At 52.7% G+C, this 70,565-nt stretch overlaps 1 long non-coding RNA gene across 2 annotated transcripts; it reads left to right on the top strand.

Moving 5' to 3' along the window:
* The first annotated feature begins 17,974 nt into the window (after positions 1 to 17,974).
* Positions 17,975 to 67,777, top strand: LOC138425123 (uncharacterized). 2 transcript variants are annotated; one of them, XR_011251109.1, is made up of 4 exons: positions 17,975 to 18,191; positions 18,616 to 18,691; positions 34,417 to 34,544; positions 67,276 to 67,777. It is a non-coding gene; the product is annotated as an uncharacterized lncRNA (long non-coding RNA). The 2 variants fall into 2 exon arrangements; XR_011251110.1 differs by lacking the exon at positions 34,417 to 34,544 and having other exon boundaries at positions 18,004 to 18,191.
* The last annotated feature ends 2,788 nt before the right edge of the window (positions 67,778 to 70,565 follow it).

Here is a 70,565-nt window from a genome sequence, read left to right as displayed (position 1 = left end):
AGTCTTCGCCACTGGACCACCAGGGAAGCCCCTCAGTCTTCTACTTAATCATGAGAACTGTTAACAACATGTAGAGGGCAGTTCTGGAAGCAAAGTCTATCTTTGCTCTGGAATAGCACATGGCAGTTCCAAGGAAAGATGGCAAGGCTCTAAGCAGGCGCAGCTCCCCAAGACATATCACTGGGTGGGGAAAAGCATGTTGAAGAGTGAGACACAGTGCACTCACATCATTTATGGAAAATCAAACAAAAACACTCAGCCATATTATTTATGCCCTACACATGCAGAAGAATGCCCAAAAATGCATGGAAAATGGGCTTGAATGATACACAGGATGCTATTTGTAGTGGGATTCTTTGGGCAGAGTGGAAGATCTTGCTTCCAGGTGACACAGCTCTGTCTGAACTGCTTTAACATTTTTATAAGGAGACTCTATACCTAAATTATGTGTATACTGAAAACTAATTTTCAAATGCAGCACACCCACAGGGTATATGGGGGAAGGATGATGGGGGGAAGAGATTCTGAAGGAGGTGGGGTAGGGTAGGGGGAAAACGTTTGTGTCAGACAATCCTGTATTCCAGCCCTGACCTTGACAATTACCTGCCTGTGACCTTGGGCAAGTCACTTTAAGTCTCAAATTTCTTCTGTGAAATGTGGATGATAAAATCTGCCTTCCAGGGCTCTGGTGAAGATGAAGTAGGATAAATAACTCTTAGCACATAGTAGGTGCACAATGAATCACAGCCATTATCGTTATTTTAAATTTTAGCTCCCCCAATATTTGAGCGCTTACTAGGTGATAGTTGGGTTAAGGGCTTCAGGAGCATATCTGGTTCAATCAGAGGTGACTTCCTGCAGGAGGAGTTATAGCTACTTGAATGTGTGAGAAGCAGGGCATCAGTGAGTCACAGAGAGAGCTGAGTGCAGCAGCCAGGAGGGATCATATCTATGTGATACGATATGAGTAGTGATATGACTATCTCCATATTACAGACAATATGAGAATCTACATAAGAGAATACAGAGAATCTAAGTAAGTTGCCCATGGACATATAGCAAAGAACTGATCACATGGGAGGGACAGGCTGAGGCAGAGACCTTGGGGAAAATGCAGAAAACTGGGGTAGTTCAGTGGCAGGGTGGAGTAGGAAAGAATGGCTCTTAGCACCAGAGAGACTCCTGAAGACAGGGATAGGGACATGTCATGGACCCGCCTGGCCTTGGAGGCTGGGTAGAGATAAGCAGAGCAGGCCATGCGAGAGACAGCAGGACCTAAGGTCTTATAATCACAAGGTGCTCTTTCATTTGCGTGTTTTGTTCTGGTTTTTGGCCGTACCATACGGCTTGTGGGGTTTTGGTTCCCCAAACAGGGGTTGAACCCTCGCCTTGGCAGTTAAAGCAGAGTCCTAACCATTGGACTGACAGGAAATTCTGTAAGGTACTCCTGACAGAGGCCACCCTCCAGCAGCCCTCCAACTGCCCTGAGGCCCAAGAGGAAAGAATTGGGGGCAGCCCACAGGGAGGATGCCAGGCCACATGGTCCCATGAGGCTGCAGACTTTCCCCAGGAACCTTCCAAGAACTGGGTGAGTTGAAAGCTGGCTGGAGGTGTGCATTTAATTGTCAACGCATGCCCTGTGACCCAGCAATTCTGCTCCCTAGGTTCTCTGGCAGGGCCACAGGGGACACGGGCAAGGGAGCTCCTACAGGATTGTTGAGGGGTGTTAAAGGGGATGTGGGTGCCTATCACCATCAGAGTGGGTAAATACATGTGGAGGGCACCCACCATTGCAACATGAGTGGGTTTTAAAAAAACACGGTGCTGAGTAACAGTAAGAATATGTGGTGTATTAAATATGAAACTAGAAAATGCAGGCGGAGGTTTTCCCAAGAACACATGCAAATGGTTGGCTATGAGGGGCAGGAGGTGGTGAAGAGTGGGGATAAAAGTGAGAGAAACACCGACTGCTGTGAAAATTCAGCCCCTCTGCGGGCTGATCAAACCGCATTTCTATGTGCACTGCGCCACCTAGTGGGCACAGAAACTCAGGACAGCCTGGGCCGGGGCGTTGCCTGGCGGGGCCCTGGAGCAGAGGCGTGGAGGAGGGCTGGCTGGGGTTGGTTGCCGGCCTGGCTTTCAGGTCTGGGGTGGGAAGGGTTCAGACAGGCTTGCCCTACTCCCAGGTGGCCTTCTCACATCACGTGAGCTCCTCCATACAGCTTAAACTGTTCCAGAACCTTCCTTGGGTTCTCACTGCCTGTGAGTCAGTTTGCACATTCTTATAATCCAGACCCCACCCTACATTCTCGCGTTGTGACGTCTATGCTCCATAACCCTATGGCTCTCAAACAGGCCACAGACTTCTTGCTTTGAATGCTCTTCCCCCCATTTCTCCACCTGGTAAAGTCCTCCTCACACTTAAAATTTTTTTTTTTTAAATTTTGGCTGCACCGCATGGTTTGTGGGCTCTCGGTCCCACACTGGGGATTGAACCTGGGCTGCAGCAGTAAAAGGCCTGAATCCTAACCACTAGACCACCAGGGAACTCCCCAGAGTGTTCCTCACTCTTAAAGTCCTCAGTGGTCAATTCCTCCACAAAGACACCCCTGGCAAACCGGCCACCCCAAAGCCCCTGCCGTTATTGGTCATTAACAGTTTCCAGTTACCCACGGAACAGCCAGCTCAGTGCTGTTAATGGGTAGAGGAAAGAAAACAGGGGGCTTTGATGTCAGATTAGGTGCTGAAACCTCAGCTCTGCCACTCATCAGCTGTGAGACCTTGAGCAAGGTAGTTAAGTATCTGGTAAATGGAAATAAAGCCCTTAACCTTGTTGTTGTTCAGGCGCTAAGCCCTGTCCGACTCTTTGTGACCCCATGGACTGCAGCCTGTGAGGCCTTGCCTGACCTGTCTCCTTCCTCTCTCCCCATGGCTGCCCACACTCCAGCCACACTGCCCCACCCTGCTCTTCCTTGAGCTCACCAAGTCCTTTCCTGCCCCCGGCCTTAACACCTGCTGCTCTCTGCCTAGAACATTCTCCCTTCTCATCCTCCTCCACTTCATTCCCAGTGTCACCTCCTCAGAGAAGCCCTCAGCCACCCCCCTCGAAATCCCCGCCCCCGCTTGGCTTTGTCTCACCTTCTGTGTATTTTCCTCTAGGGTTTACCGCAACCTGTAACTTCCCGATTATTTTTTGTGTGTGTGGCTGCACTGGGTCTTCGTTGCCGCAGAGGCTTTCTCTAGTTACAGCATGTGGGGGCTACTCTCTAGCTGTGGTGTGCAGGCTTCCCCTGTCATGGAGCAACAAGGACTTCTCTGTAGGGCACGTAGGCTCAGTAGTTGCCCCATGCCATGTGGGATCTTCCTGGATCAGGGATCAAAGCTGTGTCCCCTGCATTGGCAGGCAGATTCTTAACCCCTGGACCCCCGGGGAAGTCCCGTTTTCTGACTTTTTGACTTGGTCGTTGGCTCTGGGTGGATAGGGGTCGTGAGTCTGGGAAATAAACAGACTTACAAGGTGTCACTCCCGACCTTGGCTCTTCCCTGGGTCCACCTGCTCACAGGGAGCCCCTCAGGGCAGGGGTGCGTCTCACTGCCTCACTCAGCTTTCCCTTGTCGGCACCTAGCCCTTGCCCCGCCCGGCATGGACCCTTAGTTGTGCTTTGCCCTCCGTCTGTCCTGTTCTCACCCCTTTTCCCTTTCTGGTTCCTCATGGTCCCTGACGGTTTCTAATGCGGGTCAGGTTTGAGCCTGGCATCTCCCAGAACAGGAGTATCTTACTTTGTTTCCAAGTCAAACATAGGATTTCAAGTGGGGAGTTTGGGTTCCATTCCTGACTGGAGTTTTAGAGGTCTTGGGTGGTAGCACAGTGACCTAGAATGGTCTGGTCTAACCCGAGGGACTTAGAGAGGCCAGGAGGTCCCAGTGATGCCCGCTGGCCCCTCTCAGGTCGAGGGGCTTAGGCTGTGAGTTGTCCAGGCTGAGTGGGGTCCACACAGTCTAATGAAGCATCACTTGGCCCAGAGGCAAATTGGTCCCTGAGCACGGCTTGCCCTTCCTGATGCCGAACCAGAGGCCTGGTAAAGGCGGCAGTGCCATGGCTGTGCGTCACCCATGTGGCAGCTGGAGGATGGCCCCTGGCACCAGGAAGCAGGACGCAATCTGTTGGTATCCAGAGGCCGGCCTGGAGTCAGTCTGCTGCCTTGGGGGGCATGGAGAGAGCCCCCCCAGGGTCCTGCCATCTACCAACCCAGCGAGCAAGTGAGGCAGGACTCATACCCTCCCCTCGCAGATAAGGCGTACTTGTGGGGGTCGGGGGTGGGAGGGTAGAGAAAGTCATTCTCCTTGAATTTGAAGATTTACAGTAAAATTTCAAAAAGTCAGTTTGGGAACTGATGTGGGGACCACTGGCACCTTATTTTGTTAAGTGAAGACATAAGGATAATTTATGAAACACACATTACCGTAAAATAGATAACCAGTTTGAGTTTGACGTATGACTCAGGGCACCCAAAGCCAGGGCTCCGTGACAACCTGGAGGGGTGGGAGGGGGAATCGGGATGGAGAGGACACGGGTATACCTACAGCCGATTCACGTCGATGTATGGCAAAAATTATCGTAGATTTATAAAATAATTATCCTCTAATTAAGAAAAATAATGAAAAGAATAATTTAAAATTAATTTTCTATTATCATATCCTAAAAACTGAACATTGTCATACCAAAAAAAGAGAAATAAGAAATAGTCGTTCCCCAGAGGGACTTCCCTGGTGGTCCAGAGGTTAAGACTCTCCTTTCCAATAAAGGGGGTGCAGGTTCGAGCCCTGGTTGGGGGGCTAAGATCCCATATGCCTCATGGCCAAAAAGCCAGAACATAAAAACAGAAGCAATATTGTAACAAATTCAGTAAAGACCTTAAAAATGGTCCACGTAAAAAAAAAAAAAAAAAAGAAATAGTCTTTTCCCAGCAAGATTGATAGGCATCCTTACACTGACATTTTGAGCTGTGGGCAGGTGAGAACACGGTTGGGGATCAGCTCTCGAGAATGTTGGCTTAGCGGTTTGAAGGTGTGTGTGTGTGTGTGTGTTTGTGTGCATGTGTAGGAAAGAGTTGTGGAAGCTGGTAGCTGCCTAAGTGGTGTGATTAGGGGGAAAAGGAAGCGCTTCCCACAACCTAAAGAGTACTTGGACGAACCCACAATGTCTCCCTTTCTCTGTATCACTTAGACTTCCTGTGGATTAACTGGTTTTCTTTTTGAAAGTGCAAATATCCCATGGGCAGGGTCCACTGGGCAAGCTGGACAGGGGTTGGGTGTTTGTCCAGGGGCCATCTGGTCGGGATAAAACATCAAGGGCTCATGTAGGGACAGCAGGGGAGAAAAGGGTGGCCTCGCTGAGCCCTCAGCGAGTGCACGTCGGGTGCTGTCCCTCAGGCTGCCCCACGTGGGTCAAGTCTCTGAATTCTCTTAGCAACACAGCCAGTGTCTTCTTCTTCTGTCCATTTCCTAGGTGAGAAAACTGAGGTCCAGAAAGGACGCAGTGTGTATCCTTACACAGTCTGTGCTGGAACCAATGTTTATGTCCACATCTGCCTGAACTCAAGCCCAAAGCTTTCATTTCTCTAGCTGGCCAAGTCTCAGAAATGTTTAAAACCACTTGAGGGGAATTCCCTGGTGGTACATGGTTAAGACTTAGAGCTTCCACTGCAGGGGGTACCGGTTTGATCCCTGGTTAGGGAACTAAGATCTTGCATCCCAAGCAATGAGGCTAAGAAAAAAAGAAAAGGCAAAAACCACCCCACTTGCACCCCATGTCTGTGTTAGCACCGTGTCCAGCAGACTTGTGTTTTATTTGTTCTGTTCATCCCCAAACACCGTGGCTGACCTTGTTGCCTGCTTCCAGGCCACTGGAGGGAAGGGTCACAAACTGTCCTGGTCTGTCCCAGACTCTGTCCTTCAATCGTTATTTTTTTTTAAACTTAAAAAAATTGGTGAGGGCTTTCCTGGTGGCTCAGTGATAAAGAATCCACCTGCTGATGCAGGAGACACGGGTTTGATCCCTAATCTGGGAAGATCCCACATGCCTTGGGGCAACTAAGCCCGTGGGCCACAACTACTGAGCCCACGTGCTGTGGCTACTGACGCCCGGGCATCCTAGAGCACGTGCTCTGCAATAAGAGAAGCCGCTGCAATGAGAAGCTGTCGCTGCTACTAGAGAGTGGCTCTTGCTCGCCACCATTAGAAGAAAGCCCATGCAGCCATTAAGACCCAACACAGCCAAAAATAAATAAATAAGCTAAAATTTCTTTAAAAATTTAAAATGGTGGTGAAATGCATGTAACATAAAACTTACCATTTTAACCATTTAAAAGTGTACAATTTGATTTGCTGAATTCAGCAGCACTTGGTGCATTCGAGGGCTCTGCAACCCTCCCATCTCTAGTTCTGCACCCATCAGGTGCTCACCCCTGTTCTCCTCCCCCAGCCCCTGTCAGTCGCAGATCTGCTTTCTGTCCCTATGAATCTGCCCATTCTGGACATTTCATAGAAACGGGATCACACGGTATGTGGCCTTTTGTGACTGGCTTAGCCCGTGGCTTAGCATGAGGTTTTCAAGGTTCATCCATGTTGTAGCAGGAACCAGCATGGCATTCCTTTTTGGGACTGAATCATATTCCATTGCACAGATAGGCCACAATTTGTTTATCTTTTTATCATCGGATGGACACTTAGGTTGTTCCTACCGTTTAGCTACTGTGAATAGTGCTGCTGTAAACATTTTCGTCCAAGTTTTTGTCTGGACACCTGTTCTCAATTTTTTTTTTGGGGTCCCTATTAGGAGTGGAATTGTTGGGTCATATGGTAATTCTATGTTTAACTTCTTGAGGAGCAGTCAAACTGTTTTCCACAGCAGCTGTAGCATTATACATTCTTACCAGCAGTGTGTGAGGGCTCCGATTTCCCCACCTCCTTGCCAACACTTGTCATTTTCCTTTTTATAGCCGTCCCAGTGGGTGTGAAATGGTATCTCATTGTGGGTTTTGTTTGCATTTTCCTAATGACTAATGACATTAATCATCTTTACTCCTTGGGAGGCCTGAAGCAGGTCCCTCACCCTCTCCATGCCTCAGTTTCCTCATGTCCAAATTAGGATACACCTAAGGAAGATACGAGGATGGAATGAGTGAACCGGGGTGAAGAACTTAGCGTTTGTGTCAGGCACGGAGTTGGGGCTCCTAGACCATCTCAGGCAGCCCCAGGCCTGCCCTTGCTCAGTTGGTGGGGCGGCTGGCTACTCAGAGGACCCTCCTGGCTCTGACCAGCTGGGACTCTGGGTAAGTTAAAGCTGCTCCCCTCTGTCTCCACCACCCTGGACTTCACAGGGAACCACAACCCTTAAGGCTGGGCTGGGGCTGATTTCTGCTCAACCCAGAAGACAGTTACTGAGTGTAGCAGATCCCCTGGGACCTCTTCTCCATTTCTGAGGACCAGCTGCCCTTCGAGCGTTTTCCCTGTGTGCGAGCTCTCTGCAGACTGCCTTCCGCTACTGGAGCAGCAGAAGTGCCCAGAAGTTCATGCCCCAGGCGGCCCTGAGCCAATGACTGTGACACGGGGGTGGGCAAGACCCAGCTCTCTGGCCTGGCATGGGAACAGCTTTCAGTCCTGAGCCCCCTATACAGCGTGGACTGCAGGCATCCTCCGTCCCCTTCCTGGCCTCTTGCTCTCCCCTCTTGCTTCCCCAGTCCCTTTCACGTCCCCTGGGAGCACTCCCTTAGGAACTTGCCTAGCCAGAACCCTCTCTCCAGATCTGCTTCTGGAAAACTCAGCTTAAGACATGGAATGCTGGGACTTCCCTGGTGGTCCGGTGGTTGGGAATTCGCCTGCCAGTGCAGGGGATATGAGTTTGATCCCTGGTCTGGGAAGATTCCACGTGCCCTGGGGCCACTGAGTGGCTACTAAGCCTGCATGCAGCAACTACTTAACCTGAGCTCTAGAGCCCGTGCTCCACAATGAGAGAAGCCACCGCAATGAGAAGCCCACGCACAGCAAGGAAGAGCAGCCCTCACTCACCGCAACTAGAGAAAGCCTTCATGCAGTAATGAAGACCCAGTGCAGCCAAAAAAAAAAAAGATACAGAGCATCTGTGTGCTAAGCCCTTTGGAAAATGCTGAGGTAGACAAAGATCAACAAAGTTTTCTTCCCCAGTGGAGCCCACAGCTTGGTTGGGGCTGGTGCTGATAGCAGTATCATGCCAGTAGCCAGTGTTGTGTGCCTACTACATGCCAGGCACTGGGCTGATGGTTGTACATATGTTACATATGGACCTACTTCATTTAAACCTGTAACAATTGTTATGGGATGCTATTATCATCCCCACTTTACAGATGAGAAAACTGAGGCCCAGAGAGGTTAACGAATATGTAGCCACTTATTGCAGAGGGATAAGCTCTGGAGGGGAGAGGGAAGGTGATGCCCAGCTGCTGCCGTATAACAGAGGATAGAGATTCTCCAGGGCCACACTATGACTGGTTGTGAGGGTGTTTCAGAATTTTAATTTGTTACTGACTTTGGTCAACTTTGTAGGAATGATTCAAATTAAGAAGGAAAAAAAGAAAGAATTCAAGTCCATCCCTCTAATACTGTCTCTCTCAGCTTACTTTCTCCTACTCTGCTTTCCTGAGCAAGAGGTGGGTGGAGGTCCTGCCCGCAGGACAGCACTGGATGCCCTAGCTGAAGACCCTGCCCCACGCATGTGGGTGAAAATGGGGTACCAGCTGCTGCCTTGCCTGGTCTCCCCACCATCTGAGCTCCCAGGAGGCCTAGTGGGGAAAGAGGCATGGGCTGTGCCCCTTTGTGATTGAGCCTCAATATCGACAACCACCAGACACCTGGGAAATGAGAAGCACCATCTGGGGAGGGCTATCACTCCCTGAGCGTGTATTGGGGTGATTAAAGACACAGACCCAAGGCAGACAGCCTGCAATCAAATCCTAGCTCTGCTGTTTACAAGTTAAGTGACTTGTTCTCAGAGCCTTAGTTTCATCTCTAAAATGGGAACAATAACAACACTGGCCTCTTAGGATTGTTGTGAGAATTAAATGAGATAATATACACAAGGTAGACAGAATGCTGCCTTGGATATAGTAGGAGCTATACACTTGTTGGATGATTATTACTTTTATTAACTATTGTTGTGAAAAGAGAGTCTGGGCCCAGCTAAGACACTTGGCTTAGGTCTCACTCAGCAGCCCCTGATAGAGGCCCTGAGTCTGGATGCATTCTCCCACAGATATCCCGTGACCCCTGTGTGCTCCTGGGGGAAGGATAAAGGCTTCTGCCTCCTTCTTGCCTAGCCCTCCCCCACTGGCTTGCATCTTGCCCCACAGGGTTTCTGGGGCTCCCCAGAGTTGGAGGTTCCAGGAGTAGGACTGGGGGCTGGAGCGGGGATGGTCCCAGGGACATCATTCTGGACTCTGAATGCAGACAATCTGTCTACTGGCCGGCAAGCCTTCTGGGAAGAGGAGGGGATGGCAGCTGGCTCTGTGTCCTGCACCTGTGAATAAGCCAGCTCTGCCACTGCCTGGCTGTGTGACCCCGGCTGGCTTCCTCCCCTGGAGGAATGAGCATTCCTGGTGATGAATGAGCATTTATGAAGCGCTTCCTCATTTAATCTTCATCCTTATCCCCCTGCCAATGATTCTGGTCCTCATTATCCAGATGTAGAAGCAGAGGTAACCAGAAAGTGAATAACCACAATAAGACCAGACAGACTGGGTCAGGGAGGGGCTGGGCCAGTGGAGACAGCGTAAGGTCGGGGCTGAGATTCCTGGAATGTAATCATGAGTGGGGTTACTGGGTTCAATTAAGCACAGCCCACCCCTGTCTGTGCTGCACAGAGCTCAGGGTTGCTGAGTCCCCACCTCCCTGCAGGGCTGGCCTTCTCTTCATTTTTGTCCATCCTCCAGAGGTGATGCCTGTGATTGTCAGTGCCTCTTCTTTTTTAAAAGTTACTTTTCACTTATTCAGTTGCACCGGGTCTTTGCTGCGGCATGAGAGATCTTCAACTGTTAATTGAGGCATGTAGGATCTAGTTCCCTGACCAGGGATTGAACCCAGGGCCCCCTGCACTGGGAGTGTGGAGTCTTAGCCACTAGACCTCCAGGGAAGCCCCTGTCAGTGTCTCTTCTCTTGCTTGTTAGCTTCAGGGGCCTACATCTCCTCTACCTGCCTGTTCGTGGCCTTTGTTCCTGTTGGGGTCTGGCTGCTGTCCTCTTTTCGTCTGCCTCATATCCTCTAGTCTAGCTATTAATCCTCGTCTGTTTGGACAGGGCGAGGATCCGCTCTCATTCTGTCATCTTTGGGCACTTTGAAACCTAACTCCTCTCCCTCCGGCCTGCTGCCCGGCTCCTCTCTGAGCGGAAGGCACAGGTGAGGCCCTTCTCACTGTCTCTGCCCTTTTGGTAAATGCCAGGCATTCAGGACAGGGTAGGGTCTGCGCCAGAAACTTGATCTTAGCCCAGGGATGGGGCACAGGGCAGGGAGGGGCAGGCCAGGGCCGGACGGCAGCTGCCCCAGGACCTGACCCCGGGGCCCCCTGGTCAGGGCCTCTGGGCCCAACTGGTCAGGGTTCCTTCCTTCCATACACACCAGCGCTCGGCTGATCACCATGTTGGGCCTGGGGCCTCCAGCTTGATCAAGACCCTGCCCTTGGCCTCAAAAACGCCTGCTCAGTGCAGCAAACAGCCTGGCCGCTGCCCAGGGTGGTGGCTGGGCTGAAGCCACAGAGAGAGGACACTGCAGGACGCAGACTTGGACCACTGCCAGTGTGGGCAGGGAGGGCTTCCCAGAGGAGGTGCCTTTGGTCTGGGCTTTGCAGGAAGCCCACACATTCTACAGGCCTCGGCAAGGTCTTCATTCAAGCCCGGGCGGGAACGGGAGCCCAGCCTTTCATCTTCCTTTCCAGGAAACGTGCCTTCCAGGTCTTTCCCTTTCATGGAGTTGGGGAGAGGGGGGCCTTTGACTCCTTCTAAACAGGGGTCAGCACGGCTCACAGGGAAGGGAGGCAGCTTGGGGGTTAGCAGACCTGCCTCCTGTCCTTGCTGTCCGAGTGACCTTGGCCAAGCCCCGCTTCCTCTCTGTAGTCCCCTGGTGTGAACGGTGAGAGCGTGGGGTGAGACGTGTGCTCCCAGAATCCTCTGGGATCCAACATAGCAGCCGTGGCATCATCCCGTCTTCTCTACAGCCCTCAAGGGACAGGGACCTGGAGGTTACCCGGAGTCTGTGGCCCCAGGCCCTCCGCTGCGTCTCTGCCCTGCACACCACCTTGCTAACAACCCCGGGTTTGTTCTCAGACCCCTTCCTGCACTTTCCTCACAGCAGCTCCTGTGAACAGAGGAGATCCTGTGGGCCAGGTGCTGTGCTGGCGCTTTTAACACCCAAGGCCTCGTTTACTTCCCACAAATCTGCAAGGTGGGTACGACGCCTGTCCCCTTTCTGCACATGATATGATGGGGCTTAGAGAGACTAGGCCACACACCTAAGGTCAGCCAGCTTTTGAGTGGCAAGACAAAGGTCCCAGCCCGGCTCCACCTGCTCCAGAGTCCTTTCGCTAATTGCCTCCTCCCACATTCCCATGGTGACTCCCTCCTAAGTTCCACCTACCCGGTGAGCACGCCCCGCCAAGCTCTCCCTGTCTCCTTGATTCCCAGCCTAGATCTCACACAGACATTTCTGCCTCTCCCAGGCCCACTCCTACTTTCCCCTTGGTCGCCTGCTTTCCTGGTGGACCCTCATCTGCCCCCCTCTTCCCAGCCTCTCCTCACTTCTCTGTACCGCCTAGAGTGTGTCCAGGGGCCGGGTGCCCACAAAGGGTGCCTCAGGCCCCTCATGATGTCCCCAGGCCTGCAGCACAGGCTGAGGAAGGGCTTGGGTGGGGGCTCTGGGTCTCACATTCTGGTCGCCACCCTACCCCGTTCCTGAGGTTGAGCAGGTCAGCCATGGAGGAGGTGGCTCTAGGGCCCAGAGGGTCTGGGGACCGGGGCCTTGGCAGCTGGCTTGGCACGTGCCCTACATGGCCAGCCTGAAGGGGACGTGCCTGGCTCTCTGGAAGCCGCTGGCTTATCAGAGGGGAGTGAAGGGGCTGGGACAGCCCGTCTCCTGGGACGTGCAGGGACTCACGCCACCAGGGGGTGTGCATGTGTGCGTGCGTGCATGTGCCCGCCCAGGGCAGCCCAGCTGGGCCCCGGAGGAGGGGTGGTGGGAGCTCTTGATTCACCACTGGCTTCTCTTGCCTTTAACAAACAGTGCAGTGTCTGGGACCCAGCAGGCCTGTGGCCTGCTTTCGCTGTTATTATTTTACAGTTAGGAGCTTAAATCACATTTTCTTTCCCCCCGAGGCTAAACCCATCTTTCACATGAGACCCCAGCTGATCAGTGTGTGTGTCTGTGTGTGTGTGCGTGCACTGGACCAGGAGTACAGCTGTCCAGGCTGCATCCTGGCTCACTTCATTCACACTGGCAAAGTCATTCTTCCACTCAGACTCAGCTTCCACTCATCAAGAAGGCCCGCAGCACCTGGGATGGTTGTTGAGTGTGAAATGAAACCCAGGATGTGCTGGGTGTAAACACTGCCATGCAACAGAGATGTGTGTGTTGGGGTTAGCTGGTCAGCGTCTTCTATTTCTACTTAGCACTGTGCCAGGGCCGGCAAGAATGGCTGATGGATTCCTGGCTCCTCTTGTTAAGGACTTAGCTCGTGCCCTTGAAAATGAATTGGGTTGCCTCTGCCCCTGAGATGTAGAAGCTGGTGGGGTGAATCCATTGGGTGAATGAATGAACGAAAGAATGAGTGAAGATACCTGATTCTGCAGGGGTTGAGGCAGAAGGTCATCCCCCAGATGGGAGGTTATGTGGGTGGGTGGGGGAGCGGCTGGACCAGATGGGTTTTGAGGTCACTTCCCATTGTTGGTTCTTTCCAGATTCTGTGACCTGAGCTGACTTGTCCCATCTTTCCAAGAGCCTCTCACTCCAGACCCTCTGAGCACCTAGTGCTGTGCTGGGCACAGTACTCTGTCTACAGAATCCTGCCCTCAGGGTTTCCTGGGTCATGGAGAATTCCCAGTGAGCAAAGCCAAGGCTGATGCAGAACCTACGTGCTGGGCCAGGGGTGAGGCTAGGGAGTGGAACACCCTTTGGGAGGTCATGGCTGGGTGTGGGGAGGGGGACTTTCGGTCCTCTGTGGATCAGCCTGGAAGGCTTTCTGGAGGAATCTGTGTTGAATCTCAGTGTGAGCACGCCTGGTCCCAGCCATCACAGCTTTATGGTAACTAGCATGCCCCTCCCCTCTGCTTGCCATGCCCCGCCTATGACCCTGCAGGGCAGGAGGGTGCTGGCTGTGGCAGGAGTGGGGACTCTGGAGCCGTCAGGTTGTCAGTCCTTGCCGGCCCATCTGGGCCACCTCTAGGGAAGCTGGGGCTCTTAGGTGTGGTTCTGATGCTACGTGGTCTTTGTTGTTGTTCGGTCGCTAAGTCCTGCCCTTAGCTGGTTCTAACCTCTTAGAACCTGTTATTGCCCCTACAAATAAATGAGTGGTCAGCAAAGGGACCCCCAGTGTGAGAGCTCTGGGTGGGGGTCTGCTAGGAGCTGCAGCCCAGCCCTAGACCGCGTGCCCTGGGCTGAGTTGGGGGTGGGACGATCCCTCCCCTCTTTGTGCTGTCACCTCCTGGAGGGCCTTCTGGGGGCTGGAAATGACCCCCAGCAGAGTCGACTCCCTGGCTCTGGCGCCCCCCACGCCCACCCCAGGTCCCTCTGCCCCGTTTTGTCCCCTCGGTGTTACATTCCGCAGAGGAAAGTGATCCCTCACTCAAGGCCTGAGGATTACAGGCTGGAGAGAAGTCGGTGTTGCCCTGGGAACGCTCACGTAGCCTTTTTCCGTTTTCCCATCAGCGCCCTCCTCCTTCTGCCAAAGGCTGGGTTCGGGGGAATGATCCTGGCTGTGGTTGGGGGGCTGGTCAGCCCTTCCCTCCCTCCCTGAGGGTCAGCAGCCCTGAAAGGGGGGTAAACTGTGCTGAGCTTCTAGTAGGCCCTCTCAGGAGGTGGTTAGGGGTGAGGGGCCCTGGGGTCTCCATGTGTCTGGGCTCCCCTGCCCCCTCACTTCTGCCCTGATGCCCCTCCTAGGCTGAAGCCCCTCCACCCCTACTAAGCTGGGGATTTCCGCAGGCTGAGCCAACCGCCTGACCCTCATTATGGCGCCTTCATCCTGTTGGGGTTAAGCTCCCAGTGGCCTTCCCTGCCCCCCACCCCAGAGGCCAGGCCGGGGGTCAGAGATTCAGGAGGCTCAAGCCTGCTGGGCCCCCTCTGGGAAGGGCTGGTGGCTTGTCTTCTCCCTGGGGCCCCAAGGATGGAGAGGCAGCTTGCCCTGGGGGTCTGGGTGGAGAAGGGAAGATGTGCAGAGAATGCTCAGGGAGGAGGGGCTGGTCCTTCAGGGAAGAGGGAGCTGATGACCTTTAGAGGGCAGTGAAGTTGAGAGATGCGAAATCCCAGGGGCTGCATTCACAAGTGTAGAATCATCTAGAAAGATTTTTAAAAATACTCAGCCCCACGCCTCCTGATTTTTATTTCATCAGCCAGGACTGGAGCAAGCGTTGGTATTTAAAAAATCCTCCTAGGGTGACTCTCATATTCAGCCAGTTTGAAAATCACCACTCTACCTGACGCCCCATGGTACTGTCAAGGAGACTGATGAGCCATCACAAGGCCCTTGAGCGAGGTAACTTCACCAGTTGGGCAAGACTGGGTTGGAACTCGGGGCGGGCCACTTCCTCTTGTCCTCCATCCGCCCGAGGCTTGCCGGGTGTCCCACTCACTTAATTATTCGGGTCCTTAGGAGCTGTGTGACTGAGAACAAGTGGCTTAACCTTGCTGTGCCTGGTGATACTAGGCCCCAGTGATAAGAAGAGAAGGAGATGATGCCTGTAAGGCCCCAGCAGCACTTGGGGGAAGGGTAGCCATTGTCCTGCCTGGGGCCAGGGTCTGGGCAAAGGCCTCCATCATCTTATCCATCAAGCAGGCGCGACCCTCAGAGCTCCAGCTACTCTCAGGTAGAGTAGGGTAGTGGATATCCTTGAGGTTCCCTGAGCCCTGAGAGGGAGCTGGGAGTTACAGAGGAGGTGCTGGAAAGAATGGCTCCCTCACCCTCAAACCGCAACACCTTTCTTGTTGGGGGGGGGTCACTGTGTCCTGCAGATATAGGAATGGCCACCAGGTGTCACCCTCAGCTCAGGCTTGAAGTGAAGGCAGTGCAGAAAGAGGGAAAGGGGCTGGGTGGAGAGTCAGGGACCTCTCTGCCAGTGGGTGAACTTGGAGAGTGCCTGATGCTTTTGATGGGGGCGGGGGTGCTGTTAATTTCTGCAGGAAGGTGCTCTGCAAAGATTCATTTGTCTACCTTCAGAATTCTCCTTCCCATGCTGATGGCAAATCACAGTTCAACAGGTTCTTTATAGGGCACCTGTTGCACACAGGGGTGGGGGTGGGGTGGAAGGGTTGGGGGACAGAGGTGGAGGGGGAAGGCGGGGCAGGGGGGAGGCTTAAGAATCTTACTGAACACCTACTGTGTACCAGATCCTATACACACAGGAGGCCACTCAATATTTACAGCAACCTGGTATAGTAAGTACCATGATTAGTCCCATGTTACAGGGCAACTGAAGCTTATACTGATTATGTCTTGGGCCCAAGGTCACCCAGCTTGACAAAGTTTGAGGCCTGTCTGGAGCCTAAATTCTTTCTCCTTTAGCCAGTTAGTCAGGGGACAGGAAACCTGCAACGGTCTTCCCACCAGGCTGGGAGAGGATGTGGTGGGTGACCACCCAACCCTGCCTTGCTCTGCTAATCAAGAACCAGTGAGGAGCTCAGAGAGGCCTGCTGCCAGCGTGCCGGGTGCGGGTTGGTGGGGGGGTGGGGTGGGGGCAGGGAACCTGTGCTCACTGGGGTGGGTGGAAGTGGGGTTTGGGTGCAGGCTGGGTATCAGGCAAGGGCAGGCTGCAGACACAGCAGCAATGAGAGGCTCTCACCATCTGCACACATACTCCTTGGAGCAAAGTTCCCACCTCAGAGTTATTTCAGTTTCCTCATCTGTCAATTCTAGGGGCCAACTTTGTTCATCCAATACCTTGTCCCTGCACCCTCCTGGACTCTGAGCTGACTGCACCTCAGGTCAGGTACTAAGATGGACATGATCTCAGCTATCCCTCACCTCTAACCCTCCACTTTAAGCTTAGATCAGTTTTAAAGTTTCTTTGATCATGCCACCTACCAATGAAACAATTGCTGAGCATGCATCTGTAATAAGAAGCATATTTTCATATTTTTCACTTTGTACAACACACTCACACTAAATGGAAAAAGGTGAGATGGAAAAAAAAATGTTCCAATATTTTCCTGCTATACCTCTGTTACCCACACTCTCCACACTCCAAGGGCACTTTAGATCCAACGGCTCCAGGAAATGGAGGGTAGTCAGTCCAACCCAGCTCAGGAGGGAAGTGTGGTCAGTGTTCCGGAACATCCTTGCCCACCCCTTCATGCCCCAGCACCAGAAGAGAGACACTTCAGTGACAGCAGGTGGGAGCGTGGGCAGATGGGAAGCGTGAGCAGGGCCATGTCAAGGAGGGGTTTTGATGACCTGGACAGGAAGCAAGTTTTTATTTTATGCCCTGATGCTGACAAAATTTTGTGATTACTTTTTATACTGTCCCAGAACATATAGAACCAGGACATTGTGTCCAGGTAGTTATCTGACACTTGTCCTTCAGGTAGTTCTATTCTGTTTCCAACAGTTCAAAAGTCCACCCCCGCCCCCCACTCCTGGAGTTGGGAGCACTCCTTCCAACACACACACACACACACACACACTTGGGACAGGAAGGATATACACAGCTTAGGTGCCCCTTCCTCAGGGGCTTCATCCTCCACTGCCCCTCCTGGGTTGGAGGCTCCTGTGTCATCCGTGCCTGGACAGGTCTTCCTGCAGGGTCAGTACCTGGGGACCTGTGTGAATAGGAGATGGAGGAGAGGAGGGGCAAGAGGCTGTATCTGGGGTACAGAAGTGAGCCCCCCCTGACTGAGAGAGCCACCTGTCCCCCAACCCAGGCTTGGGGCCGGAAAGGACCAAATGGCTTACAAAGGCATCTGGCTGCCCCCCAGGGTGGCAGCCGTGGTGGCTGGCCCAGTGTGGGTGCCTTTGTGTTCCCTGACTGTGTGTCTGTTTCTGCAGTCACTGGGTGCTTGTTCTGTGGGGTGAGGGGTGTGGGGGTGGGGGCATGGCCTGTGGCTGGGCAAGTACGTGAGGCTGGGCACGAACAGCCTCACCTACCAGTCCTACTCCTGCCAGGTACAACCAGCTACTGCGGCTGCCCGCCATCCGCCTCCTCCCTTCCCTGGGCCTGGCCAGGCCGGGGGGCAAATGACTTGGCGGGCACCTCCCCTCACTTGGACCCACTGGGGCAGGGCCGGCTCACCTGGGCACAGGCATGGGTCCCAGATAGGTGGGTGCTCTGCTCACCCCTCCCCCCCTCCTCACCAGGGAGATGGCGGAGGCGGGGCGGGGTTGCTGCGGCCAGGGAGGGGGCGCGGGGCAGAGCTAGGGCCCCTTTCCTCTCCCAGACAGTGGATGCCTACAGCAGGGCAGAAGGGGGGGCCGAAGGAATGGGGAATTTCTCTGTTTCGGGCCAGGAAATGATTTCCATGCAAATAAGATGCAAACTCCTTAATGAATTTGCAATTAGGAACGGAGGCTGCCAGGTCCGGGCAGCGCCTGCGGGTTTTATGAATGGGCCCGCGTGGGGCGGGGGTAGGGGGCGGCGCGCCGGCCCGCCCCCACGTTTCCCTGCCGCTGAGCCCGCGACATGCCGCGCCGCACGTTGCTGCCTCCCGGCCCCGCCGCGACCTGGCCCGCCGCCAGCGGGTCAGCTGCTTCGGACCGAGCGCGGGAGGCTGCCGGCCAGAGTCCTCGCCGCGCCGCCGAAGGCGAAGCGTCAGGCCACGGCACGCCCCCTGGGGCCTGGCAGGGGTCTTCCCTCTGTCGTCCCATTCCTTGGTGATTGGAACGGTTTTCTGAAGCTGGAGGGAGTGAAGTGAGCCTTCAGGCCCCTGAGGATGGGCAGGCCTGAGAGGTCACTGACCACAGGAGGAGGGTAGGCCCCTAACCTGGCCGGGGTTGGGGCAATGATCTTGGGAGGGATGGTTGTACAAGGAGAGGAGAAGAAAGGGATTGATTCCAATCCCAGAACCCGCTGCACCTCCCCAGTCCTCAGTTCTAGCTCCCTAACTTCAGCAGGCCTTGCGCACTACCCCAGGGCACCTGCTTTATTATTTTTTTTCTCCTGCAGGGCCACCCCAGTCTGCTATGGGCCTTGCTCTGACCTGGGCGAAGAGTGGATGTCCTGGGTGGGTGGGTTCGCTTTGGTCAGCTCTGGTCCGGAAAGAGACTCACCAGTTTGAGTCTGAGCCCTATTAGGCCACAGACTCTATCCCCTCCCCTCCCCCAAGCTTTCAGACTAAATTAACCAATTACCTCTAATTAAAGCGCCATGCTTTCTGTTCCCTCCTGGGCCTCAGTCCCCACCCTGGGAGTCCTCTTACCCTGGCTGCTCAGGAAGGGAGCCTCGCCAATAAGGTGGAAGCCAATGAATCAGTGAGTAGAGCTGGGCGGGGTGTGGCGGGGAGGAAGTCACAGTGCCATTGACTTCTGGGGAGTGGTCTGGGAATTGGGCCTTTGTGGGGCCTTGGAAGGCTGGGAGCCCTGGGCTGCCTTCGGAGGTCGGACCTGTGTAAAGTCCTGTAAGGATGCTGAGGCCTTGGGGGCGACCCTCCCTGGAGGACTGGCGGGGCAGTTCTAGAAGCTGCCAGTTCTGGGTGGCACCTGCTGCTCGCTTACCCACCACACCGGGAGAGACTCTGGATGCCTGGGGGGCGGCAGGGGGGTCCATCCTCTCTCTAACCCATCTCTTTCTGTGCAGTGAGAACCCCTTCGTGCCTCTGTTTCTGCCCTCCGTGGCCCTGAGGCGCAGGCCCCAGCGGCTTCCACGGCCTGCACCGCCCTAGCACCTCCCTGGCCCCACGTGTGGGACGTGTTGGGGAGGATGCCCAGTGGCCAGAGGCAGGGTGATGGGCTGTTGACCCAGGTCTCACCTCTTGGCAAGCTGGCCTTCCTGAGACAGGCTGTGACTCAGGCCCGTACCCTACCTTGAGCCCTGCCATGCCAAGGACCTGGGTATGTGGGGTGGATCTGTCAGCTGTAGACTCCTCTCTTGGGTCACTTTCTCTGCCAGCCCTGAGGAGCCAGGTGGTGACTAGAAGGTTCGGGCCTTCCAGCTCTGGGCCTTCCAGCTCTGGCTGTTTCTCCCAGCCCACCACCCCAGGAGAGGCTGACGGTGAGGGTAGGCCCCCTTGCAGGGCACGGCAGTCATCAGACTCTGCAGGGGTGTGAGCCACCCAGGGCAGGGACAGGACTCTGCACACGGGCAGGGGTGCCCCTGGGGTGTCCTGAGCCATCTGCCAGCTTGGTTGCCCTTCCCTGCTCAACGAAAGCTGGCTCAAAACTCCCCACCTCCAGCAAGGTTTCAGCATGCCTCCCTTATTTGTGGCCAGCCCAGTCACTACTGTTCACTGGCTCCTGGTTTTCGTTTGTTTCTCTGACTTGTGTCCCCCTTCAGACCCTCCGAGAGCGCCTCTGCACGACTCTTGTTCTTCCCTGCATTTCCCGGTGGCCAGCAGAGGGCGCCTCCTAAAAGACTGCCGGACCAAAAGGAGCGGATCCGCTTCCCCGGATCCAGGCACTGTGTAAAGCCCAGGCTCATGGGTCGGTTTGTGTAAACTGAAACTGACCCAGAACACCTTCCTTCCTGGCGATCTAGACTTAACCTGCCGGCAGAGGGCTAGAGATTAGACCACACGTTAAACACAAGTGGCTGTCTCCGACGTGAAACCAGATGGCCCCCTCAAAGGACAGAGAGGATAATGGAATTGCCCCCCCCACCCCCACCCTGCCAGCAGCCCGAATGGGGAAGGGGGCACCGGAGGTCGCCGGCTTTCCTCCCTTGACCCTGGGAGAAGAGTTGGGAGGGGCTGCACAGAATAGCTGGTGTCCCACCCCGTGGGAGGGGCTGCTGTGCACGTCTGGGCCACATCTGGGTTCTTGGCAGCAAAGGGAGCTGGTCTGTTTGGGATCCTCCAGGGAAACACGATCCACCCCTTGGTGGCTTCTCACCATTACATTCCTGGGGAGCCCTTTACACACAGGTGTATGGGACACAGATCCGTAATGCGGGTGAATTCATGCCAGTCTAGGGGGGACCCTCCAGACACTAGCTCCTTTTGACATGGACTTAGGCTCCTGGGCAGCAGCCTGTTCTGGGCCACCAGACTTTTCCGCCATCCTATGTTCGCGTGTGAGATTCTGGGCTTCCCCTTCTGGAAATGCTGGGAACTAGACTCTAGCGTCCATCCTATCCCTTCTCCTTCCTCCAGGTGGGGGGTAAGAGAGAGGAGAGTGAGGTTACAGCACCTCTTAGGGACTCCAGCATCATGCAAAAGCGGAGTGGGAAAGGGTCTGCTGTCGGGTCATTTCACACAAAAGCCTGGGAATGTGGTCGGGACGGGAAGAGGGGAGAGGGGACAGCAAAACTGGTTCTTTCTTGGGTTTGGGTCCTGGGTTTTGGGGAGGGGACAACACGGAGAAAACCCCTCTTGGTCGGCTGGGTTCCTGGACGTCTGAGCAGGAAACAGAGGGCTGGCCGGAATGGCCTTGAAGTAGGGAGCGACGGAGACCGGGGGGAGGGGAAGGGGGAAGGGAAGGAAGGCTGCGCCCACCCAGGGTCCCCCCGCCAGCCCCTCTCCCCAGCTTCCCCCCGCCCGGCCCGCCGCGGCCCCTCCTCCAGACCTGGGCACCGCCTCCCCCTCCCCTCCTCCTCCCCCTCCCACTCGGCGCTGCAGCTGCTGCCGACGGACCATTCTGCACGTAGCGAATGGAGGAGACGCACAAGGGAGGCCTCAAGTGCGCGCGCGCGGGAGCCGGCTCCGCGCGGGCGGGGGAGCGGCTGCGGGTACGCGTGCGCGTGCGGCGCCGGCCCCGAGCGCGCGCGCCGGGCTCTGGAGCAAGCTGCTCCTTTGCGCGCCTGGGTTGGGGATGCTCTGGGGTGGGGTTCCCGCTGCTCCGGGTCCTCCAATGCACTTTGTTTGCCTTCCAGCGAATCTCACCTCTACCCAGCCCCTTTTTCATCATGCACCCCAATAGCACCGTCCTTCACGCGCAGTAGCGCTTCATGGTGACTGGGTGCTGAAAGGAGTTGATGCTCTGGCCCTCCTCATCCTCTGGGTCACTGCTCTACAGTCCGCTGGGCCCTGGGCTGAGAGGCAAGAGAGGGCTGAAAACTCTGGTCCCTTGGGCACTCGATTCACAACCCTATAGACCCACGGGGCTTCCCTGGTGGCTCAGACCTGCAATGTGGGAGGCCTGGATTCGATCCCTGGGTGGGGAAGATCCCCTGGAGGAGGGCATGGCAAGCCACTCCAGTATTCTTGCCTGGAGAATCCCCATGGACAGAGGAGCCTGGTGGGCTACAGTCCATGGGGTTGCAATGAGGCCGACACGACTGGACCACTAAGCACACGTAGTCCCACCTGTGCCTGGGGAGAGCGCTCAGCCTCTTGGAGACTCTCACCCTGAGACCTCTCTGTACCTGAATCCAGGGCAGGCCCCATAAGGCTGGTAGAGACCCTAGACAAATGACTGTCAAGGAAACACAAATGAGCTCTTTGACCTTTATCTCTGCTGGGACGGGGAACTCCCAAGGGAGTGCCTGTCACCTCCTCCCCATGTGTCCCCTGCACAACCCCCACTCCCTGGGGCATCTAGGACAGGACTGAGCTCTGTTCACACCACTGGTGAAGGTGTGGTGTGGTGAACACAGATGTCCTGGGATGGCCAGGAAGTGCAGAGAGGCCATGTCAGCCCAGGGCAGGCAGTACTCATCTTGGAGGTGTCTTCTGAGTCTGCAGGGCACCCTCCCCACTTTCTGAGCCCCCGATCCTGGTGGGTCTGGAGGCTGCGCCTTCCTTCCCTAGATGGCCCAGGTTGGCACCTCATTCTACCCTCCGCACCACTCAGAGGCATGGGATAGGGCCTCTTCGGGCTGTGTGGGCCCTGGGCTGGGCAGGTGCAGGGCCTTGCAAAGAGGAACTTGAACTGCACTGGTCACCTGCTGGACCTCCTGTTGGGGGTGGGGGTGAGTTGAAGGGCTGAAGGTGACTGAGAGTTCTTTGTCACATGATAACTTGACCTTGCCCAAATTTGATCCCTCTAAGTCTAAATTTCCTGTCTAATGGGAACACAGCCTTATCTAATGGGGCTGTTGAGGTCTGCAATGTAGTCTGCATATAACGTGCCTCACGTGTTGGAGGCAGGTGCCCAGTAGAGCTAAATCTTTTTTTTTTTTTTTTTTAATTACTGTGTGCGGACTGGCTGAAAGGCTGGGGACATTTTCTTCAGCTGTGTTTCCAATGGGTAGAGTGAATTCAAATCCCAGAACTCCTTGGAATTTGGAGGTTGGGTTTTGTGAAAACTATAGAGAAACCAGTAATATGTCATACTTTTGTCATCATCCAAGAATGAACCGTTTCACATTAGTTTTCCAGACGTTAATATCCGAGACCTTAAAAAGAGATATTTTGGATGGATATTACACACTTTCCTGCCTTCTTAATCAGAGGTTAGAGAACATGTGAGTCCTTATGACTCACAGTTGTGGTTACAAGTAAGTGTCCATCATGGTCCTGGTTGTAACACAGTGAAAATCCAAGGTCTTGGACTCCACACTAAAGAGCCATTCCGTGATGTCTTTATTTTCATAGTTCTCGTGTCTTTTCATCGTTCTTCAGCACTTCATCAGCTCCCTATTAGCTGTCACTTCCACCACCATCACTGCCTCAGGTCGACCACCATCCCATCTCTTTTTTCTCAACTTGTTTCTATTCTGCTGTGGGCTGAGATATCAGAAAATCACGTCTGTTAGAAGATGTGAAAATCTTCTGAACTTGACAAATTATATTAAAATTCGTCTGGAAAAATAAACATGCAAAAAGAGCATGGAAAATCCTGGAGGAGAGGCATTATAAGGGGGCAAATAGAGCTACTGAAATGTTGTATAAGTCTTCAGTAATAAAACAGCTGGGTACTGGCACACAGAGCGTCACATCAAAGGAACAGAACAGAACCCAGACACACAATGTGAACAAATGGAAATTGAATATATGATAAAGTGACTTTTTAGATCAGAGGAGAAAAGATTCAATCAACTTGAACAACTGGCTAGCTGTTTAAGGGGAAAAAAAAAAAAAACCACCAAAAAACCAGTTCTCCACTTTATTCCTTATTCTGAAATCAGCCTCAGATGAATCAATTATTTAAATGTAAAAAGACCATAAAATTACTAGAAGAAAACATCAACAAAAATTTCTAAGCGTATTGATATATTCTTAAACTGGGGAAAGGAGGACAAAATATAGGAGTCACAAAAGGAAAGATTTTTAAAATAATTTTACTTATTTTATTCGTTTATTTGGCTATGCTGGGCCTTCCTTGCTGAGCAGGCTTTCTCTAGATGCAGTGAGTGGGGGCTACTCCTCCCTGGGGTGCACTGGCTTCTCATCGCAGCAGCTTCTTGTTGTGGAGCACAGGCTCCAGGGCATTCAGGCTTTAGTACTTGTGCTCACAGCCTCAGTAGTTGTGGCTCCCGGACTCTGGAGCACAGGTTCTGTAGTTGCAGTGCACATGCTTAGTGGCTCCACGGCATGTGGGATCCTCCTGGCAAGGGATCGAACCTGAGTCTCCTGGATTGGCAGGCGAATTCTTAACCACTGAGCCACGAGGAAGGCTCACAAAAGGCAAGACCTTTAAAAACTGGTTACATAAACAAGTAACAGCTTAAAGCTTACAGGCAAATAACAAACCAGAAAAAAAATATTTTCAATATATATGACAGATAAGTTCATACTAATCAATAAGGAAAAGAGAAGCAAATAGAAAAATGGGCAAAGTTCATGAACGGGAAAGGGAATACTAAAGGCTAATGAACAGGTGAAAATTCCTACCCTCAGTCAAAATACAAGAAATCAAAAGTAAGAGATGATAAGAGTCTCTTTTCCTCCTTATGAGGGACAACCCCTGAAACAGGAGACCCCTTACTTTGTGGACACAGGTATCCTCAGAACTGGTGGGAGGGCAACTGCACCCGGGAAGGGGGTTGGCAATTACATGGGAAGAATTAATTCACAAACCATTTGCTCAGGGGCTCCACATCTACAGATTTATTAGCTATGCTGTCACAAATGTTGAGTGTGTTTAAAGTATCCGTACAACTGTATTCATGACAGTTTTATTTCTGAATCTTAAAAACTGGAAGCAACGTCAAGTACATCAGTAAGGCACTGATTAGCTATGTTCTGGAGCATCCAAAATGCCAGAGGTGTGTGCTGGGATTAAAAAGAATGAGGTACTCAGCTGGTAAAGAATCTGCCTGCAATGCAGGAGACCCCAATTTGATTCCTGGGTTGGGAAGATTCTCTGGAGAAGGGATAGGCTACCCATTCCAGCATCCTTGAGCTTCCCTGGTGGCTCAGCTGGTAAAGAATCCGCCTACAATGTGGGAGACCTGGGTTCGATTCCTGGGTTGGGAAGATCCTCTGGAGAAGGGAAGGACTACCCACTCTAGTATTTTGGCCTGGAGAATTCCATGGACTGTATAGTCCATGGGGTCACAAAGAGTCAGACACCACTAAGCGACTTTCACTTTCACTTTGACAGTTATAGGCTGATATTCCCTAATGAAAAAGTAAGTGGCAGGACAGCTCTGGCGGTATTAGTCCACAAAGGGCAGACCTTTGGGCAGTACTGAATCTTGAGAAGCCTGCTGGAGACCCAGAATCTCAGGGTGGGGAATAGGGAAGGTGAGATGGAGCGCAGAACATGTGGGCTGGGAACCTGGGCTGAGGTAGAGCAGTCTGTTTTAACAGACTCTAGAGAATTCCAACTTCATATTTAAGAAATACGGTGAGGAGTATGTCACTTTTTTTGTGTAAAAATAAGATAGACATAAATCTATCTGCCCTCTGTTTTGGAAATTTCAGGATTTATTCTAAGCAGAACAAGGCAGGGCTAAGGTGAACTTTCACTTTTCATTTTATCTGCTTCTGAACTCCTCAGATGTGTACCCTGAGAATATGTTACTTTGATTTTCTAAAAGAGTTCATCAACAAGATAGCCAAACGGAGAAACAAAATGTGGTCTATACACACCACGGAATACTATTCAGTCTCAAAACGGAAGGAAATTCTGACACACGCTACAAGGCAGACAAACCTTGAGGCCATTATGCTAAGTGAAGTCAGCCAGTCACAAAGGGATAAACACTGCATGACTCTGCTTTAATGAGGTACCACATTCATAGAAACAGAAAGTGGGATGGGGATTGCCAGGGGCTGGGGGGAGGGGACAATGAGGAGTTATTGTTTATTGGTACAGAGTTTGAGGGAAGATGAAAAGACTTCTGGAGAAGGACGGTGGTGGTTACACAATAATGTGAATTACTTCACGCCAGTGAACTGTGCACTTAAAAAGCAGCTAAGACAGTAAACTTTACCTTCAGTGTATTTTGCCGTGATTAAAAAAATGTTTGAGACAAAGCTACTTGACCAAAAAGGTGTGTAGGGCTAGGGTTTGAAGCTGGCAGGTTCTGGGAGAGCCTTTCTCTAGATTACAAGAGTATGAACTTGAGGGTTGGGCTTGATGACAACTCTTTCTGCTGTAGGGTCGGGTTGCAGCAAGTCTTGGCATCAGATAGAGAGACCACATCCTCACCCACACAACGGGAAACAGACCTAACGAACTTGCTCCCTTGAGAGATGGCAATGGGGACAGAGAGTGGGTGCAGTACAGAGACCTGCGAGGTTATGGGGAAGCTGCATCGTGGCCCCCTTCCCTGTTACCTCTGCTGAGACCCTTCCCTGGGCTGGGAAGGAGCTGACTCTCCATGTCGGTCAGAGCTCTGCAGAGAGGGTGGTGAGCCCACTGGCCGAAGGAGATGGCTTCTGTGGGGAGAGGCGAGAGGGAGGGCAGGATGAGCAGAAACTGCTGGGATAGAGCATGAATTTCTTGGTGACAAGTCTGTGCTCAGGCATCTGGCTGGTGCAAGGACTGTATTTGAAAGAGGGATGATGGGGAGGGGTGGTAGGATGGGAGGGGCGGGGACACTAGCCAAGCTGGACCAGGCTCCAGTCAACTGGCTGGAACCCAGAGGCAAAGGACATCACGTAGGCTGCTGTCTGTCCTTCTGCCAGCTTGGGGGACAGGGCTCCTGGTCCAGGCTCTGGCGGCTTCTGCAGGTGGCCCAATCTGGCCTAGATGCAGGCCTGCCTGTGCATCCTAGACCCTCCCTTCCCCAGGCGCCAGGAGTCTGGGGCTGCCAAGAACGAAGCAGGGGGACCTGTGGCCCAGGAGGGGACCAGAGTTGGGGAGGTCCTGTAGTCAGCCTGATCAGACTGAGGGGGTAGTGCAAAGCGAAGTGGAGGGGAGAGGATCTGGAGACTCTTCTGAGCTTCCATGCATTCTCTAGGACTAGGATAGGAGACACGATGAGGGGAACTCTGATTGGAGACTTTCTGCAAGAATCCCCCACCTCCCAGGACCAGCCTAGGGTCTGCATTCATCCTGCCCTCATTTACCATGCTCCTTTCAGGAAGCTAGGGGCTTCGCTGGTGGCTCAGCAGGTAAAGAAACCATCTGCAATGCAGGAGACACAGGGGATGTGGGTTTGATCCCTGGGTCAGGCAGATCCCCTGGAGGAGGAAATGGCAACGTACTCCTATATTCTTGTCTGAAAAATCCCACAGACAGAGCAATCTGGCAGGCTATCGTCCAAAGGGTCACAGAGTTGGCATGACTAAGCAATACTCACTCACTCACTTTCACGAAGCTGGTGACAGTCTCTGACTTCACAGAGCTCACAGTCCCACTGAGGGGTGGAGGTTGGGGGGCGCCCTGACACTGGCAGTCTCAGGTATGGCCAGCTCACTCTAGGGCTGGATCTACTCTGCCCTGCAAAGTCATAGGCCTCAGTCTCCCCTTCTGTACAGTGGGTTGCTGGCTCAGGGTGCCCTCAGCCAGGGCGAGACTCAATTCTCAGTGCTAGACGGGGAGTAGAGACTTTCCAATAGCACCTGGAAGTTTTTGCTTCCACTGTCGCCTCACCAGCCCCAGTGATGCATGGTTTCATGGTTCATTTCCCTGAAAGAGGCGTGGGAGGTGAAGAGGTGACAAGGGGAAATGGAAGAGGGCTGGGGAGAGCCCTGCTCTTGGTGTGGAATGGTGATTAAGAGAGTGGGGTGGGATTCCCAGGGCCTGTCCAGCCTGTTTCCTGCTTCCTTCACTCCCCAAAGTCTCTGCTGCAGGGCAGGGCTGCAGTGACTATGGGGGTAGCAGGCCTCCCCTCTAATCTATATGGGAGATGTCTGCAGAATAAGGACGCGCTCATAGGAGTTGAGACCCACTTCCTTTGCTGATTTGGACTCCTGGAGCAAAAGCCTGCCTGGTCCAGCCTCCCCAGATGCCTCACACAGATGCCTACAGGCTCATCTGCCCTGCCCCAGGCTCAGCTGCAGATCTAGGGGGAACTGGACCTGCAGACTCTCCTCCAGCTGAGGACGGCTGGGTATGATGCCAAAGAATGCCTGCTCTCTCCCCCTCCAGGTTCCGCACATGTCCTGTAGGTCTACCCTGCCCAGCAGGTGATTTAGCATGTGAGACTGGGACTAGACAGTGGGAGGGACCACCCAGAGAGTAGGTGTACGGAGAGCACGCTGCTCTCTGCGGCAGTCCCTGCCAGTGAGTATAACTGGCCTCCCTCAGGTGCCAGCTTTGTTGGGAAGTTGCTCCCTCCCACCTCCAATCCTCCAACTAAGTCTGAAAATCCCAATGATGTAGATGGTGCATGAGTCACCTGTTATAGAGCTAAATGAGATCCAGTTCAGATCCACTTTGATGGGAAAGACACCGTCTTGCCTCAGCGACCCGAGTCTGAGGGGGAGACACAGCCCTGCCCTTTGGGAACCTCAGTCTGCGGTGGGGGATGGATCAGCTCTGTCATCAGTGTCCCACTTGACGGGGAAAGGCTGTCTGCTCTCTACTTACTCCCTCCCTGGCGTGTTCCTTTTCCTCCCCAGCCCGATCCTCCGCTTTCCTGGAGCTTTTCTTCTCCAGAAAGGATGGGTCAGGGCCTGGGGGAGGGTGGCATCTGGAACTCCGGGCGCCTCTTGTCTGCTGACTCCAAGCCGGCTCACCGTGCGTGCGTGAAACCGGTGAGGCCGAGTGTGAGGGTTCTAGGCGGGGAGCCTGAGTCACGGTGACTCAAGGGTGGACTAGACCCCCTTCGCCCCGACTGCAGTGGCTGTGTGAGGGGACCAGAGAGTCAGAGGTGGGAAACGAAGGGCGCCCCCCGCGCCTCCCCCGCCTCCGCGGTCCTCTCTGTGCGCACTGGGCGTGCGCATGCGCGTGGGAGAGCTCGAGCAAGGCTTGTATCACTCCAAGCCCACGTCCTCCCATCTCTGCAGACACGAGGGCCGGGAGTGAATCACTGAGCAAGAGGTGGATGTCTGGAAGCCAGATGTGGCCCAGCTGTTCAGGGCAGCGAGCCCAGCCACCCCAAGACCAGATGTGGTGGTACTTCTGTTTCTCTCCACTCTCTACGGTCCAGGCGCTCAGGAGGACTTCTGGGCAACGTCCCCTTCCCTGGGCTGATGGAGGATTCTGTCTCTACTGTGAGGAATTATCTCCCCGCATCAGGCTGGTGGTCTCTGAGGGCGTTCCACACAGGTATTCACCTATGCCTGCACACCTTTGCTTAAGACTGAGTGTTTAAGGCAGAAAGAGCCCTGAGGGCAGGGTCCATGTTTGTTGCTCAGATTAGAGGGTCTGAAGGAGGACGGAGAGGGTGCTCCCTATAGATGCCCAGAGCTGCGGGTCCCCGGGAGCAGAGGCTGAGTCTCCCGTCACACTGTAACTCCTGAAGGCAGACGTCCTTACCACTTCCCCATCAGATCAGGAGTTCCCTGAAGGCAGACTTCCTCTCTCTCCCCATCAGACTTCAGCTTCCGCTATGACAGGCCTGTCTGTCCTCACCATCCCGGGGTCCCTGTGAGGTCAGGACTGCTGCGTCTCCTGCTCAGGCTGCTTCCTCCCGTTTCCCTGGGGGACTTGGGTCAGCCGCTGTTCCCTTCCTGTCCTGTCCGGCCACCACCTCATTCCTTGAGGCTTCTGGGTGTCTCCTGTGGTCATTTCACTCTCAGTGGCTGGGAAGGCAGCAGATTCCCAGCATCTCTGGCATGGCCGGTGACTCAGCCCTTCTTCCCCTGCCTGAGCAGCCTCAGGCCCCACATTACGTGGGGAAATCCCTCTGCTTCCCTCCTCTGACGTCTATGCCTGTACCCCAAGTCCTCCCAGTCAGGACAGCCTCCTCCGTGCCTCACACACACACTGTCATCCTAATCCACCAGCAGAGATCACGAGGAGGGAACTTGTCACACACACAGACACACGTGGCTTCATCTCATCTTCACTAGCCCGGGACGCAGTGCGTGTGTGTGTACTCAGTTGCTTCAGTCGTGTCCAACTCTTTGCCATCCTATGGACTGTAGCCCACCAGGTTCCTCTGGCCATGGAATTCTCCAGGCAAGAATACTGGAGAATGGGTTGCCATGCTCTCCTTCAGGGGATCTTCCGGATTCAGGGATGGAACCTGTCTCTCCTGCTTTGCAGGCAGGTTCCTTACTGCTGAGCCACCCGGGAATCCCTGCCTGGGATGCAGATAGGAAATGTCATCTCCACTTGACCATGGGCCCAGAGAAGCTGCTCAGGGTCACACATCTCTTGGGTGGGTGGTGGACTGGAAATGGAACAGGGCCCAAATATGCATGTTCCCCAGTTTGGTAGCGGGATGGCATGGTTTGCTCAGCCTCTGCTCTCAGGGAGCCCCAGTCTGGGGTGTCTGTGATGAGGAAGCACCTTTCCTTCAGATCCTCTGATCTGATGGGGGTGGCATGGCCTCTACCCTCAGGCCGCCGGCAGGTACTCATAGTCTTCCTGGGGAGAAGGAAGACGGAGCACCCCGTGGCCATGGTGGTTTAAATGATGATGCTGGGGCTGAGCCAGCCATGCCACTGGGGCTGCCTGGCTGGACATACTGGTGGCTTGCAGCAGAATCCAAGTGCCAGGGAACGTGGGTTTTGCCCGAGGGAGGCTGGGATGGCACACTTCGGCCAGCCAGATGTTCTAGAGGACATTCTAACCACTTGGTGGAAAGATACTCTGAGCTCTGCTAGGTGAGGGCGAACACCTTCTCTGTGTGAGGCCGCTGTACTTCATCACTGTGCCCATTTTATGGGTGAGGAAACATTGGCCTAGAGGGGATCTTCACTTGGCTTAGAGCATGCAGTTCCTGGCCTTGAGCCTGTATCTGTCAGATCCCCAAACTTTCATTCCCCTGGGTAGGAAGCTGAGTATTGCCCAGTCTCGTCCCTGTTCCCATTGTATTCTGAGGGATGTGGTTCGGTTCTTGCCTCAGCCTGCGTGGTTTGAATCCTGATTCTGTACCTGCTAGCTGTGTGGCTGTGGATAAGTTGCTCAGTCTCTCTGTGCTTCTGTTGCCCCATTACTCAATGGGTATGCTGTAAAAGTACTTATTATATTGAGGTATAACTGGTTTTTGTGAGCTGACCCAGAGTAATCATAGGAAGAGGTCACCCTTTTCCCTCTCCTCCACCCCAATGCCCTCAGTCCAAGAGAAGAGTGGTTGAGAGCTGGGACCTGGCAAGATGGGGCTAAGGTCTCTCTGAGGGTGGGACATTCCCCAAGGGGAACTCCAGGCCTGCTCAGGGCCCTCCTTGGGAGTTTCCAGAGGCAGGAGGAAGCCGAAAGCCTTATTCCCTACCGATTCCATCCGTCCCGGGCTCCCAGTCCTCTCCCCACCGCAAAGTGTGGGCATGTGGGCTCCTGGCACGTACCCGGTGATAAGGGCCACCCAGCAGTCAGGACGTGGGCTACGTGAGGGACCAGCGGAGGCGGCTGCTTCGGCCGGCAGCTGCCTGCCCAGCTCAAGGGGCCAAGGCCGGGAGGCTGGGCTGTGGGGTCCATTGTCTGGCGAGCACAGACTCAGCAGCAGCCGGCAGTAGGCTCTTGGCAGAAGCTCTGGTCCTGCTCCCCCCACGCAGGCACGCCCTGGCCCGCACGTCCTCTCCTGGGCCTCCAGCCACCATGGTGCTGCCCATTGCACTGGCCACTGCTGCGGCTGTCCTCCAGGGGGCACTGCTTGGGCACCTGGGAAGTCCTTGCAGGGTGAGTCAGGGCCTGGGTCCACCAAGGTGGAACAGACCAGGCGGGGGGCAGGATAAGGTGATCCCCAGATGCAGCCATGGAGAGTCACTGAGATGTCCATGTCAGATTTCGCGTGGACCGGGGGCGGGGAGCTGGTGCTGGCCAGTAGTGTGACCTTGGGCCTCCTTTCTCAGGTCACAGTTACCTGCAGGATGGGGACAAGGAGAGGCCCGTCTCCAGGTCACATCCTGTGATTTGCAGTGTACCTTTGCTCTTCCTGGCTCAGCTCAGCCCCAGTTGAAACCAGTGCACAAGATGGGGCATGTCCTGAGCTGCGTCTGCCTTTCCCTGTCTCCGTCCAAGTGGAGTGAGGGCTGGGGTTTCCACCACCCAGTGCCCTTGAGGGTCATTGAGGGGAGGCCTGACAATTCACTTCCCCCTGAGAACCGGCAGCTCCAGGCCTCCCAGGGCCAGAGCTGTGGCCTCTGATCAACAGGTTAAAAATAACCCCCACGGGCTCTTCTGCCTCCATAGGAATGGTGTTTGTGTTGGCATCTGTGGCCCCTCTGGGCCTGCCAACTTCCACAGCATGTGACATTGTCAGGGGACTATAGGTGTGAGGAAGTCAGCCAGAGGGGCTCGTGCTGCCCCGACTCCAGGTGAGGGCATGGTGCAGGGCTCAAAGACAGCTGGCAGGGACACCTAGGGCCACGGGGCTGCCATGGGGCTGCCACGGGGCTGGGGGACACATGATGGGCAGGGTGAAGCCCACTTCTGGCAGGAAAATGATGTGGGTTGCAGGCTGGACTGTTAGGTGCTGCGTAGAGCAGAGCTGTGCAGACGTGTCTTTCTTGGTCATCAGATCTCAGAGTCAGAAATCAGGAACCACAGGGTGGTGGAAATCAAGGAATTCTAAACTGGAAAAGAACTCCAAGGGACCCTTGCAGTCTGGTCTCTGCCCAGACAGGAGAATAGCAGCGGCCCACAGAGAATAATTATGGAGCTTGTCCTGGGTGCCTGGTTTCAGCTGCCACCCACTGAATTAATCTTCCCAGTGGCCCTCTGAATCCAGCTCTGGGTTATTTATTTATTTATTTTTAAATTGAAGAAGAAACAAAGGCACGGAGCAATTAAGTAACTTTATCCAAAGTGTTAGTAGCTCAATCATGTCCAACTCTTTTCAACCCCATGGGCTGTAGCCCACTAGGCTCCTCTGTCCGTGGAATTCTCCAGGCAAGAATACTGGAGTGTGTTGCATGCCATTTTCCAGTGGATCTTCCCGACCCAGGGATTGAACCTGCGTCTCCTGCATTGCAAGCAGATTCTTTACTGTCTGAGCCACCAGAGCTTTAAACTCACCTCTATGATTCCTAAACCCAGTGATTCCCAAATCATCACCTTGTGTGATTTTGCAGAGGTGGGAGCAGAGACCTGGGGACTCAGATGCTGGCTGGAGGTTCTGCATAAGTTGCAGGACCCTTTCATTCCTGACTGTCCGCAACTCCCTCCACATCAGGGCTTGTCTCATGGACAGTCAGAGTTCTCCCTTAGGCCACCTGGAATCCCGGTGACTATTTTGTAAGATCGTTTTTTCTTGTTTGCTGCTCCAAGGAGATACGATAGCCCCTAGTTCCCCTGGTAAATAGTCCCTTCTTACCCTGAACAGCAGTCTCACTCAGATTGTAAGCCCTGGGGTTTTCCTGGGGAGTTTAAGGAAAGGCATCCCTGTGAAATTGGCTCGTGGACCCACTAAGGCTGGCATCAAGGTGGACCCCTGGCTTACCCCTCTCCAGGCAGGACAGGCCAATGCCTTTCCCCTCCCTCAGGCCTGTGTTCACCCTCCGTGTGGCCTCTGTGCCCTGCGTGGTGTCTCGCCAGCTTCTTGTGACCACACGTGGACCTGCTGAGGGTCTGATCTCACTGCGGTGGGACCGCGGACTATGCCCTGGCTGTCCCCACGCATCTGAGTCTCCCTGCTACCTCCAGCCCCACCTGTGTCCACGGGGCCCTGATGCGGTGGGAGGGCGGCTCTCCCAGGGCATTAACGTTCCTTGATTTTTAGGTCCCTGAGGGCTGGAGCTGTTGCTGTGGGATGAGGAGACCAGCCAGGTCTCTCTCTAGACTCACACCACAGGTCACCCAGTGGCAGCTCTGTCCCTCACATCCCAGGGTAGGATTTCATGAGCAGCTGAAATGAGCTCCTAGGATTTCCTGTGAGCTGAACTGCGCCAGGTGCTGGGGAGGCACGTCGCAGAGTCGGCTCCTTGAATCCCTGCAACACCCAGATGTGTGGGCTCCAGTGTGATCCCCGCTTTCCAGGTGGGGAACCCTAGGACATCGACGGGCTCTGGGCTGTGTTGGCGCAGTGCCACACTGACACAGCCATCTTAAAAAAAAATTAAAAAGTTACTGCTCGTTGCCCTTGAGTAGTGAGGAAGTAAGAGATAGTCCCGAAGCACAGATGGAAAAATAGAGTTAGACATGAACAGTGGGTCAGGCTGGCCATCCTGCCTCCCTCCACCCTAGCCTGGCTGGCTGAAACCCAAAGCATCTTATCTTCCCAGAGTATTTCCCTCTTTCTGGATATCTCTCTTCAGTGTACCCACTTACCTGGTCTTTCCTTCCTTCTGTTTTTATCCATCCATCCATCCATCCATCCATCCATCCATCCTCACCTCCTCTTGGAGATAAACCCTCCCACCAAGGCTCCTCCTGGCCTTACCGCTCACACAGAAGGAAGTGCTCCTTGAGGGGATATCACACCCTCGGGTGACTCCTCTCTCCTCAGGCACCCCATCTGTCCCCCCTCCCTCCGGCACACATGAGTCTAAGGTGATTCCACCGTGGAGGGGCCTATCAAAGTTAAGTTTGAGGAGAGAGATGTGCATTTTTTTTTTTTGCGCTCCTGTACTTGAAGGTGGTCTTGCCAACTATGTGCTGTCATGCATCCAGGCTGCTTCTGGCTTATTGATCTGCTGGGTGTCATTTCCTTTTCCAAGGTCACTCCAGTCACTGGAGCTCCAGCCAGAGGGAAGGAGGAAGAAAAGAGTGAAGAAGGGCCTGCCCCTTCCCTTTAAGGGAAACTTCCTGGAAATCACACACACGGCTTCTATCCCGCTGGCCACAGGTCAGTCCTCCAGGCCCCCTGTGGCCCAAGGGAAGCTGGACCATACAGTCGTTCCCACGGGGGTCTTGCTGACAGCTGGGAAGGAGGGATGAATGGAGATTGGGAGACAGTCTGCCACCAGGCCCTTGGTACCTTTAGTCTGCAGCTGGCAGAGGGTGGGTTGAGGCCTTCCTAACTCCCTTTCTCAAACATCTCTGCTTTGCTCCCTTCCCTGAAGCCTCGGTTCTTTCTAAGGCCTGGCATTTCCTGCCCGGAGTAGGTAAGGGCAGCAAGACTGGCTGCCATGGACCTATGTCCATCCATTGCCAGGCCGGGGCACTCACTCTCAATGCCATCCGGGAGGCAACTCGTCTTAGTCCCATTTTACAGTTGGAGAAATTGAAGCCCAGAGAGACTGGGTAACTTTCCTAAGAGCACCCATCTGGGTTCTGATCTCAGTTCCTCTGCATTCCTTTCCCACAGAACCTTCCCCAGAGGAGTGCCTGCTCTGGGCCCTCTCATGGTCTGCCAGGAGGAACTGGAATGGTCTGGGCTCCAAGAGGGCTTGTCTGGGAGGAGAGGGCAGGCAGGCTGTGACATCAGTCCGCAGGTGTCTCCTCAGCATTTACTCAGTGCCATGGTCAGAGGGCGTGTCTGAACAGGGTCTGCTGATGGGCTTGGGGATTTCTGCTGGCGCCAGGAGCTGGCCACTGCAGCCACATCCTCAGACGCCACTTTCTCCAGCGTGTGTGTCCTAGACCTGGAGGGTGAGGAAGGGCAAGCACAGGGCACCCTCTGGCACTTCCCCTCTCCTGCCCACCTTGGCCGAGCCCTGGCCCCAACAGACTGCTGTGGGGAGCAGGGAGAGGGAGGGTGTGTAACCAATTCTGAGGAGAAGGGGCAAGACTCTGGACTTCTCAGGCAGACCAGGGTCATCCAGGTCATCCCCCTGCCTCTGGGAAGGATTGTCTTCATTTGCTGTTGACCCAGGAGGGTGAGGTCACTGCTCTGCCCTCGGGGTCGGGGGAGGCACTCTGAGCGTAAGCACTGCAGTCACAGCCACGACATGAAGTTAGTAACGTTACTGTAATCTCTGCTCCCCAATCTCTGGCTGAGAGGAAGGCTTCTGAGCCGTGAGTCACAGCTGGCAGCCGACTGTAGGGCAGGCCACGTGCGGCTTCAGGGGGGTGTGCTGGGGATGGCCCTGAGACCCAGACATGACCTCCGGCCTCTGGGACTTCCCACCGGAAATAGGTGATGAACAGGAAGAGCAGATGTGAGCCAGAACCCTGCCCCCCGCTCCCCTCCGACTTCCCCCTCACCTCCACTAGGAAGTCTTCCTTGGTTAACGGCCCTGGGATCGCTCTGGGGTGGACAATGGGCTCCCAGCTCTGGCAAGGTTGGCTCCATCCCGCCAAGTCTGGGCACCTCTTACAGGTTCTGTGCTAGGAGCAAGGGTGTGACCAGGAAGGTGGAGCTTTCATTCAAATCATTCATTCATTCATTCTTTTGACAAATGTGCCAGGCGCTCTGTAGGTGAACCCTACAGACTCAGTCCTGCTCTCCCAGAGCCTGGAGGAGAGACTGAAAGCACACAGTCACACAAATAAAAAAGCATTACAAACTGGACCCAGGAAGGGCAGGGTCTGGGGGTGAGGGGGTGGGGATTAGGGAGCTTCTGGGGGCCTGGGCCATTCCCAGCGGACGCAGATCCCCCCTGGGAGCCCGCCCCCACCGAAGAGGGTTCTGCAAGGAGATGGCTGGCTGACACGGTGGCACAGTGCCCACCAATGGGGGCTGTGCCAAGCGTGATGTGATGTGTGCTGATCTGTCTCCACTCCTTACTGAGGACCAGTGTCTGCTGCCCCCGCAGCACAGGGAGCCTGGGGCGGCGCTCCCATCAGGTCTGGGGGTGTTTGGGGGAGATGTCGGAGTCGGGAGACAGAGGGGCTGGTCTCAGGGAATCTGGTCCTTCACCCCAGCTGATGGGGTCCCTGGCGCTGCCCAGGGTGTCAGTCCCTCTGTGTTCCACTTGCCCCCTGCAATGGACAGAGGGGCTGGCCCTGTGGACCCTGCTGCTCCTCTTGCCCCATGCTTTGGATCCTCCCTCTAAGACATTGTTGGAGATGTTTTCTTGCCCTCTGTTGCCTGACTCTGCCTGTTTGGGCCCTGGTTTCAGGAGACAATGAGTGAAGGATCCAATGTATAAAAGGGGACTCAGAGACAGAGAGGCTCTTTCCATGCCTCCGGAAATAACCAGTGCACACTGACAGGGCTCTGTCTTGATTTCCCTCCTGCAAGGGTCCCTGGTGTCTGAGATGGGGGCTGCAGTGGGTGGTAGGAGGTCCAAAGTCAAGGGCAGCTATTGTATTTAAAAAAACAGACTGGACTCCGTGGTGGTGCAGTGGATAAGAATCCACCTGCCAGTGCAGGAGATGCAAGAGACGTGGGTTCACTCCCTGGGTCGGGAAGATCCCTGAAGTGGGAAATGGCAACCCACTCCAGTATTCTTGCCTGGAGAATCCCATGGATAGAAGAGCCTGGCGGGCTACAGTCCATGGGGTTGTAAAGAGTTGGACACGACTGAGTGACTAAGCAGGCACACACCTACTGAGCCTGCATGCCTAGAGACCATGCTCCACAACAAGAGAAGCCTCTGCAGCAAGAAGGCTGAGGACTCCAACGAGAGAGCAGCCCTCGCTCGGTGCAACTGGAGAAAGTCCATGCACAGTGGTGAAGACCCAGCACAGCCAAACATAGATAATAAATTAAAAAGTATCCTCTAAATAAATGAATAAATATAGACTCTTGGGTCCCACTCAAAGAGTTAACAATAACCTAGGTCAAGTGGAGAAGGTGATGGCACCCCACTCCAGTACTCTTGCCTGGAAAACCCCATGGACAGGAGCCTGGTAGGCTGCACCCCATGGGGTTGCAAAGAGTCAGATATGACTGAGTGACTTCCCTTTCACTTTTCACTTTCATGCATTGGAGAAGGAAATGGCAACCCACTCCAGTGTTCTTGCCTGGAGAATCCCAGGGACGGGGGAGCCTGGTGGGCTGCCATCTATGGGGTCGCACAGAGTCGGACACGACTGAAGCGACTTAGCAGCAGCCGCAGCAGCAGGTCAAGCACACAGCACTGCATGTCAGCTCTGTTCTGAGTCTGTTAACTAGTGGAGTTCTGAAAAAATATTATCCCATCTTACAGATGGGGAAGTTGAGGCACAGAGGAATTTTTAAGGAAGCTGCCCAAAGTCACATTGGCAGGGCTGACCAGGCAGCCTAGCTTTTAAGCACTGCCTCTCTGGCACAGGGCTTTCTAGGGAAAGGGATGGACTTGTTTTTTCATTCATGTTCCTCTTGGGGAGTTCTGGAGCTGGACTGTCTGCCTGGGGTTCTGGTGCTCTGTTTGGGTGAGGCAGGCCTCAGCTGCACCTCTGGGAGTCTCTTAGACTCCAGCAGGCCCTGCCCACTCTCCTCTGGGTGTCTCTGCTCCTCTGCCTGCATCCTGCTTTTCCTTCCCCTGCTCCCAGGTCGTGTTCACTTTCTCTAGCTGTGAGCATGGGAACCCCACCAGGAGGTGTCCTGGGCTCTGCCTACCCTTGTCTGCCTCGGATCAGAGCCCAGTGATCAGGGAAAGGCAAGAGTCTCCCGTCAGGCTCCAGACTGTGGCCTGTGTCCATGGCTCCCTCAGTCCCCAGGGGCTGTGGGTATGACATCACTGGCTCCCTGTGAGCTGCCATTTATGACCCAGTAAATCACTCTGTTACCCCCACCCGGACCTTGAAGAGGGCTGGAGCCCACGATGACACCCCAATTAACCACACCATCTGTTCTCTTCAGTGGTGAGCAAGAGCCCAGAGTGGGGATGCTGTGGGGTGGGCTCTGGGCTGGTTTTCTTCCCTGGAAAATGACTTACTACCCACCTGGACCTCTGCTGTGCCCAGGGTGTCTCCCCTCCCTCACAGGGGAACCTGGGAGTCCTCTGAAGGGCACAATTTTCTGTCCCATAGTAGCTGGCTTCTGCAGCAGACTGGGTGTGTGTTCAGCAGTGACTCAGAGGGGATGCGGGGCACCCCGTTGTGTAGGAACTTCCTGGAGATTGGGGAGGCCATAGGTCAACGTCAGGAAAAGTTTCTGAGTACAGAAATGGGCAGGAGGAGGATGGGAAGAGGGAAGCCAGTGGTTGGTGAGGTCATTCTGGGCAATCCTCATATTCTTTCATTGATCCATGGGTTTATGGAACACTTCCTGAGGGCCTGGCACTGACTGGACACAGAGACGAGAGAGGGAGGGCTTTTGGGGAGCTTAGAGGTTAAGGATCTTCCTGGAGGGTGTGGACTTTACTGTAGTTCAAGGAGTAAGCCCATTTCAGCTCCAGCTCTTTCCTGAGGTCAGAACTCTGATAAGCATGAGGGTTCATGTGAATGTTGGAGGGCAGAGTTGGGGATGTAAGTTGGAGAGGGATCAAGTTGAGATAGGAATCCGAAGCATTAGGAATAAGTGGTAAAATGCGTCTGTGATCAAAGTCTGGGTTGGGGTAATCGGTGGGTAGTGTCAGGAACCTGTGAAGTGGTCTTGGGGCCAGAGAGCCTCCTGGGGAGTTCGTGACTGGACGGATCCCACTCTGGCTTAAACGGAAGGCACCGTCATTCACTTCTCTCCCAAATATGTGGCAATTATACAGCACGCACATTGCCAGTGTCTATTTCTGTACTACAGCAGGCATCACTAGTTGATCACAATGCTCTTTCCTTCTAAGTCCAGAAGCAGCCTCATGCACTGGGTCCAGGTAATCACTACTAAATGAGCAGAGTTGATGGATGAAGTGAAAATTGATTTACCATCCTGGACTGGGATGCAGACATGCACAAGGGTCTAAGTAAACTCCAAGAAGAAAAACTCATAGAAGGGAAGAGACAGTTGGGAGACAATCTTGGCCAAGTGACAATGCTTCACTGTTGAAAGGCAAGTAAGGGCAGTTCTAAGCCGAGTGGGTGATCGTCACTGGATATGCTCTGGTCCAGCTCTCTGGTGGACGCATATCTGGGTCTGAGAGACAAAGCAGGAGTGAGAGCTGGCAGCAGAATACAAAGCGTTATCCATCAGGATTCCATTGCAGAGAACAGAATCCACTCTGGTGAACTCAAAATGGAAGGGGTTAACAAAACAGCTATAGAACTATTGGGAGGGCAAAGCCATAGATTCCGAGTTGAGCCTTCAGGAGCAATTCTCAAAGCCACATGGCAGAGCTGGGCCACCAAGGGAGCTGTTGCCTCTTTGGTAATCATGAGAGCACCAAATCCAGAACCACAGACAGTACCATGGTCCGGAAACAGCTGCTGTTGCCGGCTTCACACTGCACCTGCTGTGATCCACACAGGAGATGGATGCCCTGGAGCTACTAGAGCTCTTGACCCCCTCTGCCAGCATAGAAGCAAAACAGCACCACCAACAACACAAATTGCACCCTGCCCCTGAATCCCAGAATGCATCAGGAGCTGCAGAAACACAGACTTGCAAATTTCACGCAAGTGAGACTGATTGTCTGAGTCACGATTATATCCTGAATCCTAACAACAGGAAGCACTGAGAAATGTAGTTTTTCCCCCCGCTGTTGTTGTTGCTGTTGTTTTCAACTCTTTCTGTCTCAGAAGGTGGAGTGGACATTGAGAGCCTGTTCACCATTTCCACTGCACATGGAATCCTAAACTTCTGTGAGGTGCTAGGCACAAGCAGGGCTGTTTGGAGATTCTCTTCTAGGGGAACGGGAGGGGGAGATACCTTCTCTCCTCTTTACCACAGACCACTGTTTAGCTTGGGCACCTAAAGCGCTTAGGCACATCAATGTACCATTTACGGGTGATACAGGGCAGGGTCAGTTTTGGCGCCAGGTCATTGCACCTGGTGAGAACTCTCATAGATCAGCCTGGGGATGGTTGGTGGGACTTTGGAAGCAGCAGGGACCAGCAGATACTGGTTGTTAGGGTTTAGGTGATTTATTTAACTCCTGGCTGGATCCATCTTTGGAAACACTTCTGTGAGCACCTACTATGTGCCAGACACTCTGCTGGGTGCTGGGAATATGGACAGGCACGGAATCCTTCATGGTAACTTGTCTAGACAAAGAAGAGACATGGACAGCAGATAAAAGGATGCGTGTGGTGCCTCAAGGGTGTACAAAGAACAGACCCAGGAGCACGAGGTGTCTTCCTAGGAGAGGTGACATTTGAGATGAGCCCCCAAAGGCTCAAAGATGCTGAGAGGCGGTCTGGGCAAGAGACAAAGGTATGAGTGAGAAGGGCAGAAAGGAACGTGGGTGGGGCAGGAGATGGGAACTGGGTTTCTTCAAGATCCAAGACTCAGCCTCATCTAGACCAGGCTTCCATTCCTGCGCTGGACACCTGCGCCTGGCCAGTCCCGCAGGGTGTTCCCCGCTGTCCTCTGGCCGTGGCGAAGGGTGACTGCCTCTGCTCACACAGGCTCCCGGGAATGACTCATGGATGAGGCGGGGCTGGGGGGTCACGGGCGTGCTGCCCAGGCTGTAGGCACTGTGGTGGCCTCTCCTCCTGGGGAGCTAGCAGCAGCAGAACTGGCCTATGTGGGCAGGGCGGTCCCCATCACCCTGCTCTGGGTCTCCGGGCAACAGAGGGAGTCACACACCCCCCCAGCCGCCTCCTGCAGCCCTCCTGCACTCTCCTTTCTCCTCGAGGCAGGGGGCTCCTCCCTCCCACCATGCCGCTCCATCTTGATGCCAGTCCTCCCGGCGGCCTGGGTAGCTAAGGGTACCCATGGTGGGGTCATTACAGGACACAGCAGCCTGAGGGGCAGGATGGAGGAGGCCCAGCAGTCAGCTGGAACCCATCAGAGGCCAAGGCAAGCCCTGGCAGCCGGCAGGAGGGGGAGGGCAGCCCATGAGAAAGGTGGCCCTGGGAACTTTCTTAACCCTTCCCCACCCCATCACCAGGGCGTGTCCTGAGATTGTCCCACCATGACAGGTGGCTCCAGGTCTCTGGTTCTTCAACCCAGGTTGGTGGGAGTAGGGAAGAGACCCTGCCCTTGCCTCAGGAGCCCTTAGAGAAAGAACAAGAAAGAGAAAGAGAAAGAAACAACAGAGTCTCTGTTTGCAGGGAGACCTTAGTCACACGGGGAAGATGCAGCTCAGCCCCAGCTCACAGCCCCGCCTCAGGGAGCCCCAGTCTGAGGGGACACAGCCCTACCCTCCTTTAGTTCAGGGTCAGAGATGGGAGAGGGAAGTTCTGTCTTGGTATTAAACCGAGAAACCAATGTAATGGCACCCTGTCAGTACCACAGTGAGGGGATTCGTCACGACCTCCACCTTGTGACTTTCTGTGTGACTTTGTGAAGAACTAGCAACTTGAGCGCCCGTCTGCGTGCTATAAAAACCCAGGAGTGATGAGCCTGCAGGTCCAGAGGGCTGTCACAGTGGACAGTTTTGTCTTGGTCACACCCTCAAGGTCAGCTGTCCCCCACGGGCCTCCTGCTCTTCTGAGACAGACCCCCTTCTCATCTTGAAAACCACTCAGCCCATGGGTTCAAGAGCTTGTTCAACTCCTTCTTTGGTATCCACGGAACTTATGTAACTCACAGCTTCCAATTAACAATTAGAGCTGGTGAGCAAGAGCACAGAAGGAGACAAGGCTACGTGCAGCTGGCCCCTCTTCAGCTGTGGGGTTTAGATTTCCCTGATTTATTTTCCACAATTAGCAGCTGGCCTTCTCCCAGTGACTCTCTCAGGGTTTTTGTTGGGGCAGCCGCTGGCCGGGCACAGGGACCGGCAGAGTGGACTGCGGGCACTGCTGCCCCTGTTGGGATCACCGGAAAGGGCAGGCCTCTTGGTGATTGGACTGCCGGGCATTAATCATCGTGCTCTTCACGGGGAGGGAGGGGGCCAGGCCACACACAGGCTGAGGAGGAAAGGCCCAGGAAGGCTGATGCCTTTGCCAGCTTTTGCCACGCTCCTCACTTTCCGGCCTCATTCTGACTCCTGAGCCTCGATGTCCTCATCTGTTAAATGGGTGTGAACAGTGGGGCTCAGTGGTCCCTAGAGTCCGTTACACTTGGACTTCGCTGTTTTTGCCTGCTTCCCTCCTTACCCTGCTCTGCGACCTCCCCACACCCTGTCAGTACCGCAGTGGGGGGATTCATCATGACCTCCACCAGAGGCCAGAGTGATCAGCAAACATGCCACCGGTCAGTCTCATGATACTGGGTGAAGGGCTACAGCCCATCTCTTTTAATCCTGGTCCAGCTCTGTGACCCCCAAGGACAGAGTCAACCTATAGACCAATGGGACTTTTGGGCCACAATCCCTGAAACTCCTCTGAGTCAGCCTGTGGACCTCACACTAGAGGGGCCCCCAGCACGGGGAGGTGAGCATGTCCAGGAGGCTTGAGCTTGGCAGCCATCACACTTTTACTAAGTACCTGCTCTGAGCCAGGTCCTGGGTCGGAGAGGCGGGTGACAGAGACGAGCGGGCAGATGTGGCTCTGCCCTCATGGTGCTGAGAGGCCTGGGCCCTGACGTCGATCTGCCAGGTTTAAACCCTGGTCTGATGCTCACTTGGGCGAGGCACTTAGCACCTTACGCCTTGATTTCTCCCTCTGTAAAATGGGGGTGCTGACAGTACCACACCCATGAGCTGCGGTGAGGAGTAAATGAGTGAATTTAGTGTTTACCACTCAGGGTGCAGTCATTACAGTTGTCATGTCATGAGCACCAGCTCTGCGCCAGGAACTGTCTGTGGCATTTGGTGTAAACCAGAGCCCTTCTAGGGAGGGAGAAAGATCACTTCCGGCTTCGCTGAGGAGAAGAGTCTTCATGAGAGAGTTGGTGTCACAGTTTGGTCTAGAAGGATGGAGCTAGGGACTTCCTTGGTGTCTGATGGCTAAGACTCCAAGCTCCCAATGCAGGGGCCCTGGGTTTGATCCCTGGTCAGAGAACTAGATCCCACATGCTGCAACTAAAGATCCCTTGTGCCACAACGAAGACCCAGTGCAGCCAAAAAAAAAAAAAGGTGGCACTACATATGATAGGGAGCAACAGGGAAGGGCATTCCAGGAGGGAGGAATGACATCACAAAGTATGGAGATGGGAAAGCAAAAAACTGCGCCGGTGGAACTCTGAAAGGACCAGAGGGACTCACTTATAATAGAAAGTTGGCTTAAGCCAGATGAATGACCAGACCATAGAATGTGGCTTTTCTCCTCTAGGCAATGGGGAGTCACAGAAGGTTGTTGAGGGAGGGCATCCTGCAGGGAGATGAAATTGCTGTACTTAAACCATACAGTAGGGTCAGCTTCTCCAGGTGATGATAACAATGAGACTGTTAAGAATGTTAATGAGAACCCTTCAGTGGATTGTGAAGTCCACTGAGCATCTTCGTGTGTCCGCCTTGTCTGATCATCATGGCTGCCCTGAGAGGGGGTTTGAGCAGAGATGATCACCTCAACTTTAAAGACAAAGGAGGGACTGATGGTCCAGGGGTTACAACTTCACCTTTCAGTGTAGGGGATGAGGAGTCCATCCCTGGTAGGGAAGCTAGGATCCCATTTACCTTGCAGTCAAAAAACCCAAAACATAAAACAAAAGCAATAGGGGACTTGCCTGGTGGTCCGGCGGTTAAGACTGTGCTCTCAATGCAGGGTACCCGGGTTCGATCCTTGGGTCAGGGAACTAGGTCCCACATGCTGCAACTGAGGCCTGGCACAGTCAAATAAATAAAAACAATAAATATTATTGAAAGAACAGAAGCAATATAGTAACAAATTCAATAAAAGCTTTAAAAATGGCCCGCATTAAAATAAATAAACAAATGAACGTAGAAAGAGGAAGCTCAGCCAAAGTTATCCAGGGGGTGATGGCAGAACCATGGGGAGTCTAAGTCCCCATCCCGTGGGTGCCTGTGCATGGGAACCAAACCGCCTTCTTGAGCCCCATCCTCTAGTCCTCTCTTGTCGGGTGGCCTCTGCCTTGTCTTCAGGGCTTGGCAGGTCTGTAAGTGTGTGTGTGTAACAGGTGAAGGTGTTGGTGCAAGGATCCCTCATGCCACTCCCTGGCCGGACCAGCGCTGGGCCTGCAGCCCTTCCAGCCCGCTTCCACCCACCTAGCCTGTGGGAGGTGAGCATCTCACCTCCTCCTGAGAACACTGGTGACTTGAATGGGGGCATGGGAGGGCAGGCAGAGTGCTGGGGGCATGGGGTGAGTGCATACCAGGCTCTGCCCTTACAATATGCCCTTGGTCTTCCTGGAAGCCCCTCGAGCTGAGTAACAGCCAAGGAGCAGGGGGAAAAGCCTCCATTTGCATTTCCTCTCCTGTCTCTCTCCTCTCTGGCTCCTCTGGGTTTCTGCCCCAGGCCTGGGAGTCTGGTTTCTGATGCCCCAATCTTAGCTCTTTCCTCTTTTGGAATCCCACCTGCTTGGCTGATACCCCCAAGTGGCTGATACCCTCCGAGTGTGGGAGCTTCCTTCTCTGATGTTTGTTTTCTAGGTCCTGGAGTAGGGTTTGGGAGTGATGAAGGAAAAGGTCAAGCCCCTGACCCCCTGAGCCCTGCTCCCTGTCCCCAGCTCTGGCCAGGCTCACCCACCTTTGTAGGGGACACAGCCCAGGGCCTGCCTCTCAGCGTAGCCCACGTGCCACCTGTTGGTACTGTCTGCCAGGGCCTGCCTCGCCAGGAGAACCCAGCAGCCCTGGGGGTGATAGTGAACCTCCTGAAAAGGGCATGTCGGAAATGCGAGAGCACTCCAAGCAGAGGGCTTTACAGAGTTCGGAGTTCAGAGCAGGTGAGGTCTTGGAGCAGGAGAGGAGGCAGTCAGGGGACTTCCTGGAGTGGGGCTCCTGCTGGGAGCTGAGCCTCGAAGGGTGTGGGGCTTGGGGTAGAGGAGGGGGCTAGGCAGGAGATCCCTCCCAGAGGGTGGGGGGCTGGGTTTGAGGGGGGAGAACAGAAGAGGCGTGCATCATCACTGCCCTGAAGGCTGGTAGGTTAAAGGCCCTAAAGACTTTTCATTCATTCATTCACTGATTCTTTCAGTCATTTGCATGTATGCAGTACCTCCTCTGTGCCGAGGGCTATGCTCTGAGTTGAGGACTTGGTGGTGAGTAGCACAGACTATGCCCCTCTCCTCTTTAGGAGCTCCTGGTTTAGCCGGGCAGCCTGGGGAGCAAACAGCACAGCCCAGCACTGATCCGTTGCAGGGGAGGAGGGCTACAGGGCTACAAGAGCAGAGAGGAGGGCTTCAGCTCCAGACCTGGGGAGGGTGGAGAGACGGGTAGAGTGATGAGTGAGCTGAAGGAAAGGGGTGCACCCTGGCTCCGGAGCCAGGGCCGGGGCTGGGGGCTGGCGGTCCTTTCAGCAGGTGAAGATCCTGGCCTGAGGGGGCAGTGGAGGGAGGGCCGCTAGTGGCAGGGGCCAGACCCCACATGTTGAGCTACGTGAAGGAGTCATCTGGAGGGCACTGGGAAACCTCTGAAAGGCTTTCAGCAAGGGCTGGGTGGAATCTAATTTGTGTTTTGGAAAAATGGCTTTGGCTCAGGTGGAGATCTGGTTGGAGGGTGCCTGAGGGCTGTCCTGTACCAGATTCAGCTCTAAGACAGGGAAGGGAGCCTCCTGCACACCAGCCCTGTGCAGGCAGGATGGTGGTCTTCTTGCTGTGACTCCACGGGGCCCAGTGGGGACTGTTGCTCAAGTTTCATTAAGGGAGGCCACGGAGGTCCTGGGCGGTGGCGGGATTTCTGGCTCATTGGGTCTCTTCCCGGGGCTCAGGTGCATCTACCGTGATGGTGGCCCTGCTCTCCAGAACCATCAGGGAGAGACAAAGTGAAGGCTTTATCACTTGGGTGAACGCTTCTTGGAAGGGGTGGGGAAGCCTCCTAGAGGGGCAGGGAAGAGCCCCTTCAGGTTAACTCATTAATACCTGCATCTCCTCCCCTCCCTCCAGGTGAATCCTTTGGTCTCTAGGAGTTAAATGCATGTGGTTCCCTTTGCTTGGGGAGGGCAGCATTGGGTAGGATTCTAAGCCCAGCCTGTGAAGTCAGATGGGACCCGAGATGCGGGCGGAGACGAATATCATGGACAAGGGGACAGGTAGGGTTGGCTGGACTTCCAAGTCTGCTGCCCTGGGATGGATGGGAACCTTGTAGAGTCTGGGCCTTTGGGGTCATACCTGAGCTCATCTGCAGGCCGCCTGTGTGGGCTAGGGGATGGGAGACCAGTGGTTCAGGAAGCCTCCGTCTCCCCCACTTCCCCACACAGCCCTTCCTCTCAAGAGAAAAGGGAATGGGAGGGGAGAGGAGGGCTATTTGGCCAGGCCCCCAGTTCAGCTGAGCCTGGGAACCCTGCCCGGGGTGCCCAAGACAATGCTGGGAATGGAGGCCGGCCTGGCCAGAGGCTAGCCTGGGAGGGGGAGGAGCTGTGCCCGCTTCGCTCTCAGTTCTGGCCTGGGAGCTGCACAGTGGCCCCCAGCACCAGCCCAATCCTGGGCTCCTCACTCAGCCCCGGGCACCTGCTCACCCACCCCTTGGCAGCTCCCAGCCAAACCATCCTCCCAGAGGGCTCTTTCCTACCCAGCTGGGTCCCAACCACCCAAAGCATGAGTGTGTATGTGTGTGTATGCCTGGATGAGTGTGCCACAGTGCCTGAGTGTATATACATGTGGGTGTGTGTATGTAAGTGTGTGAGTGTATGTGTGTCTGAGTGTGGGAGTGTGTACATAAGTATCTGACTATCTCTGTGGGTGAGTATATATAAGTATGTGTGTGTGAGTGTGTGAGTGTGTATGTGTGGTGGGCAAGTGGTGAGGAGCCAGATGCTGAGCCCACTCCCTCGCCCCGCCCTTCCCCTCGCCCTTGTGGTCCGGCCCGACCTCTCATCCTGGGACGCATGCCTGGCATTTCCTAGGACAGCCCTCATTCAAATGATTTACCCCCCTGGCCCACTACTGCCCTTTATTTTTCCAACCCCCAGAGCCTCATATTCAGTGTAGAAAATGCAGCCCCCATTTCTGGAAGCCTCGTTCTTCTCTAGGGCTGGGGAAGGACCCCACTGTTCTCTCTACCAGGCCAGAAAGGGACCACTGCAGGTTCTAAGGAACGTGGACCCCTCTTCTGGAGCTCTGGACCCTGGGGGCATTGCGGGGTCAGGCTTTCCTGTTCCCAGGCCCAGGCCTGGCCTGGATTTCCCTGGAGGAGACAGCAGGAGGGAGCTCTGGCCCATGGAAGAACTGGGATTTGGTTGTTAAACCAAGTTGCAAGTTCAGTCCACTTTCCCGGCCAATTTTTCTTCCCGCCTCCCTTTCTCCTCAAGATAATAGAAAGGCCCGGGAGGGGTTCCTTTCTTCCTGGGCCAGCTGGGGGAGGCGGGGGCGCCCTTCCATTGGTCCAGGCCCTTGTCATTGCAGGCACACCCCCTGGACCTGGGCCAGCTCCACCCCCACCACACCCCCCCCCCAAGGGGGAGCAGTTACATCAGCTGCTCTGCTCTCGCTCTCGCCTTCTGTGGGCGAGGCCTCCGACACAGTCCCTGAAAAGACCTGCTCATCCTGGAGAAGGAGCATCACCCTCGACTCTGCCTCCTACCTTCCACTTTCCCTGCCCCTGCCAGGCCTCGAACCTGGCAGCGGCAGGGATCAGCTGGCCGGGAATGATGCCTGGATATGAATCCCTGTTCAGTCACTTTCCAGCTGTGTGATGCTGGGCAAGTCACTTAGCCTCTCTGAGCCTCAGTTTCTCCATCTGTAACTGGGATGATCATAGTGCTGTATTGATAGGTTTGTTCTAGGGATTCAATGAGTTAGTATTTGTAAGGGATGTGTGCTTTCTCTTTTACTATATAAGTGCTGGTTAACTAAATACATTGCTTTCCTAAATGATGGCCAGCTAAGGATCAGGTGGATGGGTGGGTCACTGACCTGCTTACCTCTAGCTTTGTGTCTCAGCACTTACTCCTGTCCTGGCAATTCACTCCTACCCCCGATGTACCCGAGAAGACTCTGGCCTCCACTCCTTTCCTCTGTGTCATTTCTCCCTGACGATGGTACCTCGGGCTTCCCAGGTGACGCTGTGTGTGTGTTAGTTGCTCAGTTGTGTCCAACTCTTTGCAACTCCATGAACTGTAGTCCGCCAGATTCCTCTGTCTATGGTGTTTCCCAGGCAAGAATACTGGAGTGTGGGTTACCATTTCCTTCCCCAGGGGATCTTCCTCACTCAGAGATCGAACCTGGGTCTGTCGCAATGAAGGTAGATTCTTTATGGTCTGAGCCATCAGGGAAGCCCAAAGAACCTGCCTGCCAATGCAGGAGACATAAGAGACGTAGGTTCAACCCCTGGGTCAGGAAGATCCCCTGGGGAAGGAAATGGCATGGCGATCCACTCCAGTATTCTTGCCTGGAGAATCCCATGGGCAGAAGAGCCTGGCGGGTTACAGTCCATGAGGTCACAAAGAGTCGGACACGGCTGAAGTGACTTAGCATGCACACACGTACACTTCAGCTCCTGGGGCAGGGATGTCACAGCAGAACATGGAGTTCAAAAGGGGCTCGGGAGAGACTCTCTGTCACCCTGAATGTCTCTGGCTGCTCTTCTAGAGGTGCAACAGGTCGCTCCCAGCACCTTCGAGGTCTTGGCTCTTCTGGAGGGAGGAAGTGGCAGCTTTGCTTGCTGGGCTGGAGACATAGGTTTTGGTTTGAGGATGAAAAGGATTCACTCATGAAAACTCACCCACCTTCCTGAGACTATGAACTTGATCCACTTCCAGACCCTTGTGCTGGGCTGGGGGCCGTGGTGCGGGCACCGCTGTCCCCTTGGCAGGGCTGGCAGAGGGATGCTCTGTCCTCCCAGGGCCCTCCTCCAGCCTCTCCCACCTCCCAGGATTCAGATCCCACCAGGGGGACAAACCTCTGTCATGGGTCCCCGGCACTCCTCTTTGAGGGCCACATGGACTCTTGGGCTGCTGTGAGCTGCAGGCTGGAGCCCCACACTGCCCGCCGCCTCTGCCTGGCCCTGTCGTGGCCTCTTGCCCCCAGCCCCTTCTGATTTGCTCACTTGGGGGCTGGAGCCGAAGCAGAAGCTAAGGAGGCTTTGTCCCTGGGCTGGGGGCCTGCCTGAAGCTTGACTTCTTTTTTTTAGAAAATAGTTATTTATCTGGCTGTAATGGGTCTTAGTTGTGGAACATGGGACCTAGTTCACCAGCAGGAATCGAACCCAGGCCCCCTGCATTGGGAGCATGGAGTTTTAAATACTAGACCACCAGGAAGTTCCCACACCTGACCTCCTTGTGCTCAGAGTTGTCCAGCTCAAGTCAGAGCTCTAACGTGGCCGCAGGGACCCTCTCTCTGCTCTTTTGCGCCTGGCCCTGGGGTGGCGGGGCTGAAGGAGATCCAGGTGGTCTTGGTCACCAGGGAGCTCCAAGATGAGTGAACAGTCCTCCAAGAGAAACCGAGGGCTGTGAGAGCCCTCTCTCCCTCCTACAAGTGTTTGCTGAGCCCACCATAAGAGCAGGCCATGCTAGGCCCTGCCATCAGTGAAAGCTCACCCTGCTCTGAGGTTCAGAGGGAACCCTGCTGTGGGACCCACACAGTGCTTTCTTTCCTTTGCATCCTGCAGCTCTGCCCACTGGGGGCTCCCTCAGGCCTGAATCTCTACCAACAGACTCTGAGCTCCCTGAGGATAGTGCCTCTCACAGGGCCTTCTGCACTGGTTCATTCAGTCAGTCCCTCAAAGGGGCCCTGCTAGGTACTGGGCACTTGTGAATGGCCCAGTCATACCTGTGCTGTCTAAACTGGCTTCCAGGGGATGAGAAGAAGCTGGTTCTGGGAAGAGTGTTCCCAGCACATGCAAAGCCAGGGCTGGCATGGGCAGGGAGGAAGCAGGGCCTGCCCTGGAGCTATGGGGAAAGAGGTATAGAGAAGGACTGGAGATTTCACTGCTGCAGTGGCAGGAGAGAAAACCCAGGAGAGTGTATCCGTTGCCCAAAGGAAGACAGGAATTCAAACTTCTGCGGAATCCCTGACTCATTGCTGGGGGTGGAGGGAGGAGGGAGAAGGCTGGGCTTCCAGGGCAACCGTCAGCGCCCTCCTCACAGACTCCTCTCACTGCATGTCCTGCGGGCAGTGCGCCCTGGAGCCCTCTCGTCTAATCACAGTCTCTCCTGCTGCATTCTTGCTTGTCCTTGGTGAAGATGCACCACGTTGGGGCGTGACAGTCTCTTTTCCCATCCCCCTCTGGCCTGGTAGAGGCCCCTCCCCATCCCTTGCTTGCCCCAGGTTCTGTCTTGGGCCACAGGGGCCAGTCCAAGGCATGGGGTTGAAAGTGAAAGTCAAAGTTCCTCAGTTGTGTCTGACTCTTTGTGATCCCATGGACTGACTATAAAGTCCATGGAATTCTGCAGGCCAGAATTCTGGAAGGGGTAGTCTTTCCCTTCTTCAGGGGATTGTCCCAACCCAGGGATCAAACCCAGGTCTCCTGCATTGCAGGCGGACTCTTTACCAGCTGAGCCTCAGGGGAATCCCAAGAATACTGGAGTGGGTAGCTTATGCCTTCTCCAGCAGATCTTCCTGACCCAGGAATCGAACTGGGTCTCCTGCATTGCAGGCGGATTCTTTACCAACTGAGCTATCAGGGAATGGGGTTAATTCTTGGAAAAAGGTTCATCCTCTGCCCTCGGGGCCAAGCTTCCACCTTGATCTCTAAGACTGACCAAAGTCTTAGATCACATTGGAGGGCGTGGAGCTCTGTCTTAGATCACACTGGAGGGAACATTGCTGTGTTCCCATCGCTTCCTTACCTTGGTTCTTTATCCTTTTTCCTATCTCTGTCTCTTTCTCCGTTGCCCCTCCCCCTTTTCTCTCGTTCTTTCTGTCTTTCCTTGGTCCAGTCTCTGCTTCCCTCCTTCCTGGTCTCTTTTTGTCTCTGCTCCTCTCCCTCCCACAAGGTCACAGCCTCTGTCCCCATGGTCCTTCTTTCTGACGGTCCCCTGGCTGTGCTGGGGGACATGCTGGAGGAGAAGGTGGAATCAAGGGGCCCCAGGCACGCTTGTGCCCAGCAGTGTGCAGGTCATCTGGCAAGGGGTGCAATGCATGGTCACCGTCTTCTTTACCAAAGTCAGAAGAGATCAGAGGGCAAGACCTAGGGTCAGCAGCCTGGCTTCCATACCAGGTCCATGGAGGAGTTCATAGTGAAGGGCCGGGCACTGAAGCCCTGAGGATAAAAGCGATATGGTTGCTTCTTTAAGAGGGAAACCTTGACCATCCAGTCAAGGGAAGGAACAACACATAGTAATTGGACTTGAAGCCTGTTCAGCAAAGGTTTCCCCTTCAAACTCTTGGTGAGATTGGGAACACTGTTTTGTCTTGGAGAGGGGATGGGTTGGGGCAACAAACAAAAGAGGAGGGTGACCAGCATCTTCTTGGCCAGTCCGCAGCTCTCCGGGGCCTCGGAGCTGGGCTGGGTGTGCCCAGAGCTTATTTCTGGGCATCTCACAGGCGATGACGTGCTCTGAGTGTGCAGAGGAAATTACTCTCTTGGAGGAGAGACAAACAAAATGACGGGAAGAGATTTCCAGAGGGTTCGGGATGGTGTGGAGGACCGGGAAAGCAGAGTGGGGATGGGGGCAGTTTTCTCCAAATGTAAGGTGATGCCTTTTAGGGGAAGCATGAAGCTGCCCTGGCCCAGTGCTGGGTGCTGGCGGTGCTGATGGGCTCGCGTCCTCACGTGAAGTCTGCAGAGACAGAGGTAGGCCAGTGTTGTGGACCCTCCAGTCTGCATCTTGAGGGGAAGAGGTGGAAAATTTCCTGGTGACAGGGGGTGCTGTGACCGAGGGCGCTGTGGGAGAGGAAATGGGACCCTGTCCTGCGCGGCTGATGGAGGAAGACACTCCTTCCCCCACAGGAGCTCCAGGGTCCCCGCGGGGCCATGTCCTGCCCCTGTTCTGAGGTCCTTCCTCTCACGCCCCAGTCTCTGCTGTTCTCTTCCCCGGTGTGTGTGCATGCGTGCTAAGTCACTTCAGTCATGTCCGACTCTTTGTGACCTCATGGACCTTAGCCTGCCAAGCTCCTCTGTCCATGGGATTCTCCAGGCAAGAATCCTGGAGTGGGTTGCCATTTCCTTCTCCAGGGGATCTTCCCGACCCAGGGATCAAACCTGCACCTTCTGTGGCTCCTGCACTGTAGGCGATTCTTCAGCACTGAGCCCCTGGGGGGGGGGTGCCCTCTCTCCTCCTGCCCCTACCCATTTTCCGTCTCAGTCCCTAGTTTCTTCCTCTTGTCCTTCTGTCTCTCTTAGTGCCCCCTGCTCTCCTGTCAGGCCCCCCTGTTTCTCTCTTGGCCTCTCTGTGCTGACTGGTACAAGGAGAATCCCTTCTTCTCAGAAACATTTCCTCCCACTGGGCACTGGGTGACCTGTGTGTGTGTGTGTGTGTGTGTGTGCACGTGAAGAGGCTTCTGGTTGAGTCAAGGTACAGCAGGCTGTGGAGGCTGTGGCTGAGGGTGGAGGGGGTGAGGGCTGGGGCTGCTGTCCCTCTGGGTGGTGGGCAGCGTGGTGGGCAGAGCCAGGCTTCCTAGGCAGAGGTACTCCCAACTTACCCCTCCCTGGTCCCACACTCATTCTAGGAAAATCACAAGAGCCCGCCCCAGCATGACCAGCGCACACAAAGCACATTGTTCCCCTCCCGGGCCTCTCCCCAGGCCTCTCCCCGGCCCCTGGCAGCTTTGCTGCCAGTTCCTGGTGGCAAGCTGGCAGCCTTGCTCTCCAAGGCTAAGACTGCCCACCTGACTAGGTGGGGCTCCTTCCACTGCTTATCTGTTGTCCCCTCTCAGGAGGCAGGGGCAAGAGCCACTCCAGGGCAGGGACAGGCACACTGAGCCTCAGGCACGGCACCCACGCTCCTACCTGCCAGCTGCCCACCCTACACACCTTGCCCTATTCTAGGAGCTGTTTGGGCTGGTGGGCCCTCCATTCCCACCCTAGTCTGTTTTTTTTTCCCCAAAGTCTTTGAAGAGGTCAGGTCTCCTGTGTGGGAAGCTCACTCTCTTTGCTCTGTTTCTCAGGCTTTTATTCCTGCCTGCAGCTTGCCTGCAGGAAGCCTTCTTGGATTGCCCACTTTACCTCCAACCTATTCCTTCTAGGCAGCACCAGATGGCTGGGCCCACAGTGGACACACTGTGTGATTGATATCCAAGTCTCCTGGCCGAGTGCTGTTCCAAAGAACAGCCCGGGGCAAGGAGAAGTTGCCAGCACTAACCACCCCTCAGCTGGCAGGCACTTTCCATGCATTATTGACTTCATTCACACAGCAGTCCTTTCAGGTAGACATGATTTTTCCCTTTTGACAGATAAGAAAACTGAGGCTCTGAGAAATTACCAACTTGCCTGAGGTCACACAGCAATACCCCCAAATCAAGACACTCTCAAAGTGAGGCTTCCAGGATAGGGTAGGGGCAATTCTTCCCTGCATCCCCACCCCCATGGCCATACTAAGGATCTGGAATATTTTAGCTCCTGGGCATGTTGGAATGGAGGGTCCAGGTGCTGCTACCAGAGTTTGGGATGGAGGCAGGAGGATGGATGAAATGAACCCCCTGCGTGCTTCCTGGGTCAGTCCACTGCCTTTGTCCTCCACATGAAGACCTCCCAGCTCCATCGTCAGAGGTCTCAGCCCATGGCTCTGCCTTGGGGGCAAACTCTCTTCAGCTTTGGGTCCCTGCCCAGTTCCCCAGACCAGACCTTAGTCTCCCTTCCTCAGGGCTGGCCTGAGGTGCCTGGGGAGGCTTGGTTCAGAGCAGCCCTGCTACTTCTCTGCTCCAATGGGGCCTCCACTCTGCTCCCTTACTGCCTTCCCCAGCCCAACTTGTTTGGGATTTCCCCAGCATCTCCATCCAAGGTGTTTCTCTGGCTTTGGGAGGAGCCTGGATCCAGACTTCTCATCCTTGTGACCATACAGAGTCCACACCTCCTCTTCCCACCTTGTCTCCCTTTCCATGGGGAAAGGAAAATTATAAAATTTTCCTCCCTTCTCTCTTCCTCTGGGATGCGTACTATGTGCAAAGCATTGGGCCTGAATGCCATGTACGTGGGTCCCGACCAAACAGAAGCATGAACTAATGTAGCAGGAGTCTGCGCTGGGCATTGTGGGAGCCCAGGGAGGAACCAGAGGCAGGCAGGCGCCCTTCTGGACCAGCCTTGATGGGCAGGCCGATAACGGGGCCTCTGTGTGTGGACCGGGTAGAGGGAAGCGCCTCCAGGCCACTCCCCAGAGAAATCTTCCGTCTTAGACTGTGAGCTGCTGGGCAGGGCCTTTCTCCTCTGAAGCAGTGCTTCTCAGACTGCCTGGGGGAAGAATCAGTTGTTTACTTTTAAATTCCGATTTGTCAGAGACCAATAAAATTATAAAATACAGTACTGAAGAATTGCTAGAAAAAGAAAATAAGACATCCAAAGGACAAGCCCCAACATTTTATTGTTGGATACAACAGACATAAAATCACCCTGTCAAATAGCTACTAAGAGTCTGAGTGCCTTGGGCAGGGTCTGCACTGCCCTGTCCTGGGCAGCCGAGGCCGGTGGGTAGGTGACTCCTGGAGTGTTACTGCCCTGGGGCAGGGTGTTCAGGCTGCAGGTCGTGACCTGCTAGTGGGGTGGGAAATTAATTCCCCAGGTCGTGACCAGCATTTTCAAAACACAAAATAGAACAGAGTAGGAAATACAGCCTCTTACCTGTAGTAGCTGAAGTGTGGTTTTATGAAACGTTTATTTCAGGCATCTGCACATGCGCACACACACACATACACAAACACACACATACACAAACACGCACGTGCGCGTGAGCTTGCCCTGGTCTGGGAGGTGAGATGTCTGATGGGGTCTGTGGCCAGGTGCCCCTCCCCACAGTGCTGTATAGACCGAATCTGCTCTCTAGTGCCATCGTCCCGACCCAAACCCCTCTCTCCCTCCCTCTAGAGGCTATTTCTTTCCTTTCTTCCTCCGGCCACCTCTGGGCTCTGGAAACCTTGGTCCTTCCACTTGCCTGTTTCTTTTTTGTGGACTGTCCTCCTTCCTTTCTCACATATCCCAGGTGCTCCCTTCCTCCTGGGACCCCTTGAATCAGGCCCCCAGTGCTGCATGGGGTCCAGGTCAGCCCCCAGAGGCAGAACAGGGGTCCTGGTGCTCAAGGAGGGAGTTGTTGTCCTAGGGGATCAGAGCTGTTCTGGGGGGTCAGGGATTGGATTGCTAAATATAAAGGAATGCATGATAGCAACTGAACCCTGAACCCAAGCCCCTGCTGGGCTTGGAGACTTGGTTCTTCCTGGAGGTCCTGGGTGGGGAGAACCACATGACCCCATCCAGGGTCCCTGTTGAGCCATCACCTCCTCTTCCAGGGCTCTGTTAATAGGTTGCTCCTAGTCTAGACATGTACTATAACTTATTTAAACAATTCTCTATAAATTAACTGCTGAGTTTTTTCCAGCTTTTTTTCTTCTTTTTTTTTTTAAAGAATTCTAAGCAATTAGAAAAGATGCTGTAATGAACATCTTAGTTCCTCTCCCTCACCACATCTGAGCTGCTGACTCCCGGAGGTCCCCTCACTTCACCCTCCATTTATCTCATCTCTAACCACACTTGGCCCACATTTCTTCTCAGCCCCCAGTTCATGTCCTGGGGCAGAAGATGAGCCAGAGGTTTGGAAAATGTGATCTCCTTTCTCCTCAGGCCACACATCCTCCTTCCTTACAAGGACTCATTTGCTTTCTTCAGCCAGACTTCCCAAACACCAAGCTGTATCATAAGAACTTTTGACTGGAAGTCACGGAAAACCCAGCTCAAAACGGTTTAGATAATGCAGGAAGTTTTCATTTCATAAGAAAAAAATGTTCTGAGGTAGGGTGGGTCCAGGGTGGTTAAATGAGTGGACCTACCACTTCATCAAGCACCCTGGTTCTTTCTGTTTTTCTGCTCTGCCCTCAGATGTTGGCTTGCTCCTTAAGTACTATAGTTCTCCTCATGGTTGCAAGATGGGTGCTGAAGATCCAGACATCACATCCAGATATGATATGTCTGGAGATTGAAGAAGGACCATCTTCTTCTGTGGGTATATTTTTAATAAAATTAATATTTATTTGACTGCATTGAATCTTAGTATTTTTATTGCATTATGTGAGATCTTTTGTTGCAGTGCATAGAATTTGTAGTTGTGGCTTGCAGGCTCCAAAGTGTGTGGGCTCAGTAGTTGCCATGTGCGGGCTTAGTTGCTCTGTGGCATGTGGGACCTTAGTTCCCAGATCAGGGATTGAACCTGTGTCCCTGGTATTACAAGGCGGAAGTTTCTCTGGGTGTATTTTTTAGATCAAGTAAACTTTTCTCTGAAGTGCCAGTAGCAAAATTTACCATTGACTCTCATAGGCAAAGGTTAAGGCACACGCACATTCCTTGGTTAACTCTTGGTAGGGAGAATGAGGCTTCCCTGTCTAGCGAGGCACCGGGCTGCAGGAGGTGGGCTGGGTTTTGAAGGAGAAAAGGGGTCTGGGGACAGAGACTGAATAGACAAGCCATAGCGTCTGTCACTGGGGTAGAGAAAGTCTCCCTAATGATGGATAGACTCCATTTCTGTGTTTCTCAACCAGCTGGGCCTGTGGCTGCTGCTCTGGAGACTTAGCTTGAAACTGATTCAATTAGAAAACATTTTTTAAAGGAATGAGATATGGTTTCGCCCTGGAGGGATTTTGCTGCAATGCAGGAGAGGAGAGAGCAGGGCCAGCGTACATGGCCTGGGAAAGAAGACTAAATTTGTTGAAACTGGAGACAGGAAGTGCTCTAACCTTTCTGAAGCAAGAAGTTGATGAGGATTCTGGTTCCTGTTGGATTAGATGCAGAGGGCAGACTGAGATGACCTCTGAGCTGGGCTTCCCCTAGAGCTGAGGCCAGCTCTGTGTCAGGGATGGGGAGACCAAGTTACTGGAGGGACAGAGGTAAGGCAAGGTAAAGCCACTTCTCCCAAGTCAGGGTTCCCTTTCTCCTGGCCCTCAGGTGGGTCTTGTCCTTGCCGGTGAGTCATAGAGGGACAGGAAGAAGAGAAGGAGGGCTCTGAGTCAGGAGCCTACCTGGGGAGAAAGGAAAACACAAAAAAGGAAGTGACTCAAGGCCTACAAGGCAGATAGGTGGTCTGTGGTGCCTGGGGACAGGGCCTGGGGGTGTTGGCCGAGGGCGAGGGTCCCCTCCCCAGAGGCCATGGTGCACGCCATGCTGGCTATTTCCGCCAACCATGTTTCCCACAAAGCCTTTCCCTCCTTACCACAGCAGGCTGGCTGCCCACTTACCCACAAACCGAGCTACCAGCTGTTGCGATTCCTGGCACTGGTCCACCCCCTGCATCCGGCAGGGCTCATCACCTCTGACCCTAGAAGTTAGGTCAGTCCCTTCCCCTGCCTACCCCTGGTCTGTCTTCCCTGCCCTCACACCCAGAAGGGAGAGATGCTGGGGCTGCTAGTGGGTGGGGCTCTTCTGAGCAAAGCAGATCCATCTGTACAGACATGAGGCTGTCCTCGGGGTCAGAGGTGTCAGGGTCACATCCAGGTGGAGTGATGGGGACAAAGGCAGTGGGAGCACAGGCCTTGTGAACCACTGCGTCCTCTGCTGGGAGCGAGTCAGAAGGGCCTTTGTTCTAGCCACTGGAGTTCGGGTTTGAGGTCAGGGCCCCAGCTAATAATAACATGATATTTTGCTTCCTTTTACCTCTGTTCTTATGCATTGAACTTCCTTAGGAACCTCTGAAGGAGGAGTGTGACTGGGCCAAGGCATAATTAAAGCATACTTAAAAAAATTATTTATTCATTATTTCGGGGCTTCACTGGGTCTTTGGGCTGCACTCGGGCTTCCTCTAGTTGCTGAGAGCAGAGGCTGGTTTCTGGTCACGGTGAGTGGGCTTCTCACTGCAGAGGCTGCTCTTGTTGTGGCTCATGGGCTATAGGCATGTGGCCTTCAGCAGTTGTGGTGCACGGGCTTAAGTTGCCCTGCAGCACATGGAATCTTACCAGACCAGGGACTGAACCTGTCAATTCCCCTGAATTGGCAGGCAGATTCTTAACCACTGGACCCCTAAGGAAGTCCAATTAAAGTATATTATATTAAATTTTATTTCACAAATGTTAGGCCATATTACAGGTAGGAATTCCCAGGTGGCGTTAGTGGTAAAGAACCTGCCTGCCAATGCAGGAGACGTATGCAGAGATGGGGGTTTGATCCCTGGGTCAGGAAGATCTCCTGGAGGAGATCATTTTTTTTTTTTCACTTATTATCTAAGATAATAATAAGTGAAAAAAAATGAGTTGCTAAACTTACTTATAATATGCATGCATTGCTAAGTCACTTCAGTTATATTCGACTCCTTGCAACCCTATGGACTTTAGCCTGCCAAGCTCCTCTGTTCATGGGATTCTCCAGGCAAGAATACAGAAGTGGGTCGCCATGCCCTATCCTTCGACAATAGTACATATAGAAAGCCTCCTTATTCTTTGTAATAGCTGCATAGAATTTCACTCTAACTAAGACCCTTTAAATGAAACTCTGGGTTGTTCCCCGAACTGCTCCTTTGCAAAAATTATAAACAATGCTGCAGTGAACATCTTTGTCCATTTATCTTTGGGCACATGCAAAATGCTTTTACAGGATAAAATCCAAGAAGTTGAACTTATAGGTCAAAGAGTATGAACATTTAAAATCTCGTAGATAATACCTAATTGTTCTCCACAATGTACTAATTTCCCCTCCATCGTGAGACAGCCTTGTAACCATAACCTTGTGTGGTATGACTCTTCTTAGGGACTTTCCTGGTGGTCCAATGGCTAAGACTCTGTGCTCCAGATGCAGGGGGCTGGTGGTTTGACCCTTGGTCAGGGTAACAGATCTTACATGCTGCAACTAAGAACCTGTGTACCACAACTAAGGCCTGGTGAAGCCAAAAAAAAAAAACCACAAAAACTTCTTCTTAATTGTTGCCAATTTGATATGTGAGAAATTATGTCTTGTTTCCATTTGCATTGAAAATTGTTAGTGAAATGGAACATTCGTATATTTTTATCAGCCAGCGTGTTTTTTGTGAATGACCTATGTATCTTCTTTACCTGTATTCTCCCACTGGATTATTGTCTTTTCCTTATTGCTTTATAAAGGATGTCTTTTTTTAAATCAGGAAAATGAGCATCTTGTCATACATCTTGTGGGTGGTATTCTCTTATTTCATCCTTTGATTTGTGTATGGAGTTTTCTTCTTTTGATTTCTTCATAGATCTGTTTACGAATCTTCTCTGTTGTGACTTCTGTTTCGTTCTGTGACTAGGAAATCCTTTGCTACCCCAGGATCATAAAAACATTTACACACATTTTCTTCTGGCATTTTTATGGCTTTAGCTTTCAAATGTTTTCTTTAAAAAAATTTTTTTTTTTAATCTTTGATCCTGTTAAAATTTGTTTCAGAGTCAGGAGTGAGGTAGGGAATATAGATTTATTTCTTTTTGTCCTAGTGTCTCAGTATGGTGAATTAAATTCTTATGTTGATTTGGATCAGTTTATTCAGCATTCTTTACTACTGATCTGTCTGCCTGTACCAGTCCCATACTATTTTAATTGTTATAGTTGTATAATATTTTTTAAAGTATTTTATAGGGCCACCCCCCCTCCCCTTGCTGGTTTGCTTCTTTTCTTTCAGGAATTTTCTGGCTGTTCTTTTCTGTTTATTTTTCCAGATGAATTTATAGTCACTTTGTCACATTTTATTTTTTAAAAAATCTATTGAATTAATGGATTCATTATGGGAACTTTGACACGCTTTCACTGTTACTGATTTTTTATCCAAGAACAAAGGCTTTCTGTCTCCATTTATTCAAGTCCATGATAAAGTCCCTCATTTGGATTGTATAGCTCTTTCCATGTATCCCAGCACATTTTTTCTACACTTCATGTTATGATTTTATTGACTTTGTGCATGGGACCTTAATTCTTGTGTTTAGGAAATCTTGTTATTAAAAAATTTTTTTAAAGATAATTTTTAATGTGGAGCATTTTTAAAGTCTTTATTGAATTTGTGACAATGTTGCTTCTGTTTTACGTTTCATTTTTTTGGCTGCGAGGCATGTGGGATCTTAGCTTCCTGACCAGGGATCGAAACTGCATCCCCCGCTTTGGAAGGCAAAGTCCCAACCACTGGACCACCGGTGAAGTCCTGGAAATCTTGTTTTTAAGCTAGTCACTTTACTAAATCCTTTGATCATTACCAGAAGCCTTTTAGCTGATCCTCTTAGAATATCCATGTATAGAATATCATCCAATGATAATAATTATGCTTTCTCCTTACAATATTTACACTTATTTTATTTTTTTTATCTAATTGCATTGTCAAGTAACTCCAAATTTATGTTAAATACTCGTAGTGGTATTTGATGGGGACAGCTGACATCTGTCTCTCATATGGAGCTACTTCTAGACTCTTCCCATAAAATATGTTGTTTACATATTAAGATTGTGGGTTATGTTGAGTTTCCCAGTATTTGGCCTCCTTGCTTTTCTGAAAGGAACCACATTTAGTCTTCATGTATTCTGCTTTTTTATTAACCCAATCCTTTTGAACTGTGGTGTTGGAGAAGACGCTTGAGAGTTCCTTGGACTGCAAGGAGATCCAACCAGTCCGTCCTAAAGGAAATCAGTCCTGAATATTCATTGGAAGGACTGATGCTGAAGCTGAAACTCCAATACTTTGGTGTATCATTGGAAAAGACCCTGATGCTTGGAAAGACTGAAGGCAGCAGGAGAAGGGGCAACAGAGGATGAGATGGTTGAATGGCATCACTGACTCAATGGATGAGTTTGAGCAAGCTCCGGGAGTTGGTGACAGACAGGGAAGACTGGTGTGCTTGGGGTTGCAAAGACATGACTGAGTGACTAAACTGACCTGACTGAACAAATATACCTATCCTTAGCTCAGAGCTTCTTCCTTGGTTGATTATTCCCCTTTGGAAGCAGAGGTGTAGAGATAGAGTGGAGGTGCGAGATCAGGGGAGAAGCTAAAGTTCAGGATGTGGGCTCTCAGCCTCCAGTCCACAAGGGAACAGATCCACAAGAAACCCCTCCAAGACTGAGAAAGGAAATAGAGCTGAGTAAGGAGAAAGTGAAGAGGAGCTAAAAAGCCTCTTGATGAAAGTGAAAGAGGAGAGTGAAAAAGTTGGCCTAAAGCTCAACATTCAGAAAACGAAGATCATGGCATCCGGTCCCATCACTTCATGGGAAATAGATGGGGAAACAGTGGAAACAGTGTCAGACTTTATTTTTTGGGGCTCCAGAATCACTGCAGATGGTGACTGCAGCCATGAAATTAAAAGACGCTTACTCCTTGGAAGAAAAGTTATGAGCAACCGAGATAGCATATTCAAAAGCAGAGACATTACTTTGCCGACTAAGGTCCGTCTAGTCAAGGCTATGGTTTTCCCTGTGGTCATGTATGGATGTGAGAGTTGGACTGTGAAGAAGGCTGAGCACCGAAGAATTGATGCTTTTGAACTGTGGTGTTGGAGAAGACTCTTGAGAGTCCCTTGGACTGCAAGGAGATCCAACCAGTCCATTGTGAAGATCAGCCCTGGGATTTCTTTGGAAGGAATGATGCTAAAGCTGAAGCTCCAGTACTTTGGCCACCTCATGCGAAGAGTTGACTCATTGGAAAAGACTCTGATGCTGGGAGGGATTGTGGGCAGGAGGAGAAGGGGACGACCGAGGATGAGATGGCTGGATGGGATCACGGACTCGATGGACGTGAGTCTGAGTGAACTCCGGGAGTTGGTGATGAACAGGGAGGCCTGGCATGCTGCGATTCATGGGGTCGCAAAGAGTCGGACACGACTGAGCGACTGAACTGAACTGAACTGAAGGAGTGGGCCTCCCAGGGGGCACTAGTGGTAAAGACCCTGTCTGTCAATGCAGGAGACATAAGAGATGTGGGTTCAATCCCTGGGTCAGGAAGATCCCCTGGAGGAGGAAATGGTAACCCGCTCCAGTATTCTTGCCTGGAGAATCCCATGGACAGAGGAGCCTGGTGGGCTACCATCCATGGGGTTGAAAGAGTTGGACACAACTGAAGCAACTTAGTGCGCACCCAGTGGGTGGGGAGGGCCAGTGAAAGGAGGAAGACTAGTGAGAGCTAAGGAGCAGGGGGCAGAGGGTCTTAGAAGGAAATCAGGGGCCCTTCTGCTTGTCCTTGAAAGTTTTCTACCCCTCTATCGCCTTCAGAGTAATTTCAAGTCCCAGTCTTTTTGAGGAGACATGGGTCTGACCCTCAGGTTTTTCTCAGGCTGATGGAATCTCCACAGGCGGGCACACCTACACTAGGGGAGTTGAGGCAGGCTAGAGGAGCCCCCTGGAGCTGCCAGGAGAACCAGGAAGACATCCAGCCTGGTTTAGTTACTTCTCAACATTTGGACTTCACTCAGTGCTTCTGAGAGCAGTAAGCACTCCTCCCATCTCCTGCAGGGTTCTGAGGGCTGGTTTTTTTGTTTTTTTTGTTTTTTTTGTTTTTACATTTATCTATTTATTTAATTTGGCTGTGTTGGGTCTGCAGACTCTTCATTGCATCATGTGGCGTCTTTTATTGCAGGGCCTGGACTCTTGCAATGCTCAGGCTTAGTTGCCTCACAGCATGTGGGATCTTGTTTCCCGACCAGGGATCGAACCAGTGTCTCCTGCATTGCAAGGTGGATTCTTCACCACTGGATCACCACAGAAGCTGAGGGCTGTTCTTTTGTCTAAAAACAAGGCCTTGCTCCACCTTCCCTCCATTTCCTGATGCAGTTGTGGGGTCCTCTGGCTATGACCCATTATTAGGAACCTGGCTGACTTCATCATCACCTTTGGGTGAACTCTGTGGTGCCCAGGGTTAGGGGAGGGAGGAAGGGACTTTCCAGTGTGGTCCATGTTGGGTGCAGGGGCATCAAAGTGGCCGAGGGCACCTGTGTACATGATGGGCTGAAGCCAGGTCTCCAGAAAGAGACGAGAGGGCTTTTTAGATGTCTTCTCTGCACTGGCCTTCCTCTCTTTACAAGAAGGAACAAGCCCTTGACTCAGAATCTCTGCCTCTTCCAGACCCACAACCCCCTCCCCCTTCAGCTCTTAATTGATCCAGTCATTTAAGAGGAAGGGAGGTGGTTTTGTGGCTGTGTTCATATGATTGAGTGAATATAGACACATCCCACTCTTTCCTCATGAGAGATCAAGAGCATAGACACAGGTGTGGGGGGTAAACCAAGTTTCAGGAAAAATGAGGAAGAGAGTGATCAGTCACTCACAGGAGGCAGGCTGGACTGAATGGAGTCATTCCCCGGAGGCAGGGGACTGAATGCAATGACCTCTGGATGCTGATGATGCTGTATTAAAGAATTCTTGAGTCTCTGCTACTTTTGGCACATAGTAGGGGCAACTGGGATGAACTCCATTTCCCAGCCAGAGGAAGCTGGGAAAAGAGTGTGAGGGGAAACGGTCAGCCAACAGAGGCTCCTGCCATCAGGCTAGAGTGAGTGAGTGTTAGTTGCTCAGTCGTGTCCGACTCTGCGATCCCATGGACTGTGTGTAGCCCACCAGGCTCCTCTGTCTGTGGGATTTCCCAGGCAAGAATACTAGAGCGGGTTGCCATTCCCTTCTTCAGGGGATCTTCCCCACCCAGGGATCGAACTCCGGGCTCCTGCACTGCAGGAAGATTCCTTACCATCTGAGCCGCCAGGGAAGCCCATCCGACTGGGGCATGGAGGAAATCCAGCTCCTCTAGGGATGGCAAGATCAAGGCAGACCCTACCCTGGGGGTGTTAGGACTCTGGGTGGGCACTTGAGGGAGGGGTTTGGATAGAAAGAGGCCAGATGGGCCCCTGAGTTTGGACCTGGAGTTGTGGAACAAGGAGGGGTGCATTCAGAATGAGGAACCCTTAGGGCATTTGAGTTGGTCCCTACCAGCCACAACCCAAAGGGCTTTTCCTAGAATCATCTTGCAAAATCATGATGGATTCTTAAATGACGTGGCTTCCTGTGGAAAAGTAGGTGCCCCTGGTGAGCCCTGGTGAGTGACTTGGCATGAGTCTTACTCATTTCCAGTTCTTCTCATTTTCTGCATCAGGCCCAGGCCCCCCGGCGGGAGAGGGGGTGAGCTGCTAGTAAACACATCCCAGATGTGCTGTGTGAGACGAGCCAAGATGGTGCGCCACTTGGCTGCTTTTTGGAATAACAGTTTCCTCGGAAAAGCCTTCTTCTTTGTGTAGACGGGCTTCCCTGGTGGCTCAGATGGTAAAGAATCTGTCTGCAATGCAAGAAACCTGCATTCAATCCCTGAATCGGGAAGATGCCCTGGAGAAAGGAATGGCAACCCACTCCAGTATTCTTGCCTGGAGAATTCCTTGGACAGAGAAGCCTGGTGGGCTACAGTCCATGGAGTCGCAAAAAGTCGGACACAACTGAAGCGATTTAGTGCACTCTTGCCCCAAAAGGGGATACATGTTTCTTATAGCAGAGAGGGAAAAATCAGAAAATGAAAGACAAGGAAGAAAAGAAAGAAAAAAATAAATGACCGCTGTCCAATTACCCAGAGAAAACCAGATGCAGTATCTTGAGGCTGGTATTCATTTCTCTGCAGCCATAGCAAACAACCACAAACTTGGCAGCTTTAAGCAATACCCATTTATCATGTTAGTTTCTGTCGATCAGAAGTTTCAGTGTGCTTGACTAGTTTCTTGGTTTAGGGTCTCAGGAGACGGACATCAAGGTGTCGGCAGGGATGTTTTCCTTTCTGGAGGCTCGGGGAATGCATCTGCTTCCAGCTCATTCAAAATTTGGCAGAATCTAGTTCCTTGCAGTGTGGGACTGTTTCCTTGCTGGCTGTCAGTTGGGAGTCCCTAGCCTGTAGAGACCTCTCTCTGGTCATTGCGTGAGGCCCCTACATTTCAGAAGCAGCAATGGCACGAAGTAGCCATTGGACTTTACTCATCGGACTTTCTCTGACTTCCCTCCTATCATTCTCCTGTCTTCCTCTTTTGCCCCATCTTTCTTCTACTTTCAGCCAGAGAATGTTCTCCGCTTTTAAGGGTTTATGTGATTAGACTGGGTCCACCCGGACAATCTAGGAAAGCCTCCTTATTTTAAGGTCTGAAACCTTAATCAAAAAGTCTCTTTTGCCAGGGAACATATTAATAATACCCTTACAAATTCCAGGCATGAGAGCAGAGACATCTTGAGGGGAGGGTTTGACGTTACTTGGCCCACTACTATGTTTATGCTTTCCATCTTTTCTCCAGGCATATTATCTTTGCAAAGAAATATTTGTAAAAGCGTGCAGTACTGTTTGCTGGCAACTCAGTATCATTTCCTTCCCCCGGTCTATGCTTTCCTCTGCCCAGCAGGGGCTGGAAGCCAGGGAGCTACAGTTCTCAGAATCCCCGCCAGCCTAGGAGAGGCACTTGTACTGAGATCTGGCAAGAGGGAGAGACGCATAAATCATAGCATTGTTCTCTCAGCAGCTGAGGGTAGGTGTGTATGCTTCGGCAGATAGAAGATTCTGGAGCAGCCTTCAGGCATTTTCTCTGTGTTGGGGCTCAAGGCTCAGGTGTCCTGCGGTTTCAGCAACTTCCTAGCATCTAAAGGCTTGCCGTGAACCGTACAGCCAGCCCTTCTACGGCTTTGTAAACACCTCATTCTCAGTACTAAATCCCTTTCTGTTTGAAATGCCTAGAATGGTTGCCACGTTCCTAGCGGACCGATTACAGGGATCTTGTTGACCCTAGCAATTTATAACCTGCTAGTTTTCACTTTGTAATAGATCACAAAGATAAACCTGTCCACAGGTCATTCAGTATTTTGAGCATATTTTTTAAAATCTAGGTTTCCCTGTTAGTCTCTCAGTAGAGTCTGACTCTTTGCGACCTCATGGACTGTAGGGGCATGCTACCCTGTCCTATGAATGTGCCATAATTTAGGCAACCAGTCCTCTGGTGTCAAACATTTAGAGTGCTTCCTGTCTTTCACCCTCAGAACCCACACTATCAAGAACATCACTAAGCCATGAAGCATCCTGCCCTTCCAAGAGTATTTACAGAGAATATATTATTGAAGTGCAGTATTTAGTTAAACAGCAGTAGCTTTTGGAAAGGCTTTATGCCCATATGCGGATAAGTCATCTGTATTTTCTTTCCTTTCTCCTCCCACCTCTCCAGCTATGCATTCTTGGTCTCCTTGGCTGCTTTCTTCTCATCCTTCTGACCTCCAGCCAGTGGAGAGCCCTGGGACTCAGTCCTTTTCCCTCTTCTCTTTTTTATCTATACCTGTTCCCTTGGCAGGGCTTCCCTGGTGGCTCAGACAGTAAAGAATCTGCCTGCAATGCAGGAGACCTGGGTTTGATCCCTCGGTAGGGAAGATCCCCTGGAGAAAGTAATGGCTACCCATTCGAGTATTCTTGCCCGGAGAATCCCATGGACAGAGGAACCTGCTGGGCTATATATAGTCCATGGGGTCACGAAGAGTTGGACAGGATTGAGTGATTAACACATATACATATTCCTTTGGCAAATTAACTTACTCTCATGGTATTTGTATGTTGATGATGCCTTTGTTTCTGTCTTAAGCCCAAACTATTTTCTTAAACTCCAAACCTGTGTATTCAAACTAGCTTCTTGGCATCTCTGCCTGGATGATGGGAACATCAAAATCTAAACTCCTGTCCCTGCCTCACAGACCAGCTTTCCCCGCAGTCTCCTCATCCCAGCTCCAAGGACAGCTCCTTCCTTAAGTTGCTCAGACCAGGGGACTGACAGCTTCCATCTCTCGGAGTTCTGGACCACCAGAGAAGAAGTTCAGCCGCCTCACTTGAAGGATGCCATGGAGAGGATCCCAGCATTGTCCAGCCTTCTAAAAGCTCTCACCTGGCACAAGTGAATGGAGCTGTCCTGGATATCCGAGACCAGACCAACTATCAACCAAGGAGCCCCATAGGGCACTCCATGTGGAGCAGAACTACCCTGTTGAGCCCAGTCTCAATCCCTGACCCTCAAAATTGTAAGATATAATAAAATGGAATTGTTTTAGACAATAAAGTTAAGCTATAGTTTTAACGTTAGATTTCAAAATTGTTGTGTTAGGCTTGGAGACAAATGTTACATAGCAATAAATAACCAGAACATTTATCTACCTAAAATAAAAGTTTGTTTAAAATAAAAAATTGTTTAGACAAAAAAAATCTATAGTCCTCCTTGAAACCTCTTTTTTTTTTTTTTTTTCCTCATACCCTTTGTCCAATCTGTGAGCAAATCTGTTGGCTCTAACTTCAAAATGCCTTCATCTTCCAACCAGTACTCAGCAGCTCCACCATTACCACCTAGTCCAAGCCGCCATCCTCTCAGCTGGGTCATCGCAAGAGCCCCTCCTAACTGAACTCTCTGCTTCCCTTCCACTCAATCTATCCTCAAGAGCAGCCAGTGTGATCCTGTTAACACACAAACCAGATCACATTGCTCCACTGCTGAGAACCTTTCAGAGGCTCCCATCTCCTTCAACATTCTTATATGTGACCCACAAAACCTCGACGGATGCCTCCCCATTGCTGCTTGGACCTCCTCTCCCCACTCTGCTGCTTCTTCTTTTTTTTTTTTAGCATAGAATTTATTAAAAAAAATTTCCTTTTTTAAAGAAATTATTTTTGGCTGCACTGGATCATCATTGTTGTATGTGGGTTTTCTCCAGTTGTGGTGAGAAGGGGCTACACTCTAATTGCGGAGCACAGGCTTAGTTGCCCTAAGGCAACTAAGTTCGATCCAGGACTGGGGATCAAATCTGTGTCCCCTGCATTGGCAGGAGGATTCCCTGGACCACTAGGGAAGTCCCCCACTCTGCTTCCTTAATCTACTCCAGCCACTTGAGCCTTCTTGTTTCTCAAAGATTCCAGGGAAGAGCCTTCCCCAGGAGTTCACATGACAGGTTTCCTCACCTCCTCAGGTTTTCGGTCAAATGTCTCCTCGTGATACCTTTGGAAAGTGACAAACCCTAGTCACCCTGACACCCCCCTGTTTCTGCCTCATTTTTCTCCAGAGCTCTTATCATCACCATCTGGCAAATATATATAAATACAAAGCTCATTTATTTTATTGTCTGTCTCCTTCCATTAAAATTCAGGCTCTTTGAGAATGGGAAATTTCATCTCTTTGGTTCACTGATGCATCCTATAAAAGTCCCAAGAATAGAAGGCACTGGATAAATATTTGTTGAATAAGTAAGTGGAGTTGGTGTTTTTCTTTCAGTGGACTCTTTGGGAAGCACATTATGGTTTACAATGTAGATCTCACTTCACCTCAAAGACTCTGACAAGGAGGGATGGTGCAGGGGTAAAGAACACCACCTCACTGTGACCCCTTTGGGGCTATAGTTTCTCATCTGCAATTACAATAACCATCTCATAAGGTTGTTGTCAAAACTAAGTAAGTAAAGTGAATAATTGTCATAGTACCTGGCACCTGTTCATCATTAAATAATTATGTTTGTTTATTGCTGCTTTATAGTAGGCAAATCTAAGGCTCAGAAAATTTAGGAATTTGCTCAAGGTTACTGGAGAAGGCATTGGCGACACACTCCAGTACTCTTGCCTGGAAACTCCCATGCACGGAGGAGCCTGGTGGGCTGCAGTCTATGGGATCACTAAGAGTTGGACATAACTGAGCGACTTCACTTTCACTTTTCACTTTCATGCATTGAAGAAGGAAATGGCAACCCACTCCAGTGTTCTTGCCTGGAGAATCCCAGGGATGGGGGAGCCTGGTGGGCTGCCATCTATGGGGTCGCACAGAGTCGGACACGACTGATGTGACTTAGCAGCAGCGGCAGCAGCTCAAGATTACATGGTAAGGGGAGGAGTGAGGTTTGAATTTAGGACTTTTGGTTCACAATATTTTCTTTTTTTTTTCATGTTTACGAGTTTATTTATTTATTCAACAAGGATTTATGTAGCATTACCATACCCCTGGTGGCTCAGAGGTTAAAGTGCCTGCCTCCAATGCCGGAGACCTGGGTTCGATCCCTGGGTCAGGAAGATCCCCTGGAGAAGGAAATGGTAACCCACTCCAGTATTCTTGCCTGGAGAATCCCAGGGATGGGGGAGCCTGGTGGGCTATAGTCCACAGAGTCACAAAGAGTTGGACACGACTGAGCAACTTCACTTTCCCTTTCACCATATACCAGGCACTGTTCTGAACCCTGCTGTTGTTGTTTAGTTGCTAAGTTGTGTCCTATTCTTTTGCTTGGCCCCAAGGACTATAGCTTGCCAGTCTTCTATATCCATGAGATTTTCCAGGCAACAGTACTGGAGAGTGTTGTCATTTCCTTCTCCAGGGGATCTCCCCAACCCAGGAATCGAACCTGTGTCTCCTGCATTGGCAGGCAGATTCTTTACCACTGAGCTACCCAGGAAGCCAGGTTTAAGATACTTTCTGCATCAAATAAAACTTAGGTAATAATTAAGGGTGTGGGACTCTCCCTTAAAGCCCTGAGGCTAGAGAGATCTGGGGAGTCTCTTGATTCCTTTCTGTTGTTTGAGTCCCTCCATGAGTTTTGGCCAAGTTGTCACTTCTGTTTGGGAAACTCACTGCCTCCAGGCTGCTGGTTCTAGAGAGAGGCATTCAGGCATCTGGGCAGTTTGTCATGCTGGGTGGGCAAGGTGGCAGCCCTCCTCCCTGCCCTCCTTACTTATACAAGTCCAATTCTCTCCAGGGCAATGTACCCAGCAAAAGCTACACTCCTGTTTCTTCACAATAACTGTGGGCCTTGTAACATAGTTCTTGCCAATGAGGTGGAAGTGGAGATAACTGTATGGTTTTCCTGAATAAAAGAAGGTAGGGATTTTTAGCAGGCAGCATGCCTTGCCCCTCACTCTTCCCCCTTTTCCTGACTGGAATATGGATGCGATGGCTGGAGGTCCAGCAGTCATCTTATAAACATGAGGAGGAAAGACATGTGCTCAAACTGGAGGGAAGGAAAGG

This window comes from Ovis canadensis, chromosome 20 (assembly GCF_042477335.2).
Source record: "Ovis canadensis isolate MfBH-ARS-UI-01 breed Bighorn chromosome 20, ARS-UI_OviCan_v2, whole genome shotgun sequence".
NCBI lineage: Eukaryota > Metazoa > Chordata > Mammalia > Artiodactyla > Bovidae > Ovis > Ovis canadensis.
The sequence above is the reverse complement of the archived record's forward strand: the minus strand, read 5'-3'. Positions and strand labels throughout refer to the sequence as shown.